This window comes from Pezoporus flaviventris, unplaced genomic scaffold, assembly GCF_033815535.1.
Source record: "Pezoporus flaviventris isolate CSIRO_AGI_PZ_B2104156 unplaced genomic scaffold, CSIRO_AGI_Pfla_v1 ptg000054l, whole genome shotgun sequence".
Taxonomy (NCBI): domain Eukaryota; kingdom Metazoa; phylum Chordata; class Aves; order Psittaciformes; family Psittacidae; genus Pezoporus; species Pezoporus flaviventris.
In genome coordinates, this window is record NW_026892602.1 from 2208624 (window position 1) to 2280712 (window position 72089).

Consider the following 72089-nt stretch of genomic DNA (forward strand, 5'->3'; position numbering starts at 1 on the left):
TGGGAAAGAAGTATTGTAGGAACACACCCTCTTTTTTTATCAGGGTTTTTAAGTCAGCTGGGAGCTTGTGGTACAACCTAAATAAAAAGCAAGAACTTAATAATTACTGCCAAGATACTCTCATGAGGCCAGTATCAGCCAGATGTCAGTAAAGCTTGAGAAAATTTAACTTGCATAAATTCCTTGTTAATTATGTAATTCGTACAGTTGTTTTTCATGGAGCAATTTGGACTTCCAGTCCACAGTCTCTGTATTCACTCAATGATCAGTTCTTTCATCACTGTAATATTGCAGAATTATCAGCTCTCAGTGAGTGAGAACAGAGTATAGCACGCAGACTTTTTGATGTATGTAGTGACATTTACATTTCTTATGTTGCCTAATTGTTTTTTATGATTATATGCAAGGTGACTTGGGCTGGATAAAAGTTGCAGGTGGCTTCTGCTGTCTCACTTTGAAACATCAGTGATTTTGTGTTTCAGTGAACTTCTGAGAACTTTCTAGATCTAAGGTGTGAATGCGTTTATGTGTGGGAATATGGTGGGCAGAATATCATCAATTCATTGAAGGAGTGGATACAAAAATTGTTCTGCAAAAAGTTAAAATGCTACAGGGTTTCATTTCCTGTCTTGCTGTTCCAGTGGCTGGAAGTCTTTGAGTTGGTCTGTTAAATGCAAAGCACATAAAATATAAAATGGCCCAAACTAAATGCTTCATATTAACTTCAGGTCATCCCCATTTTCTGTTATGAAGAGTTAACCAACTGATCTTTTTGCAAGAGGATATAATGTTTATCATTTTGAATTGCAAGTATGCAAAGGGATTTAGATTTAATTGTTATATATGAATAAGTTTATTCTATTAAATTTCATTTAAATAGTAGTGAGTGAAAGCCAGCATTCTGGCATTTAGCTATTGCAGTGAATTGTGTTATCAGTCGGTATATTTACTCTTTTAACCAAAGCATGGTAGTGGTGATAGCAAGGATGGTTTTAGTGTTTTTTTGGGGGGTGGGGTGGTCCCATATAGCTGATGCAACAAACGACTTATTATATTAAATCCCATCACTAAAAAAGCAATTTTTTTTACTGCTGGATATGCAGTCACACTGACAGACTTGCAAACTTCTATATCCTTTCAATGGGCAAAGAGAGGATGGGTGAGTAATGGAAGTGTTGTAATCTAAGGCTGAACATCAATTTGCTTAAAAACCTGAAACAGAAGTAATATTTTCTATTGAATTTCCATTTGTATATTATATCTGAGACTAGTAAAAGATGCCCGGTTATGGTGGAAGTTTATTTAGGCAGATTCTAGTGACAATAAAGCTTCACTCAAAGTGAATTTTCCATCATGGGTAAGGTAGATTGAAAGGTTCAGGAAGTACTCGCATATTCATCTCATTTGGTAAGAGAAATCATATCATATGGCTTGTCTAACTTACCACAGCTTAAAGGTCCTGTCTCAACTAGTTGCAGTGAGTTATTTAAAAATTCAGCAGTGAGATCAGACTGGCCACTAGAGAAAATTTCTCATCAGTGTAGCACTGGAGCAGGTTAGGCATGGAGGTTTTCACCACACTGCTAAGCAAAGCATTAGCTGGTTCAATCTAGTGCTGGCTGCAGTCCATCTGTGGTCTCAATTTTGGACAAGGGGGCTTCCAGAGGTCCCCACCAGCTAACAGTTCAATCATTCTAATTCCAGAAAACTATTTAGTAAATTAATTTAAGGAAAGCATTATTTCCAATGAAAGAAAAATATAAATTCACTATGTATTTGTTGTAAATTGTTAACTGCAAATCTACAGTAATATCAACGGAAGACACTACTATGCATGCATGTTTGATCTGGCCATACATTTGACAGAAAAGTAAAGACATAGATCAAAAGCTTGATACCTATAATCTGGATAAATTTGCCTAAACAGCATACAGCTATACTTCAGTGGGAGTTTGTGTAGGATTAACACACTGGAGTGGTTGTCATTCATGAAGGAGAGAACCAATGTAAAATAATAGGGAAAGTAATTCCATTTTTATTTACCTTGCCTAGTCACCAATTTTATATTTTAGTTTATCTTTCAGTCAATAGAAATTGAATTCCAGCTGATAGGGGATTCTAAGAGAATGCTTTCAGTATGGCTTGATGGGGCTAGAGACTGCATGGGAACAATCCATAGGAAACCACTGTTCTGAAGTGCTTTTGCATATTGAAGAGCTTTTGTGAATATCCCACTGGAAATTATTTCAAGACTTTTATACTGCATTGTAATCATGACAGACCTACCTGGCAGACGAAAAAAATCAGATCTCTCCAAACATCTGGACAGCAATCAAAGAACACTGTTAAGCAGTTGTTCCCATGCCCTTTCCCACTCATTTGCTGTTAAAGGATGCCAGAAAATGTTTTACGTATGAGTTTATGTTTCAGGAGTTACAAAAGCTCCTCCTTCAGAAAACATTGCTGCAGTTACTTAAATCCCACCTGTTAGCCAAAGACTGAATGGGTATGAAATTTAAATGTCTTCACATTTACTTACAGATCACTTACATAGAATCATAGAATGGTTTAGGTTGGAAAGGACCTTAAGATCATTTAGTTCCAACCCCCTGCCATGGGCAGGGATGCCTCACATTAAACCATCTCACCCAAGGCTTCGTCCAACCTGGCCTCGAACACTGCCAGGGGTAGTACCACTTCTCTGGGAAACCTGTTCAGTGCCTCACCACACTCACAGTGATGAACTTCTTCTTTATATCTAACCTGAATTTCCCCTGTTTAAGTTTTAACCCATTACCCCTTGTCCTATTGCTACAGTCCATCATGAAGATGCAGCATCCCTATAGGCTTACTTCAGACACTGGAAGGCTGCTATGAGGTCTCCATGCAACCTTCTCTTCTCCAGGCTGAACAGCCCAAACTTTCTCAGCCTGTCTTCATACAGGAGGTGCTCCAGTCCCCGATCATCCTCGTGGCCTCCTCTGGACTTGTTCCAACAGTTCCATGTCCTTTTTATGTTGAGGACACCACAACTGGGCACAATACCCCCAGTGGAGTCTCACAAGAGCAGAGTAGAGGGGCAGGATTACCTCTTTGAATCTGCTGGTTACGCTCCTTTTGATGCAGCCCAGGATGCAGCTGGCTTTCCGGGCTGCTAGCGCACACTGAAGCTGGCTCATGTTCATTTTCTCATCAATCAACACTTCCAAGTCCTTCCCCACAGGGCTGCTCTGAATCTCTTCTCCACCCAAACTGTAGCTGTGTCTTTTACTTCCTCTGCCAGTGCAGTTTGGAGATGCTGAGGCACACACAGGATTTACTGGTATCCTTATGGTGCATATAGAACCCAAGGCTCCATCCATACTTAATTTAACAGCTGTTTCTCAGAACCACAGAATAATTTCAGCTGGAGAGACTTCTGGAGGTCATTTTATCTAACCTCGCTGCCCCACCAACATCGCCAATTTTCAAGTTAGACTCAACTGAAAAGTTAGTTCACTTTTCTCAGGGCATCTCAAACCATTTTACAAGGCTAAAAATCATCATAATTTTCTTCCTTGTAACTGATGAGTAGAATATTCATAAGGAAGCTAAATAACTTTTCAGTATCATACAAGTTTGGAACAGAGGACTGACTTTTACCTTCCCTGAAAGGTAATTGAAGTATTGCTGTAGATCTGAATGTGGTCAGCATAATTACGCCAGATCACATGTCTCCAAGTTTCATACTCCTTTTATAAGGCTATAGCAAAAGGACTTCAATGATCATGATTTTTAATAACAATATAGTAAAGGTAAAAAGATGAGTGGTCTTTTCTTCATTAAACTGTGTGTATAGTGAGACTAAAATTGTCAATACAGATTTGTCCATTGCAAGCACAATGCATTTAATGAGCATCTTCAGTGTTCTTGTGTGATCTAACTGTAAACCCATTCTATTCTCCACTTTTGCTTATTTGACTAAAGAGAAACAAACAAAATCATCACAATACAGACCTTGCGTAACAATAAACATCCATCTTTAAAACTTTTATTCTCCACTCAGTTGCATTTATGAGACGTTATCCTTGTATGGATCCTACAAACAAGAACCTACAAATATGCCTGCCTGGATTAAAGCTGAGGGAGAGCAGTAACTCTTCATCAAGATGTTGGTTACAAATTAACTTTGTTAATGGTCAGTGTACAAAGGCTTGTCCACATGTTGTTTCAGGAAGTGGATTGATTCTGTGGCTGTTCTGTGGAAACATGAAATGTCATTCATTTAACTTTTTTAGATCAATAACTTTGCAGAGACTGCTATAATTAAGGGTTGTATGCAGAGAGAAAGAGGGTTGTGGATAGAAGGTGAATGGGAGACCAGTGCATAATCTGATACTGAAAATGCCTGAAATCTTAGGAAGGCCAGCATTTATTTAATTTAAAAAAAAAAAAGTTTTACAATATGTTTGAAGTCCATTTAGCTAAAGCAGTTTAGACAGCCTAGTAACAGTAGAACTATATGAGTCAAGATAGTCTAAGAGTAGAAACCAGGTTGCTTTTCTAGGGAGCGATACTAGGTTTTATTAGCTGAGCTAATATAATTGTGAAAAGCAGAAGAGCATTTGGGCTCACTAGCCTCTGTGATTCAAGGAAGATTTCAAGGGCCTTTGGCATTGATATGAATAGGTCTGCTTTAATTTGACATGCTATAAGTGATTTACACTACTTTTTTCTTTCACTTTAGATTCTAAAAGCCAATTACACATGCATTGGCATTCTCTTTGCCAATTCACTGAAGCCTGTGAGCCTATACGTGAAGCTGGGCAGGAATATATCATGTGTGTGATCTTCTCTAGAAATGTGCTAATTATAACCCCATTTTGTATGAAGTGGTTACATATTAGGGCTATGAAATGGCAGATAAATTGTAGCTGACTTCTTTTCTGTGAACATAGCTAGAGGTAAAATACATACATTTACATGTATAGATACAGCCTCTCCCCAAACATCCCCATGGTATATGTGTATTCAAGAGGAGAGGGAAAACACTGGGACAAGAGAAGCAGTTCTCAAGAAGTCAGTATATTTTTATGGTTCTTATTACAGATTTAAGGGCTCAAAATCATCCCATACACAATGAACAGGCTGTTACCACCATATCCAAAGGACATAGCCAAACAAAAAGAACATGAATGGAATTTTATTCTGCCAAGGACTTCTAGACTTGTATTGACAGAGGAAAATACAGTTGCTGGGTAAATTCAGCAATGCCAGAAAATATACTGCTGAAAACATTTTGAGCATGCAATTATGTGTATGTTACCGATTAAAGTTTTCATCTCTGAGAGTCTAGGAATGTGCCCTTTCTGTAACAATGATCTATCTTCAGGACTGCTTTTCAGGCAGTTGCACGTGTGAACAGCAGAGACAACAGCTGAGAGGCAATTCACAATTACCTTGTAATGTTCAGTAAGATACATATGTGCCCTGCACAGTTCTCTGCATGGCCTATGCAGATATATACGTGCAATACATGAATTCTAAGACAGCATCCTTGAACTGCAGTTTATTTTTATTGAAATAAATGGAAATAGTCTTGGTGATGGTGTTAGCATGTGAATTGGTGTTTGCTGAATGAGGTCCACAATAACTGCTAAAATTAACCAATTACAGAATTAGAATGTTAAAAGAAAAAGAAAAAATTTTCTGTTAGTATTTAAACCCAGAAGATATTCAGTTAAATGTCCAGCTCTGCATTCTTCTGTGATAGACATCAGCAGTGAAATAGCAGCACCATTTTTCATTCAGTGAAAACTGTATTTCAATACCACACTAATACTGGAGTACAAACTGAAGATGTAATTAAGCAAAAGAAAAATCATGACTAATCTAACTTGCAGCATTTGACAATCATTAGTAACTTAGCAGTGGTGGCAACAGGAAAAATAGTAACATAGACAAAACAGCTTAGATGCTTTTTGATTTTCATTTTTGATTTAAAGTAAATGTGAGTTTGACAGTATCTACAAAAACGGTCCCAGCCCCTTTGATGTTCCAAATATTAGCGCTGCTCCCATCTAGCAGAAATGCTTGGAGGAGTACTTTTGTAGTAGCTAAACTAGATGGTGTTTTCCTATTGGAGAAATAGAAGAGGTAGAGAGAAACTGTGGACCTCGGACCGCAGTTAACGTCCAGGAGGCAGCTCCTCACTGAGCAGTTAGTAGAAAATACAGGGCTTGCATTTCTGTTTTGCAAGACATCCTAGATATACCCTTTCTCCAAAACGAAAATTGTGTTATTAAGATCCACCTTTGCAAACCAGGTGCCGTGCAGAGTCTGAAGCACAAAGTACTTTCTGTCTGTGTAGCCCTTAAACATCCCCCTGTACTCCGGCGCTGTGACTGCGCAGTTACCACCGGCACAAAGGACGATCGGTCACCAGCAGGTGAACACTGTGGAAAGCGAAGTTGTAGAGGGTGTTTTAGCAACTATTCTTCACATCGCCAAAAGAAGGGTCCCGGTGTGAGTGCACAGACATCACCTGTCCCCTCAAGGGCGAGCACCGGAGCGCGCATGGTCCACGGCCGCGCCGGGCGGGTCCCCGCAGAACTGAACACAGGTAGAGGCACTTCCTGTAGGCAAGATGAAAGGGAGGGGAAGGGAGTTTTCCTTTGATCTCCCTCAAAACCCAATCAGGCCAGCTCAGCTGGGCGCTGATTCTCCGTCTGTCCCTCCTACACCTTTCCCAAAGGCCCAATGGCCTCGGCCCCCGGGGAGATTGACTCGAGTCACGTGAGCTGCACCGCGGGCAGGTAACTTGGGCGAGGGGAAGGGAATGGGGAAAAAAAAAAGAAAACTGCTCCAGCCCAGGCTGGATTTCTGCCATGATGTCAGGAGGGAAGCAACCCACAGCTTGCTAATTTCACCTCCTAATCAGCCCCGGGAAGGAGATCACCGGGAACAGGTAGAAATGGGAGCTTTCTCCATTGTTGTTGACTTCCAACATCCTAACCAGCTCTTTCGATATTGTGACTCCTTGTTTGCTCCTTTCTCCTTTGATTATTTAGCGGTAGGGGGTAAGCCTCGTGGGATTTTTTTTTTTTTTTGTTCTTGTTTGTTCGCGTATCTTTTTTTGTTTTGTTTTCTTTTTCTGTCTTTTTTTTTTTCCTTCCTTTTTTTTTTTTTTGACCTCTGCTTTTGATTGTAGTTGTTTCCCCCTGTGGTCATGACGGCTTCGCACAGTGACTCTTTGGTGGTGTTGTTTGGGGCAACCGCTGGTGCATATGGGGCTAAACTGGGTTCGGATGAGAGGGAGCTAATTCTGTTGGTGTGGCAAGTTGTGGACCTACACAGCAAGAAGGTACGGCTTCGACCCCCGGGCCGAGGGCGCGTTCCCCGGGCGCTGGGCGGGCAGGCGCCCGGCCGCTCGCTGCCTCCCCGGAGCCGGTTCTTAATCTCCGAAAGCACTGAGGGGAGGGAACTGGGGGAGTGGGACCCGACCGCGGGGTCACTCCCTCGAGAAGCGCCGTTTTTTCTTCCCTTTCAGAGGGAAAAAAGTAACTTTTTAAGAAAGTTTAGCCGCTTCTACCCCCCCTGTCCCGTCCTCTGTAAAACGTCTGTAGCTTCAAATCTGAAGATGGCTACGGGCTTTTGAAGGTTTGAAACATAAAGCTGCCTCCTTGAGCTCCATGTGAGCATGCTTTCCAGGAGCTGGCTCAGGGTAACCACTGGACCCTCTGCGGCCTACTTTGGGAGACTGGGATTTTTCCCAGCCACTATTTGGATAAGCTTTAAGAGAATACTGACCCCATTGAATTTTTAAAATAACCTGAAAATGCGCTCTAATTTTTCTTTCTGGAAGCCCTACCCTAAACAATAACAAACAATGCCCCTACAGATGAAGGGCATTGCTAAGACAAACACAGCTATCAATTGCATTAACAGATTCAGGAAGCTGCCTTAATGTTATGTGATTTTCCCTTTGCAGTTAACAACTCTTGCAAAAATCGGTGTTAACTGCAAAAGCTGTTCCATGAAAACCGGCTCCGATTCAGGGAAGCTGAGAGTGTGACCCTCCTGGTGGGAGGGGAAGAAACCCAGGTGCAAGGTTTCGATGAACAAACGCTTCTCCTCATTGCGGTTGTTATCGGGACGGTGATAGTGCAACTTGCTGATTTTTCTGCAGCCTCAATGTATTGTTAAAACCAGCCAATTCGATTGTTCCTCACTGTTATCCACAATTTCTTAAATGATTTTAGGTAGGGACTCTACACAAATCCCTGGTGAAAGCAGACAATTTGGATTTAAGTGACCAGTGTCGTGAAGTGAGTGGCTTAACACCAGAGGGACTGGACAAAGCCGAACCACTGGACCGGGTTCTTCAGCAGGTGAGGCCCTGCTCTTGGGAGCAGGGGCTGCTCAGGGTTAAGCCTGGGGATGAGATTCAATTGATTTGGTGAAATTAATGGACTTTATTTTGCCTTTCACTTTGAAACCACTGGCAGGGTTTGTGCTGATTTTAAAGCCAACCCAAAAGAGACATTAATCATTTGAAATGGGAACCCTGTAATTCTGGAAAAGTTACATACAATACCGGAGTATCTGAGCTGATGCACTAGTCCTTGGAAGATCTGGCTTCTGATTATTTCAATAGGTCTACTTTTGTTCCAAATTTCTTTTACTCAAACCTTAAAAAGAGTAGGGTGATAACTGCACTACTTAATTTAGCAGTGCTAGTAAAACATTCAAAATTCAGTTTATTTTAATCTACAGGTTTATTGATCTAATGTCTATTAAAGACCTTGTCCTTATTTGTTATTCTGAAAGTGAGTTGAAAACTTTAAAACTATGCTTTCACAAAACATCAGCTGTGTTTGTTGTACCCCACTCATTTCCAGATGAGCCTAATTAGTTTAGTGGATTATAAGGTGATTGGTTTGGTTTGGTTTTGGTTTGGTTTGGTTTGCTTCTTTTTCCCCCTACAACTTCTGTATTTTTCTCTTTGATTCGTTTAATATTACACCGAGAGTGTAATTCTGTAAATTTATTTGATCCTTGCCAATCAAGAGTCCTAAGTTACCTAAAAGATTTTAATGCAAGTAGTGTATGCCTATGCAGTTCCTGCAAGTTTGTTTGCCTTCCCTGTGTCTTCTTTATATGAAATGTACTTGAATGGAAAAATACAATGGTGAGTTTTTGTGTAACATATAAAACTGGTTTTCCACACCTTGTCTGAATCATTCATAGGTGTGTTTCGGCAAGAAACTTGCCTAGGCAGTAGAACAGGTTCATGTTGCTGTAACTTCTGGTGACACAGATAACTTGGCAGACTAGGTTCTAACCCTCTTTGATACTGACTAGTTAATACTTCACTTCAGTTAGTATCTTGGAAAATAGAAACGTGTAATTTTTATGTGTCTTAAAATTTGTCAACATGAGCTACAGATGGCATTTATTGTACCTATGCTAGTTTTGTTAGAGTCCAAGAGCAAGGTGATTTCTTTTTTAAAAAAAGCTTCAAAATAACCCCTGAGAAAATGTGCAGCTGCAGGTTTGATCTTGTCCCAGATCTTGAACTAAAGACATCAGCTCAGCCTAGTACACTCCGTTTACCTTTATAACAGACATACTTTAATTATACTCAATACTTTATGAGAGATTGTATCTTACTGCCGTAAATTGCACTGTAGGTGGGTCTGCTTTAGCAAATAAAAGGAAATACTACCTTTGTGTGTAGGTGGGTAGAGACTCTTGAAAAACATTTTTTTTTTTTCCCCTCATTTTTTGTTTGGCATATCTATGCAACTAAATAATGATTTTGCAGTTGATTGTTGGATGGCAGTTGTGATATGGCCAGTTCTGTCATGGGTTTTCTGGAGCACACTTTACCTACGCTCACCTCTCTTCCCCTCTATGTGTCCTGACACCATGGAAGTTAGGAGAGAATTAATGCATCCTCTCACAATGGTGGCAAAAAGGAAACTTCTATATTCTCTAATAGTAGATCATTTTCTGCACCTTCAAAGACAAGTCCATCAAATATTTTAATTGTATTTTAAGAGCGATTTGGGTATTTGTCAACACATTTTTTTTTTCCTCAGTTAAATGTTTTGATTAGCAAAAGCACACCTGGGTGAAGAAGTGGTTATTTGGAAAGAAGGAGGAAAAGAAAATAAACTTGTACCTTGATTGGAGATGGTGTCATAGAGTATGTGAAATTAGCCTTCCACACCCTGGTTGGATGGTGGTAGAAAATTTGATGATGCAGCTGAAAATTGCACACTTTAGCACACATCTCAATCATCTAAATGAAAGTTTCAGTGCCTGCTTCTGGCTTTTGCCTTGGGTACTTAGTCTGTACATGCAGAAGGAAGTAAGAATCTCTAAGCACAAATCCATTGCAATTTTTATCTCTGCTTCAGAGGTTTCTCCCAACCTCAGCTGTTCTGTAATTCTGATTCTGAGATTTGTAATTGGTAAACAGTAGATCACTTGCTGTGGGTCTTGAGTTTTTCCACAGAAAAGTTTTTTTCCACAGAAATCCTCCTTCTCTTACTGTTTAGTTCCCTTTCCAGCAATGGTAGGGTCTATCAAAAGTTTATGGTGAAATATTTACTCTGCTTGTCACAAGGCGCTTAATCAAACGATGTGTCATTTCAATTTGACTTCATATCCTTACAGTGTTACGTATTGCACAACATACTACCTGAGTTTGTCTTAAGAAATAGTCTAAAATAGGGTTCCCCGCTGGTGTATTTTTACTGAGTAATTTTACAAAGTGAGGTCCTGAAGCACAGTGCTCCTGAATAACCAAGGTGTTTGCCGCAGCGTATGCTCCACACATTTTGCTGCAAGTTGTTAAATACTATGCTTGTGCAGGGTAACAAGCATTTGATTCCACAGATGCTAGTGCATTTATGGGATCGAGATGTGTTTTTCTGATAGATGATGTGCAATGTTCCAATAGATATGGTTGAGATGGGGAGGAGAGAAAGATCCTGGTAATGTACGAATAGTTACCTGAAGTCATAAAATGTGTGCCCTTTGGAACATTCTGCTTGATGTATTTAATTCATAATGACATTAATAACTTACCTGTTGTTGGACCAGTAACTTGCAGCTGCTGACTGAGGTATGTCGTTGTAGTTCCAGAATGCTACTGAGTAGAAAAATACGAGGTTTGGTGTTTTGTTTTTTTTTTTGCAGGAAAAGTAGGTGTTCTCTTATTGAAGTGTGTATCTGGAACTGTCTTGAACCTGTGACGCAAGCCTCTAAATATCCATTACCTACACTGCTTGCTAAAGGGAGCAGTTTCTTTCTGCACTGCTGGGACATTCTTGCTAGGTTTTATTGTTCACATCCTCAAATCACAAAACTGGCTTATCTAGCATATTTTTCTAAATAACTGCTGGAATTTTATGGTTTTCCACTTTCAAGCTTTTAATGGAGAGAATTATTTTCAGGTTGCTCTTTGAAACCTTGCAGGAGTGGAAGGTTGCTTTTCAAGAGCCAAACCAAAATGAAGTTTGCCTTTCTCTCAGCCCCATTACTGGATCATAAGAAAGCTGACATCTTAATATGCTTCTCTGAGTCTAGCCATCGGGGTTTTAAGTTGAAGATTGAATACTAATTTGAAAGTGTTGTGGATATCTTAATCCTTCCCATACAAAAAAAAACCTGGCTGAATCAGCATGATTTGCCTTAAGACATGTTACTTTACTTTTGCAAGGCAATATTTGCATGTCTCCCTGACAAAGGATATGTCTTAAGAAGAGCTAATAATTTTAAAGAGCTGTTTGCAGTATTTAGCTGTAATTACTGTCATACTTTGAACGATATACTAAAAAGGGAGAGGTTCTCATGAGAACTGGGTCTGCTTTTGGACCTGTTGAAAGCATCCACATTTCATCTATGGATTGACATTTAAGTATTAAAAATTGGTTTGGAAGACTATCTGAGTCTTTCTAAAAGTTTGTTGCATTGAGTCAAGTACATCAGTGATGGATTCAATTCATATTCTTAAACACGGAAAGACAAAGCTGGGCCTTTTTTTCCCCAGTCTTCTAAAAAACTATGCACAAATTGAAAATCTTGAGGGGCAGCCACTTCATCAGGTGGTTGCAAATTACCAGTTCTCTGGAGCATGTTTGGATGCCTATTGATCATCCACATGAGCTGCAGGCACAATTTATTTTTTCACATATCAACAAATTCAGCAAAAAACAAGCTTGTTAGATTAGTAGTTGGAAACAAATGGGATGTGGGGAGAGGAGGAAGAGCCAGTGAATTCCTCTAACCTGACAAACTGGTTAAAACTTTTTTTTTATTTTATTTTTTTTTTTTTTTAGAGAAACTTGTTCTGCAGCCTCTTCTTCACAAAGCACCAGCTAGAAGTTTTCTTGGCTCACTTGCCAGCTGTCACAAATGCATTTTGGATAAAAGATTTCTTAAAAAATTATTTTTTAATGCACCTCTGAACCTTCAGTCTGCAGAAAAAAAAGCCTGAAAATGCAGGATGATCTTTTTTTTTTGTTGTTTGGTTTTGAGTCTTGTGGTTGGTCTTACAACTTCACATTATTTGGTGACTGCGTCACCTCAGTAAACCTGTTTTGGAACATTTACAGGATCCGAGTTCAGAAGTTTTGGAGCAGGTGTTTGACAACCATTTGGCAAGTGTTACTGAGCAAGCTGCTCTCTCCGCAACAGATACTTAGGGAGTAGTTTCACAAGATTTGCCTTTAGCAGTGAAGCCAGCTTCTTTCTTGCCCCTGCACCATACTTTGCCATCTTTTTTTGTTGTGACAGTAAAACTCTTTGTGAAGCTGAGCTGTAAACAGGATCACTGAAATAAGCAGGTAGGGTGGGAACTTCTGAGATGCTTTGCTGTCCAAGCTTATGTCCCATGAAACTACATGATCCAACATGTTTGGTGATACCTGCTTAAGGTATTTCTGCCCCCGCATCACATTCTCAAGCTGCAGTTGAACAAAAACTTTTTAGTGGCACCATTTACTTAGGTAGGTGCTGCTTCATGGACCTCCCTCAACAATTTTATTCTGCCAATACAAAGGTTTTGGGGGCTGCATATTAAATGAGTGGTGCACTGTTCAGAGTGAAATAGAGTTCTGGTCTGGAATAGTTCTGTTTGATGTACAGTGTGGAAGATTAGGTAGCTTTTCTGAGGGCACCCATGGCACTGGGGTATGGACAAGCAGTGTGGGTGAAAGCAGAGAAATGTTTTAAGATGGGTTGACCAGCAAGCAGTTGGTATTGTGAAACTGTGGCCTTGGTTTGGGATCTGCAGTGAGTGGGAAGGATTCCCTGATAGGTACCTTCAAGTTGTCAGGGCAGGTCAGTGATAAAATCCTGCTTTTGCAGGAGGACAGAGTGTACTGTTTGCATGTAGCCTTATGCAGGGTTCTTAATATACATTGTCATCTACTAGCTCTTTATTTCCATTGGTAAACTTCAATGTGCATTGGTTAATTTGTGTTTGATACCTAATACTAAAATATCCTGTCTTTGCTGTGGGGAAGTAAGGGTGTGCTAATGCTTCCTGTAGCTGCAGGCTGTTAGAGTGGTTTTTTTTTTCCCTTAGTGAAAATGGATGGCTAACTTTTGTTTCAGAACCCTAGTTGTTATTCTCTTGTTGACAGTATATGTGAAAATTTTTTCTTTTACAAATCCACTGTGCACCAGCTCCCACTACATTGTTACTGAAACACTCAAATCTGTTCCCTCAAAACCAGAGAATAGTTAATAGTAGAAAGAGTGCATCTGTTTTATCTATGTAATATATATATATGTATACATGAATATACATATGTGGATCATGTGAATGCATTTATTGTTGGCAGCATTTATGTTCTGCTAGCTTCTGGGGAAAAGCAATAACCATAGCTTCTCTGAAGGCTGCAACACTTTCATCTGAATTCCTCAATGGTTCAGCTTGCTTTGTTCCTACAGTTTAAGTGCATCTCAGTTCAACATGAGCAGAGAATTAGATAAAGGAATTTATCCAAAGCTGCATATACTTATCTCTGCAAGCATAAAAAATGTGGTAGTCCTGGCTGGCTGGGCTCTCTTGTCCTTAAGGTGTAAGTGCCAATATTCAGTAGAAATGAATAATTTGGCCCAGTGTCTTGAGTATGAGCCTGAGCAGACTTTCTATGACAGCAGATGCTGTGACTTGTTCTGGTGAACAGTAACATTCAATCTCTTACCATGCCTGGGTGGATTAGCATATACAGAAAAATAAACTATAGAATCACAGAATGGTTTGGGTTGGAAAGGACCTTAAAGCTCATGCAGTTCCAACCCTCTGCCATGGGCAGAGACATCTCACACTAGACCATGTTGCACAAGGCTCTGTCCAGCTTGGCTTTGAACACTGCCAGGAGTGGAGCATTTACGACATTTTTAGGCAACTTGCTCAGTGCCTCACCACCCTGACAGGGAAGAACTTATTCCTTCTAATCTAACCTGAACTTCCTGTGTTTCAATTTACATCCATTGCCCCTTGTCCTGTCACTACAGTCCCTGATAAAGAGTCCTTCTCCAGCATTCTTGTAGGCCTCCTTCAGATACTGGACGGCTGCTATGAGGTCTCCACACAGCTTCTCCAGGCTGAACAGCCCCAGTTTTCTCAGCCTGTCTTCATAAAGGAGGTGCTCCAGCCCCTGATCATCCTTGAGGTGTCCTCTGGGCTTGCTGCAGCAGCTCCATGTGCTTCTTATGTTGGGGACGCCAGAACTGCACACAGTGCTCCAAATGGGGTCTCACAGGAGTAGATAGAGGGTTATGACTTTACAATGACTGCTCTGGAATAACTTGAAATACCTGTCCTCACTCATCTATAATATATCTGAATACTTGAGTTTCTCTTGAAATTGTACTTGTGGCTTTTAAACAAGTCATTGGAAGACATTAAAACAGGGTAGAAGCCTTTTAGTACAGATTACTGGATTACATGATCCTCAAAGACTGTTCTTTCCTCTAACTTGCTATAAGTAGCTACTGAAAAAGTCACTTGGAGCGTGTTAATGAACAATTGTCGGTGTCCTCAAAAGTGGCTGAGGAATAATAAATGAGGAATGAAGGATTTATTTTCTACCACTTTGACAGCAAATTCAGTGCTTCTATCAGTTCTCACATGTTAACATTGAAGTAGCTTAGAAAACTGTGGATGCTCTGGTTCGTCTGCAAACTTCCACTGTTTCTCTCTTCCTCTGGTAGCATTTTATCTAGTTCTCATTACAGCTTTTGAAAGGGTTCATAGTTCTTGCATCTGTGTGTTGATTTATTTGGATTAAAAAAAAAAAAAACACAAAACACAAAAAACACCCCCCCCCAAAAAAAAAACACCCAAAAACCAAACCCACAAAAAACACCCAACCACAAATCCAAAACAACAATCTCCCCTCCCCCCCCCCCCCCCCCAAAAAAAAAAGAAAAAAAAAAAGCAACCAACCAAAAAAAACATCTGAAAATCACCACACTGAAGTTCTGAAGTTTTTTCTGCAAAAGATCTTGGGTAGTCAAGTGTTGCCAAACAAGAGCAACATCTCTGTCAACATGTTGCAGCTCTTGTTGCTGAACAGTTAGGTTGAAGGCTGATGCGCAGATACTGGAATAGCTCCTACCAGCAAAGCAGTGTGGTGGCAAAAAAAAGTAAAAAAGCTGATTGGAGAAGATTTTTTTTTTTTTTTTTTTGCTTTCTCCCTCTCTCTTTTTTTTTTTTTTTTGGCAATGTGTCAGCCCTGTTTTGTAATTTATGTGGTTAAAATTGAAATTTTTATGTCTCAATTAGAAACATAAGCAGCATTTTTTCCTCACATTCTTGTCTTTGCCATCTCTTGTCTGCTCTGTAAAAGCTTTTTTCATTTTTCTTTATAATAGCTGCTGCTTTGCTTCAAAATTGCAGAACTACCATGTTGTTTTCCTTCGTGATCAATTTTTGTTAGCTACAACCTTATTTCAGGAAATGAGGGCAATAATGGTACTCTGAAAGACATCTTCATCTGTGTGTCATAAGGAGCTACTGAATCAGAAGTCATGTTTGCCCTGTAAAACTTTAGTGTGTTGCTCTGATAAACATGTGTTGATGTTCTTTAAACTGTTCACAACTTACTCCAGTAGACTTTTATACAATAACCTCTGTTATTGCTTTGTTTATAAACAGCTGCTTTACTAATCTGTCCCTCATTCATTAAATCCACATGCTCTGAAGATAAATGCGAGTTCTAAGATATATATTATGCAAAAGGCATTGGCAATTGAAATTTAAATGAAATTTAAATGAAATTAAAATGAAATTTAAATGCTCACCACTTCCATTTAAAAATACTTTAAGTTCTCTTCCACTACGTTTCTTTGCAGAACTATAGTGGGCAGAGAAGGACAAAAAGTGTAGAGAAATAGATACTGGGTTAGAACTAAAACATGGGAAAGAAACTTAATTTGAAGATTAAGAAACAGCTCTATTCTCTTTTGCAAAAACTTGGCTCCTGTAATGATTTTTGGACACCTGAAATTTAAGTATGTGCTTTAACATTATAATAGATTTTGTAGACATTGGCAGTGTGTAAAATTAAATGCCTTTACAGAAATTGTGGTAGAATGCCTTTCCTGATAAGTGAATCTCTTGCAGTGAATTGCACTAAGACTAAAGTAGAGCTATAGTATGCAACTTGGAAAATAAAAGTGCAAAAACCACTGTGTTTTGTGAGTAGATCTTATTGTAGCTGTGTGCCTAAAAGTTGATTTGGGAATCCTTTGCAGCTGAAGAGAGACACAAAACAGTGTATAACACATCAAACCTCTTGAATTAAATAATTATGGGATTGGAGGGGGATGCAAGAGACTGAGAACTGGAAAATATATAGCAGTCACAAAAATATGACTATGACAGAGTTTTGGGGTATGCTTGATTGATTATTTGAGTGTAATAGCCAGTGCTATTTCTTATAGCAGAATTAAATGGTTACAGGATGAACTTCTGCATATTGTAAAGTACGTAAAATGGCACCATGTAAATATGAAGTGCAGGAGAAGAAAACTGCTCATCTCATGGTATGCTTAATGAAACAAAAGAAAGCATAAATCAATTTCCCTCTCCCAGTAAGTCTCAGACATTGAGAACCGATCACAGGAACCTGTGTGACCTGTTTCATATGCTGGACAACTCGTACTAAGTCTTTCACTTTGGAAACAAGAAGCTGCCTGAACAAGAAGCTATAAGAGGAAGCAACATCTAAATAATGTCACCATTATAATGTTATCATTAATGTCCTTGGTCTGTATTGGGCCGGTCTGAATCACTTGCCCAAATATAAGTTCTGATATTACTCAGTTATGAACTGCTAAAAGTTAGGAGGCAATAATCTCTTATTCTCTTTTTTTACTTTATAACAATCAAACATAATTAATTTCCGGTGCATGAAGTCACTGTCCTCATCTCTGACTTTAAAATTTCAGAAATTAAAGGCAAGCTGGTTTAGGCATCTACTTCCACTTCTGCATTATGTTTTTGTGAAAGCATGTTGAATAAGAAAGGGGGAACTCCCCATTTCTGAAGCAGAGAAGAGTGATTTAATAAAAGTTCTACTTTTTCATTGATGTTTGTGTGGGTTTTAACAAAAATTGCTCAGATTCTTCATGGATCACAGCTATTATTCAGGAATATCCGTGCCTGTGATATTCTTATTTGTAGTATCAGTTTGAAGGAGAGGCACGAATATGAGAGAATCTTGAGGGAAACACTGAATTGTGGATAATATATATGTCTTCTTTCTTTCTGTATCTCTACTTCTTTTTACTTTCCCTGGATATTAATACAAAAGCAACTTGAAAAAGAATCCAATAGAAAGAAATGCTGTAATTTTGCAGGTATTGGCTATTCTCCCACAAGTGGTTATGCTTGCACTACAAACAATGAGGTAGTGTTGAGTAAATACAGCAGTACCATGCATTACAGTCAATACAGCTAGTGCTAAAGATCACATTGCTGGTGAAAGTTTGTCCTTGAAACAGAGGTAAGTGAAAATGGTGGAGCTATAGAAAGAACACTGTGAGAGGGAGCCTGGGCTTAAATCAAGGTTTTAGGAAGAATTGCAGCCATGGCATTAATTAAAACATAAGGTTTGGAAAGTATGTTTGACCTTGTCTTTCAGGCTGCAATGACTTGCTCTGTGAGCTGAACTGATAGCAAGCAGCCTGTGAGGAGTGTGAGGCACCATGTAATCCTGCTTAAAATGTAGATGAAAGCTTGACAGTATGGATTTTTTGCACTACTAATATTCAGAGCTTTCTTTTGCTTAAAGACAGACTCATAAATAATCTATGTTAACGAATGCCAAGGCATTCTGCAAGATGTATATCTATTCTGCATTATTTTGTTGTATTTGGTAGCTAGTGACCTTTTCATACAGGTTAATTTAAAGATGAAAACTTATTTTATCACAGTGTTTCCTTATTTCGCAGTTTCCTGACACATAGTAGTAAAGTAAGTCCCAAGACCTGTGAAATTCTTATGTTGCTGGAATGGGGTGCTTTATCTTTCACAAGGCTAACTTCAAGTAGTTTATTTGTGGAATACTGTGCATATTTCAACACTCTTTTATTAAAACAGATTGTGCTTTTGAAGATAAAAGCTGTGGTCTGATTGCCATGACATTTAGATGGCCTGAACCATGATCTTACCTTTTATGCCTAATGCATTACCTAAATTTGATGCTGTAGACACCATAGCTGGAAAGCTTGCAAATACTCCAGTGTTGCAATTTCCATCTAAGAAACAACTAATAAAGAATAGGCATATCATGCTCAAATGGCATGTCTTGAACAGATCTTTTTCTTGGCAGAAGGTTAGATTTTTGCATTCTTTCCTAGGAAGAATTACTACTTTCAGTTAGCTATTGTTTACTTTGTCACACAGAGACCCAGGCCATATAAAAAGAGCCAAAGAAAGAAATTATAAGGAAGCTTAACCCTTGAGATAGTTTATCACAGTCTTGAATCACAGTGATCTGTTTTCTATGCTCTACCAACTGTTAGTGGACAAAGCATGAAGACTGTTGTTCCATTTCTGTATTTCGTATTCTACCTGTTCCTGAACTGTGTTAAACAAACCTATTTTAATGCAGAAAGTTAGTTGTAGTCTACCCTCATGTAAGCTGAAAGTTTTCAGGGCATCTATGTAATTCTCAAGGAGTATGTTTTGTGGAATGTAAGGATGTGATAAACTTCCATTATTTTTCTCCCTTGACCTCTTGCAGTCAGTATAAAAGGTATATGCAGGCTGTGTGTCTTCCTGACTTGAGAGCTCTGTGTGACAGCAATGAGGAAGAGGACAGGGTGATATTCCTTCCTGGTAGTTCAGCTTCCCAATAAAGTAGTAGATAAAAGTGGATATCTAAAATAACTTAAAAAAATAATAATTTTTTTTAAACTATTTTTTTAACTACTACTTCTTTGAAGAGTCATGATGACTGGAATTTTATGACAGAAAGCAGAGCATGGGGTAGGTGAGACCTTAACCCTGTTACCTTTGTTAGCTCATGCCACAGGTGGAGAAGAATTAGTTTCTTTTTATGAGAGGTAAGAGCGTGAGTTTATGTCTGTATAGACACCCAGTTCAGGTGGAAGCTCTTTTGGAACACCAGCAGGATGTGGGGAAGCTGCTTTGCTGTTGTTGGACCTCTCCTCAGGAAAGAATACAAAAATGGCAAGATTAGTAGGTAGTAATAAGCAACATAATATACCTGGGGAGAAGACCGTCTACAGTGTTTGAAGCTCAGGGCCACATTCTGCATCTGAGACTGAGGAGAACAAACCTGCTCTTACACTTGCAAATTCCAAAGTTGGATGGAAATAACTGGTTTTGGGTAATACGCATGTTTATCTCACATACATTTTTGATGGCCATTGTGGTTGATTGCTCAGTTATTTAATATGTTTTATAGTACCTTAAGAGGCATAAGGTGATATGTAACTTGGCTGGTCATATTGAGCACAGTTGTAATGTCTGTGGTGTGCCAGAAGTAAAAACCATGCTTTTGTTCAGGCTAGTCTTAAGTCCCTAAAAGTTTTGGGCATCAGTGTTCAGTAGAGCAAAAAAAATTACTTTCCTCCTAATAGGAATAATCAGACTGGCAATATTGGTTTTGAACGTTCTTAGTGAGTGGGCCTGATCTCCCTCTGTCATCTTCTGCAAGTTTCCCCTGCAAAGAAATAAAACCAAGGGGCAATTTCTTTTTCATGTTTGTGTCTGAATAGTATTTAAATATAGTAATTTTTCCTATTTTGGTAGAAGGGGAAAAGGTAGCTGCAGCTTGTGGTTGCACTGTGGCTTACACTTAGTTTTATTTCCTTTTAGCAGCTTCAGTACAAGGTCACTATGTAACCATTATCAGCCATGTGGAAGAGCAGGTAACAGTGAAGTTAACCAGTGAGCAAATGCAAGGTCTTGCTATGGGATTCTCTGTTTAAAAAGTTACTTAGCCCAATAAAGGGTTATCATATTTGTAAATACTGCTGAAATGCAGTCTGTGCACCTCCCAGGAGTACTGACATGCTTTAAATTCCTTCATAGCATGGATAAAGCTGACATTATTGCCATGGTTTGAAGAGTGAAGGAGCAGAAACTGCCCATGGAGAGTGTTGTAAATAAATGTGAAACCCTTATTGGATGTAGGAACTGAGGTGCAAAGTCCAGTCAAAAATATTTCCCAAAGCTGGTGTGTCATGGTATGTTGTGTGTGGTCAAGCTTTGTGTACCAAACCTGTGGCTTGTTACTCTTGAGATTTCTCATGCGCCATTAGAGCCTTAAAGTCTTAAGGGAGACAGTAGGGTTGCTGGGTATTTGTTTTTTTTCAGTGGTGCTCCAATCTTGTTTATGATTTGGTGGCACAATTTGCCTGCATCTCACCTTTTGATTTCCTCCTCTCTACTTCCTCCTCCCCCAGCAGACAACACATTCTTCCCCAAACACACCCCCCCAAACTCCCATATGTACAATCTGATGGCATTGATGTAATGATCTTTACCCTAGCTGCAGAGTAAGCAAAACAGAGCCCAAATTGATCAAAGAATCACAGAATGGCTGAGGTTGGAAGGGAACTATAGATATCTAGTCCAACCCCTTAAAACAGGGTCAGCCAGAGCTGGCTGCCAAGGACCCATGTCCAATTAGGTCTTGAACATCTCCAAGGATGGAGACTCTGCAACTCCTCTGGGCAGCCTATTTCAGTGTCTGACCACTGGAGATTTACTTTCAGGAACTGCACCTGTAACTGTATAATTGTTTTGTGGTGTTTTCTGTCAATAAATTGTAGAGGACTTTCCATAAAATCAGCCTTTCAGGCAAGAACTGAAATGTCCTTGCCTGTTGAAGCAAAACTTGGAGTAGAGAATATTCAGAGACACCTTTCTGGAGATTGTTTTCCGTTTCTGTTAGCTGAAACAAGGCAGATCATTGTTATATTCTCTATGCTACCAGCAAAGAATGACCCACACCACATGCTTAGAAGACAGTCTTAAACTAATGTAGTGAATAACAGTAATGTGTAATAAGTAATGATTTTTCTTCTTTAAAACACAAGACTTCATATCATACTTCAGTCAAAACACATGTGATATTTGTTGCAAAGTGGTAATGTAATGTTAATGTATGTATGGGGTCTCATTCCTAGAAAAGCTGCAATTATTTTAACATCCCTTTTTCAACTGATAATTCACATATGGTGAAGAGTGGAAGTATGCATGAAAGTTAACTCTGACATTTCTGGATTGAAAAAGAAGTGTTCTATGTGGTTGCTATTTAAGTTGTTTCTACAACATAAAATTTGTACTCTGTGTGTGAGTCTGTAGAGACCTTACAGTATTACTGTTGTTTTGGTAAGTTGTTAGATAATCTGATAGAATAAAAGATGTAGTTCTTTCACTTCATTATGTTAATAAAATGTAACAAATTTCAGGACTTAAAACATTCAGAGGTATAATGAATTGAAATTTAGAAATAAGCTTTTAAATTTAGAAACTGTGTTAGACATGCAAACATGAAATTTGAGCTGATCTGATGAGACTTTTAATATTATAATTTCTGTCACAATAAATCATTTTATACATAAAAACGTGCATGTATACACAGAGATGCATGTACCTCTGTGTTAGAGATGACTTCCTGTAGTGGTTTCTATGCTGCCCTCCACCTTTCTTCTAATAATTCCCTACTGGAGGAAGTCTCTTATGTAAGTAAAATAATTTGTGAAAGAGATCTAAAATCTAGCTTCTGCTTCTGCTTTGCATGGACTTGTGTGCTGGTCAGAGTGGAAATTTATGGAACAAAAAAATCACATGTAGCTAATTTTCCAGGTTTGAGCTCACATTTATGTTACTCAGATAAATCTTATTCTCAAATGATGTATTTTACAGATATGTAGAGTGTATTTTCACTTTCTCTAGGGCAGTTACATATTATTAATAGTAAGAGATACTTGTCTGTCTTATGTCTTAATTTTTGACAGAAACAAGTGTGATTTGTCCTCCCACCTAGGTGTAAAGACGGTATAGAAGTCAAAATGGGCAGGTTTTTATATGCTGATTTGTAGAAACTTGATCATGTATTCATGTGTAATCATTAAATTGTTATCTCTTGGCAATTTAGTAACATACTTGTCAATACCATTGATTAGAAATCAGGTCCCCATGCTGCAAGGACCATCCTTTTTTCAAATATTTATTAATAACTTGTATCTTTCTATTCCAGAATAGATGTATGTTTAGCTGAAATGTGGACTACAAACTAAGTTTCTTCTGGATTTTTACATTATGCTTTACCATAACATTCCAGACCTGGTTATATTGCAAGGATGCCTTTAATTCTGAAGTTATGTGAATAATTTGTCTTGTCTTGTACCATTAACTGTGATAGGTCAGTAAGGCTAAAAGAGGCAACACAGAGAAGCCTTGTGCCCTGCTAGGGAAAAGGATTCCATTTTGAAGACACACTAGGAGCTGCTGGAGGTCTGAGAAAGCAGCAGCCAGATTTTCTGTTACTTCTCAGAGGTGAACTAAAGAGGCTGTACCCCAGAGCATGTTTGTGTTCTAGAAATGGTTCAGTTGACAGTGTGGGTGCATTCTGTAACTGGATTATCTTAGTATTTCATTACCAAGTTATGCACAGATACAGCACCAATGCAGTGGCCTTTCTCAAGGATGTGAGCTATTTTTATTTGGGGAAATGGGAATATCCAAATAACCAGAGGTTTATTTTAGCGCTTTGTGCATCATAACTATATAAAGAGCTTAATGAGAAATCATCTTGTTTCTCTAAGATCCACAGCTTTGCTCAGTTGTAGTTAAGGCAATTCGAAGGGGGCTGTATCATTTCAGCCACTTGGGATTCCTTTGCAGACAGCACATCAGCTTGTGCTGGCTGTCATCCAGCTTTGCTGCTGGCAAAACATGTCTCTCCATTCTCTTTGTACTCTCAGCTACATCACCAAAATCCTGTTCAGCCAGTTTTTCAAACTGGTGCTCAAACTTTGTCCTTCCCTCTTACCACCTCTTCTCCAAGAACTGTTTCAAGTTTCATGGAAGTAAATGTACAGAGCAGGTTGCTTGATTCTTCCTCTTCTCTCTCTCTTCAGTTTTTAATCTCAGTATTGAATTATTGAATACATTCCTTTAAATATAGAGTGATTCATCAGAGCTCTCCTAGAAAGACTGGTCTGCTGGAATAAGCAATAAAAGGTGGAGGGTGATGCCAATACATGGTGGCTCTTGCAGTTGAAATGAGGGCTGGCTGCAAGATGCAAACAGTGGTAAATAGCGCGCGCTAACTGTTCCTATGGAATGAGTAGATTAACAGGGGAGACGCAGGGTGTGTGAGCTTGGTGGAGGAAGTCTTAAGGTGGGGCAGCTTTGGAAGCTAAAGCTGGGGGAGTGCTATGGAGGGCAGCATGAAGGTGAATGACAGGATGTAAATAGCAGAGATGTTTTTTATTAGTGGAGTGAAGGAGATGTGGATGAAATTTACGAAATGACAGAGTTGTGGACAGGTTGTTCAACATGTGAGAAAGAAATTTTAATGTAAATCCGGCACTGGTCTTAACTTGTCCTTAGCTTGCTACATTTGGGTGTGTGCCAGTTTGAGGCTGATATTTGAGATGCTGCCTGAAATTTATAGTGGGGGAAAAAGAAGGCTGAAGATGGCTTTTCCTCAGGAACACTGAATTGCTTAACTTACATTCATAAACCCACACTGAAATATGTCTGCACTGGTTGCTTTAACTCCTTTTGATACATGTGGTAGGCAGTATTTATTGCTTGAGAGACTTTGAGGTCCAGTGCAATCTGCAGTAATGAGAGCAGACATGCTTTTTATACTTAACCTTTCCAGAATTTGGAGATATCTCATGTTGATGAAAAAAACCAGTTCAGGGTAATCCCCAATATATGCCATCTATGTGATGGTGCTTTACTCACTATTTTGTCGCCTGTTTTTCTTTTGGGTGAATCTTCCCATTCACACTCCACTACCCCATTTCTCTCCTCAGTTAACCCATGTGATAGTTAAGCTGTTTTGGATAGGAAGCATTGTTTATGTCTTCTGACTGTTCTTCCCACACTCCTTTTGCCCTCTTCTGAAGCAGTACACTCCTAAGTTTGAAAAAGGCTGGGTTTTAAAATAGAAGTTTCTAAATAAGCACTGAACAGGGCTTGCCAACCATGTAGCAACTGTAAGCTGCTAGCCTCTACTAAGAAAAGTAGTGAATAGTTTTGATGTGGTGATTTTTCCACTGGAAAGGACTTTGCAATGTTGAATATTATTGCTGACATTTAATAAATATGCAGTGCAAATACTTTGGCTCAGTTGAAAATAAAAACAAATGCTGCCTCTCATGCCATCTTTAAACCATAGTACACTTGGAATATTTGGCTTATTGGTGTCCTTATGCAATATTTCACTCTTCTTGGTATCTTCTCTGGGCCTTCTTAAAATAGCTGTGTTGTCTATCAGTCTTTTCAGCTGTACATTGTGTGGGATACACCATCTGAAAAATAAAAGTGACTATTTCAGTGCAACAAAACTGATTTTTACTAACATAACTTAAACTGTTTGGCCTGAGCATTTTCTCCCTTGTCCAAACATTTTTCTCCTCCTGTTTTCTAACTTGAAGACTTTCTAAAACTAAAGTTCTTCTGGTTTATTTCTGAAGCAGGTGCCTGCATACACTTGCTACTTCCCTCAGATTGTGTGTGTTGGATTTCTTCTTGTTGCTGATCAAAATAGCTCCCTAATCGCACTCTCTATATAGGCTCTTGTGCACTTTCAGAAACAAGAAGCGCAGGGTACAAAGTTGAAGGTTTGGGGAGTGTTTTATTACTGTTCCATCAGTAAGACTCTGCTTCCTTTTTGGCAAGAATGCACCTTCTGGAGGTTAATTCCTATCACCATTTCCAATCCCTTTATACAAATATTTGCTCTTTACTGTGCCCAGAAGTTAAAACAGAAAGTAAGATGGTCCTGTATTTAGTAAGAAGACAATTCTTATGTTTGTGGTGTGAATATTTGCTCACATTCTCATTTGTTGTTGGTCTGTGATGATGTCAGTCCCCAGAACTGCAATTCTGAAGTAGTTCCTTTTGAGTCCTCTGGAATTTTCATCCTTTTCTGGTGTTTACACATCAGAAGAAGTATTTTGAGCACTCTCAGATCTCAGTTTTTTGACTTTCAGCTACCCTTAAACAAAGACTTGCCATATAGCCTTAGTTTCTTCAAGACTTCAACTTGGGTAGGAACACAACATGAACCTGGCAGTCAGAAGGAAACTGGCTTTCTGAATCTCCAAGAGTTAGGATTAGTTGTTCGATTTTAGTGTTTGCCCACTACCAAAGCAAACAGAACCAAAGAATTGCATTGTAGAGGGTTTTTTTTGAAGGATATTTCACCCTTATTAAGGTTTAAATTATCTTCTACTTTGGTACTACTATCTATAACTTTGGTTTATAGATTTCTATCTACATCTGTATTTTTTTATCTGCAAATTAAGCAGCTTGCACAAGATGCTTGTGTAAGTGTCTCTGCTTACCCTGCCCCTCAGTTCTCTGTCTGGGTATGTAGTAGCCACTACTACAGCATTTCTGAACTCTAATGGCAGTGGGACACTGGTTAGCTGTCCAAGCCTAGAAAGGGGCCTGAACTGTATTTGAGACATTGTTTTGAAACAAAGCATGGGTAATCATGTCTCTGCTCCTCATGTTCAATACATGTTTTCTCCCTTGAGGAGCCTTACCTTTGGGAAGCAGATCTGTAACGTTTGTTCGCACAGTGAATACAGTATAGCTAGGGATCAGATCATTGGAACATACTCTTTTCTGAGCAGAGAATGTAACTGTAAGCCATTGATGATAAATCAAACCAACACGCCTTACCTCAATACAGGTTAAAAGACAGCATAAAGATATTGTCTGAGTTTCAAGTCAACTTGCAATTTGGTTTTGGGGGTGGTTGTTTTGGAGCTGCAAACTACTGCCTAGAGCAGTGGGTGGCTTCTGCATCATGACGTTAATTACTGCTTGCTTTGTGAGGTGAGGCTTTCCTGGGAGGGAGTTGCATCAAGAGGGAAGCTTAGAATAATTATATCTGTCCTCTGGAAAGTTAGCTAACAAGCTACTACTTACTGATTCAATTTGTGTAGGTACTATAATACATTAGTTGACTATTATGAGCAAGGAATTTGACACTAGTATGGAGTAGTAAAAGGATGGAAAATAACATTGAGCAAGAGAAATTGAGTCCTTTCCTGTTGAGAATTAACTGTTGGGGGTTATGCATCCAGAAGTTAGTTATAACTTCTATATATATCCCAGGATAGTTATTATCTATTAGCTAGTGTTTGTAACACTGTTCTCCACCAACAACTTTCATTCGTTTGGATCCAACTTGATTATAATTTCACTTTCGAAATTATCAGACCACATTTGTTTGGATTTTCTTGGCATATAACTTTAAAAATTTTAATAAATGCTGATGAGTGGCTATTGCAAAATCAGTATTGTGATTGATCTTGAAAATATTTTTCTTTCAAATATTTCATAGTTTTTATTATAGTTCAGCTTACCAGTATAACAGCATGACTTTTCATATGAGCTCGTAATTCTGCCATATTGTCCTAATGGTTCTTTTTACCATACTGTTGGTGTTCTTATTTTCTGTTCCACGAATGTATATAGTTTATTTGCCTGCCTTTCTCTGGAGCCCCTATTTGCTCTTCAGCATGTTTGCAACAGCTCGGGGGGGGGGGGGGAGAAAAATGCGCTGAATTATTGTATTTTCTTAAAAGTAAGTTAGTAGTGGTAAGTGCTCATTTTATGGAATTATCCGTATCAGTCAGTACAATAAAGTTTATTGCTTTATTTTTCAGTTTAGTCAGCTGGTATCCAGTGATTTGAAAGTACTTGGAAGGAGCAATTACACACTCTGCAGTGATGGCCAGTTACTCATTCGACAAGTCCTCCACCCAGAAACTTCTAAGAAGGTATGAGATGAGAACTGCTGTAGAAGGGCAGTACTGTGTTTTAAGGACATCAAAGAATATAACTTATGAGCAACACAATTCAACCTTGAGAACTGTGGTGTTCCAGGAATATTTAAGATGATCCCCACCCTGTCTCAGACCATGAGTAGTAGAGAAGTAGTTCTTGGCATTTACTCTTAGAAGCCAGCTACAGCACTTGAGGACTCCCAATGAGTGTAATAAAGAGGAAAATTAGGAAAGAGGTTAGAAACAGGAACAAAACAAGTACTTTAAATTTTAGGTCTTGGGAAATGGAAGCAAAGGTACGGGGTTAACCTCAGCAGTGGTGATGGAGAGCTACTGCCTTGTTTAGGCTTGAGTTAATCCACAGGTTCTGTGTGGATCCACGGGTTTCTACCAAGATCTGAAATTGGTAGGAGCCATGTGTCAGTGTTCTATAGAGAGTAAGCACACAGGCAGTGACTTGCCCTGGAGAATGGCAGTGATTCCCCATCTGTGTTTATTCAGTGGGAAGTATTAATACAGCTTACTTGCTACTCCCACAAGAAGCAGGAGTTTCTACATTCCTGAAAGGGCTTAGAGCAGACTGTCCTGCACAGGGAGAAGAATCTTGCCTATGTGTAGGGTGGTGGCTCATGGGTTAACCTGCTTGGCAGGATCTGCAGGAACCCCACAGGAATGAGAGCTGCTGACATGGAAGGAGTTGACTGACCAGTTGTATTTATTTTTTTTTTTTCTTTTTTCTCTATATATAAGGGTATACACTGAGTTTCTACAAATATTCATTTGGTATTTGTGTTATATTAAAACATAACACTGACTTTTTATGAAAAGCACCTGTTTGTGTAGGGATGAAGCAAGTAAGGAAAAAGGAATGATATTTAACATTCAAACATGATAGCACTGTTTTTTGTGGGTAATTCTTTGTACTTCTCTATTGAATCAAATAAACTAAAACAAAACTAACACTGTAATGCTGTGGAAGAAATAATTGTCCATACCAGATCAAGGAATGGATCTGATCAAGAGCTGAGCCTCTTATTAGAGCATTTCTTTCTCTTTTTTCTTTTTCCTCCTCCTATGATACTTTTTCGTTTGCAAAAGTGTATTTCTCCCTCCAGAAATGTTAATAAGCCTCAGATCTTGGCTCTTACTCTTTCTACTGTTAAAAGAAGCATTACCTTGTGACTTTTCTTAATTCTTTATTTACAAAGGTGAATGCTGTTTGACTAGGCTGAAGTAAAACTTCTATGTAGTAAAATAGTTGCAGAGTGAGAAAGTACTGAATTAAGCTAGAATTATCTGTTTTATCCCTTGAAAAAACAAGCTAATGTTTTGTGAAGTGCTGTTTTAAATTTTGATTAACAATGTGAAGTATTTTTAATTAATAATGGATAAAACAGATAATTAAAGTTCCTATCCAGTATAGGACAGTAATGAAGAAATGTCTTTAACTTGCTGGAAGATATTTTGTACACTGTTATCATGTTTCGGTTCATTATTGCTTTTCAGGGTAGCCACAAAAGAGAAAATACAGTATCCTAAATGGGAGTGGTTATAAAACAGCACAATGTAGATTTTTTATTTTTTTTTTTTTTAAATCTTCCCAGCTGTCTTGTCCAGAGGCAGACCTTTGCATAGGTCTGCCTCTGAGAAGCTTTTTGGTTTTGCTCATCTAGAGGTCTGTTAGGCTATGGAATTTGAACTGTGTCTCAAAGGATCTAAACTGGTCTACCATAGACAAGCTGGTGACATGCAACTATGTAATTTTTAAGACTACCTCATTCAGTCCAAAAATATTAATCAGAATTTAAAGGAATGGTGTGTACAAAACAAACTTTTTGCCTTCCTTGTAGAACTTCGTGCTGTCAGACTGCTTCTATTCCTTTTATGATCTGCGCAAAGAATTTCACACTTGCTACCCTAGTTCAGCCGCCGTGAAAGATCAGACTATCAAGACCATGGCAGAATGTATCCTTTTGCTTCAGCTTCTATGCCAGAATCAATTCTACATCCTTAGGTTTTTTATCTCTGTGATCATCACAGGTCTTATTCCTCTAATCCAAGATGTGGGTTCTAAAAATTGATAGGTAAAATAGAAGGATGTTCACTTGAGTGTGGGTTGGGAGGAGCAGCTCTGCTTGTAATAAATTTTTGTTTTCAGTTTGAGTCTGACACTGAGTTCTAAACCATATTTAGTAACTCTACCAAGGAAAAACATTGCTTGTTGATCTTAAAAGAGGGGCTTTTCAGTACCAGTTGTCTGTAAGCTTCTGCTGTTTGCAGGTAGTAATAGTTCTCTTGCATGATGCTTAAAAAAAAGCCCCAAAACCCAAACCAGCGACAATAAAGCAAGTTAAAAAACTTGCATCTAAATTTTAGGAGGATTGCTGTGGCCTGGCTGAACGTGGTTAAAGTTCAATTGTGTTTGAAGTGAAAGGAACTTACTCAGCCTTTTTTTTTTTTAACTGTTAATGCTGAAATGATGAAAGCTATCGGTAGTTTTTAGACTGTTGACCATTATAGTGAATATTAACTGGTTTATGAGCAGAGTAACACGTCTAATGGTCATGTGTCTCAGCTAAGACCAGTAAATTTGATTACCAGTTCTTTGTTAATATCAGGAAAGCCTTATGGCTTGTTTACAAATGATTGTGCAAGTCTTTTATTTTCTATAATCGCCTGTTTAGATCTAGGCTTGGGAACAGATGAAGCAGAGGAAGACTTTGGTGTCTGGCAAGTGAAAACCATGGTGGCTATAATATTCACCATGCTCTCTGAAAGTTGTAGTAAGTGAACTATTAATACAGACTGCTGGAGTTTTTTATTTTTTTTTTTTTAAGAATTGGCAGTGGTACTGTCATTCTTAAGTAATCTCTGACCCTGGTTAATTTAAACTTCCTGTTTTGTTGCAGGTCACTTATTTACTGAGCCTGAAAATGTGAAACACAAGTATGAAACAGGTCCTTGGTAAGTACCTTTGTCATGGTTGTTTACAACCAAAGATGAAACTTTTCTTCAGCCGGGAAAGCTTATGGATATTTCCCCATTGTCACTGTTGAAGTAGGTTAGCCCTGAAAACAATAACAGGGTATTCAGCCTCCTAGGGCACACAGACTATAGCTGTTATTTTGAACGCTGTACTTTAGTCCATCTCTTTAAAGTCACTGCAAGTTAAATGCTCTTTGTTCTTTAGTTTCTGTTTAGCATGGCAGCGAGGCTGACTTATCTTACCCAGCAGTGAAGAAATATTTGTTAACTTTCCCTAAGTCAACAGGGGTAATATCTAGTGCATGCTGCTGAACTACATGGTACTTCTGAAGAGTGATCTAATATGCTTTGTATTACATATTGGATTTAGGGAGAGAAGAAACAGACTAGTTCTTTGAGAATGGAACATCTTAAGCATAAATTCTATGTATTCATAATTAGGAGTGCCTTTATAATAATCTATGCTGGATTGTTTAATTTTTCCAAACAAGATTAATCCAGTTCCTTATTACTTCACTTTGAGACAGTCTTCCTACATTTTTTTAATTTTTTTTTTTTTTTAAGGATCTGCAATGTGCTAATGACAGCACGTATTTTAGGCATTGTGTATATAAAAAGGATTAGCCCAGTTATCTTTTCTTTCTTTATTAAAATGATTAACAGAATTAGAAGGGACTTAACAGCAAATACACAGATTTGCAAGCTAAATTAGTAGCAAACTGAAATCTGCTAAGGTAAGGAAAACCTAGATTAAAGCTTACTTTGACTTTTTTCTCCTTTCTCTGCAGTAGTAAATCTGAAATGGTGAACAGTGAGACGGTAATACGTGCCAGGGGTTTGCCATGGCAGTCTTCAGACCAAGATATTGCTCGGTTTTTCAAAGGACTCAACATTGCCAAGTAAGATAATAAGAACCTGTCTTGCTTTATCACTTTGTCTATATAGCAAGTTTTTTTAGTGTTTGTTTAACATGCATCCCCCACTGGAGCCCTCACTTCTGTCTTTCCTCAGCAAGGCCCCTTTGTACCCAGTGGTCATGATAACTGAACAGGTTTACCAGACTTAGGTGTGCAAGAAAGAGTTATGAGTGGAGAAGAAAAGAGACTTGTTAGTTAAAAACCAAAATCCTTTCATTTTTTTGCTAGTACTGAAAGGGAGAAACTCCTACTGCATTAATCAAGGTAGAGTCCAAGATGTAAAAGAAGGTTGAATTTTGTGTCAACTCTTCGATACCTCTTAAACAGGCTGGATTCAGGAACATTCAAGTGCTGTTTGGAAGAAATTTTCGCATGACTGACGTGTGTACACCTTTCTCTGTGTGTGTGTATTTATATATATATGTTATATAGAGAGAGTGAGTTTAATTTAGCATACCTGTCAATTAATATATATTCCAGTTTCTTAACACTGAGAGAGCCTATTTTTCTTCTGTTTAGAGGTATAAGGAAATTCAAATCTGCATTTCTGAGATGATAGGAGGGTCTTGCAAATTTACATCTGCATGGAAGCTGAGAAAGTGGTGAAGAGCATGACTTCCAGGATCTCACTGAAGGGGATTCTGCAGTATAATTGTGTTACATAAAAAATGAAATTAAATTATGTGTAGTAGCATTTTCTTTTTTAATCTGTAAACTCTATGTCAAAGTCTGATTTCCCTACTATTCTTACACAATTTTTATTAAATGTATTAAAGATTCAAACTAAGTCTATTTTTGTTGGCTTTACCTTCCAGAGGTGGTGTGGCTCTTTGTCTGAATGCTCAAGGAAGGAGAAATGGGGAGGCATTAGTTCGATTTGTCAATTCTGAGCAGAGAGATCTTGCACTGGAAAGACATAAGCATCACATGGGTAGCAGATACATCGAGGTAAGAAGCAGTGACCTGAAATAGATCCCTGGGGAGCAAACTGGATGTTTTAGACTACAGTTTTAAATGAGAAAAAAATGCACTTACATTTTGGTACTTTGGTAAAATAGAATTCTCTGACATGTGGAAAAGTGTGTTTTGGTGTTGAATGTTGTAATTTTCCTGTGAGGTTTTTAAAATCTCTTTCTCTTTAAGGTTTACAAAGCAACTGGGGAAGAATTCTTAAAAATTGCAGGAGGTAAGTGATACTGGAGTTCAGTGTGGTTCCTTAAGTTCATAGGAATATAGTACTAGTTATGATATTTTTATTTATTTATTTATTTTTATTTTTTTTCCTCTTGGCTGAAGACACAAGTAGTTAATAAAGTAGCTTTCCTTGTTTTGCCTTCTAAGAATACTTGACTCTGTCAAGTTTTGGTTTCACATGGTTGAATTTGAGTTGTGAGCATTTGGGCTGTGATGTTCACAGCCACATCGGTCTGTTAGGGAGGAAGACGAACCTTTGCAGTAGAATTCTGTGTATCTTGTGTAAGTGCACACCCACCCCATCTTTGTTGCAATTTCATTAAAATATGAGATACTTTCAGGGTAAAGGATTTTCATTTCAAGATAGATTACTGGGTGTTAGTATTATCTCAGGTCTTCTGTGGGTTTGTTGCTAGCTAGTAATCTCCTGCTTTTACTCCTTAATGCTTGCTGCTCCTGCAGCCTATGGAATTGACTGAGCATATGTTATCTTTCTACCAGGAACCTCCAATGAAGTGGCCCAGTTCTTATCTAAGGAGAATCAAGTTATCATCCGGATGAGAGGCCTTCCCTTCACTGCTACTCAAGAGGATGTCTTAGGGTTCCTGGGGCCAGAGTGTCCAGTCACAGGAGGGAAAGAGGGACTTCTCTTTGTTAAATATCCAGATGGCAGGCCCACAGGAGATGCATTTGTGTTATTTTCCTGTGAAGAATATGCACAGAATGCACTTAAAAAGCACAAAGAAATACTTGGAAAACGTTACATTGAACTCTTCAGGAGCACAGCAGCAGAAGTCCAACAGGTTGTAGCTATTAGCAGTGAGACTTGAAACTTAACAGTTAAAACTTTTCTTCTAACACTTGCACATAAATATGTTGTAGACAACCATGAAAGTCTATGACATTAACAATGTCAAGTTCTAGAAAGGGCAGTATGTGCTTCCTGATTGCTGTGGAAAATTGCACGGCATTGTTTTGGGGTTTTGCTGTTTACTTTTTTACTACCACTTTTTCTTTTTTTTTAACATTCCTCAGATTCTGAAGTAAAAATGATGGGATAGTTTTCTTCTACTTCCTCAAGGTTGACTGAAATTACACAAATAATTCTAAAAACATACTAGATTGATAGTACTGTAGTAATGCTTCTTGAAAATCTGCAGTGTTGTCTTTAAATTCTGGTCTCTCTGTACAGAATTTCTAACATTAAATTCAAATCTGGATGCATTAAATCAGCTTTTCCTCCAACTGCTTTGTTGGCAGCAAAGAATTACCAGGATGTATCTGACTTTTGGTGAAAAGAAGTGAAATACCTGTTTTACTAAGATAATATATTTCACTTTTGTCCTTCACCAGTTCCTGTCATCACCTTCTTACACTGGTACAGCCATTTTGTATTGGCACCAGCAACTCAAGCCTGTGAAAACCATCCCATGATGCATTTTTCTGCCACAGTGACCAAGTCTGCTCTCACTTTTGTTATGGAGACCAGGATAAAGCTTCTATTCTACCATTACTTCTTCCTCTATGACAGTTTTGGATTTTTTTTAATTTTTATTTTTTTTTCCCCTTAAGCAAGAGATGATTTTTAGGGAATTACAGGTTTGAGTAATTACAAGAGGTAAAGCCAGCTCCCAGCTATTCAGTGTTAATACAAAGTAATTACAATAGTCTTTTTGCAAATAAGAGAGAAGATTTCTGGCCTGTAATGTGCTAAAAATGAATTCCTGAAAAAAGGCTTCTGTTGAGACAACCTCCCTAGACTGAATCAGTATTGACAAAACTAAACCTCTTGTTTAGTATCTCTTTCAAAAGAGTGAAATCTCTTTTCTTTATTTCTGGTAATCATCACTAAATACGATTTTCAGCATTACATCCCAACATCCCTTTGTCATTTGGGAGTGAGTCAAGAGAAAATAAAATGTTGAGGTCAAGGTCTCCTATAGTTCTTTATCCCTGTTTTTAAATACTAATTTTTTCCTCTCTGCACTGGACTTGGAGATGAGCACTCAGGTTAAAAAAACAAGCTCACTAACTGGTCAAGTTTTATTAATCAATTAGAGCCACTGTTTTTATTTGTTAGTTATTTAAGGTCTCAGTTCTTCTAGAATGACTGGTTTTAATTTACCCTAATTTAAGTAAGAACTGCATGTGACAATACTGGTTTATTAGGACAAATGTGATTTTCAGATGTTCCTTTTTGGGATATTCTAAAATGAACTGTAATCTGCTTTTAACTTATTATTAGAGATTAGAAAGGTCTGTTATTAGGGTTTAGCAAATTAAATTTTTTAGACTTCCCCTCTCCCCTTCTGATTTTGAAACTAGATGCCCAAAAGGAAACAATCAGAAATCATTTGGTTTAAGAAGGTTTGGTTTTATTTTGGATTTTTTCCCTCTGATGTTGGAAGTAATTTAAGTATGTGAAATAGTATTGTGAGAATTGATTTGTATTCAGCAAGATGATGTGTTAATCTCTATCTATGTGCTTTTTTGCCAACAGGTACTCAATCGATATATGTCAACACCTCTTATTCCCACCCTCCCAACTCCCATCATTCCTGTCATACCCTCCCCATACACCATTGCCACGGGTAGTGTACGTGACTGTGTTCGGCTCAGAGGCCTTCCCTACACTGCTGGCATCGATGACATCCTGGAATTCATGGGAGACGCCACGGGGGATATCAAGCCCCATGGAATTCACATGGTCTTCAATCAACAGGTAAGAGGATTTTGCACAGGAGAGCTAACTTTCCTCTTACTGAACAGGGTTAGTAGTCAGGGTAGCTTACCTGTTATTGGTTGTGCTTTGTCTTCTGTAACTTTGAGAAAATAGTGTTGTTTGTGACTTTTCCTCATTTCCACTTTTACATACATGCTTTTCTTCCTATATATGTATGCATTAGACTGGGGAGGATGAAGTTGGTTCTTTAAGAATAGCTTTATCCTGGAGGCTGTCTTAAATAGTCCCTTGTGTTTCAGGCAAGTGCAGGTAATACACAAGATGGAGAGGTCTCATGTTTGGTAGCGCAGCTGCTCTGTCAGCTTCAGGGTTTCTGCTCAGTGATAGCTGTGGAAAAATGAAGGTTTCTAACTTGATAAGACACTTATCAGGCTTTAAAGAAAGTTGATAATGTAAAATTGTGCTTTGGGTATGTTTTAATGACATAGCCACAGGGATAGTTTTCCCTGTTGTCTTTTATTAAAAATAAGCTCCATTAGCCACAGAAATATTGAGGTACTAAAGAAAATAAATAAGAGATTTGCTACGTTTGTTTTGTTTTTTGTTAAGAAAGTTTTAAATATTTTTATATATACAACAATGTCTGTCAGGTCACAGAAAATCAGACCTGGAAATCACTCATGTAGTTATGGACCTTATAAAGTCATGTCTGGAGCTTTATATTTTTGCACTATCACCTACAAAGCAGTTACAGGGAAGGCAAAGCCAGACTCTTCCTACAGCTTACAGAACAAGAGACTGTGTTTATAACCTTCATCAAGGAAAATTCCAATTAGGTGAAAAGGAAAGAAAATAAAACTATCCTAAATAGAAGTTATTTAGGTACTAGAACAGGTTCCCAGAGATACTCTGGAATCTTAGCCTCTGGAGATGTCTCGATTTCAAATATAGAAGGCCATGAGTGGCCTGATGTAGCTTGAAAGTTAGCCCTGCTCTGAACATCTTTTGAATTGAAGGCCTCCAAACTGTCTCCGTGATAAATTACTCTCTTCCTCCAGAAGGTGGAAGCAGAATTGTGTTAACTGGCTGATTATACAAGTCTCTTCTGCTCCTAAAAGTAATTGTTATTAGTGATTAGTGCCAGATGAGAAAGAACAATACAGATTTTCAGTAGACATTTGATCTCCATTCTTTCTGCATTTCTAGCCTCCTGGCTGTTTTAATAACAGATTATTTCCCCATCCCATAGGGACGACCATCAGGTGATGCTTTTATCCAAATGAAATCTGCTGATAAAGCCTATATGGTAGCTCAAAAATGTCACAAAAAAATGATGAAGGACCGTTATGTGGAAGTATTCCAGTGTTCAGGAGAGGAGATGAACTTTGTTTTAATGGGTGGCACTTTAAATCGTAGTGGCTTATCCCCACCGCCATGTAAGTTACCATGTAAGTCTCCAATTCTTCTGCTCTTTGCTGCTAAAGGCTGATATGTGGTAGGTGCTGAAGCTTTGTGGCCTTTCACCTTTTGAGTTGGGTTTTGCCATGATCAATAATTATCCATCTGTGTACATGCTGAGATTGAAATTGTTCCCTTTGTTCAATAATGGGACTGATCAGAGGCATTTTTATTGTAATTTCGGTGATGAGTAGGGGGCAGCAAGGCCTTGCTAGTGAAATTGTTGCACACTTTGCTTTTTGTGGGTGTACTGTTCTGAGCTCTGCAGTTGACTTGCCTGTAGTGTAACCTACTTGGAATTAAAGGGATTATTAAAATGGGGAGAAATTCTAGATTCTAGCTGTCTATGAGTGCTCTTGCCATCTTGCCTTAGAGCATTCAGAAGGTACTCTTTGGGCTTACTTTTGAAGGAAAGCAGCCACTGGGATGGTACATTAACAGACCATAGTGGTGAAGTTGGATTGATTTTTTTTCTTTCCCTTTATTTATTTATTTATTTATTTATTTAAGATTACAGTGATAGTCTTATTGTGGCACTATAATGGAACTTTACTGTACCATTCTAATTAATTTCAATACCAAATAACAAAGCAGATATCAACATGTATTTGCAAAATAGTAAAAAACTGCCAAATATAGTATATAAAAAGAATTTCACTGCACACCAAGCCAAACTTGATGTTTTGACACAAAGCAGGTATTTGTTCATGAAAATGCATTAGACTAGTGATCTAGTGGGGTATTATTTTTTCCATTTGCTAGATCCCAAAAAGTATTTTTGAAGTTGCAAGAGGCTTACACATGAGGATCCTGGTGTCAGCAACTGTGGATGCCCTTGTGTAGCTAATCTTACGGTACTTCTGCCCCACAGAGTACTACTTCTGTTAGAAAGAACAGAGGATGTGTTGGTGTGCATGCCTGCTTTCTGTATGTACATGGCTTTATGCTTTCTTTGAATAACTCTGCGGTTCTCTACTTTCCATTTACATATGGACAAGGTTGTTCAGGTCTAGGAGTTGTGAACTCTTAGGAATTGCTTATTTCGAATGTCCCCGTTGTCATTCATGATGATGTAGCAGGGGTCTCCAGGGGAGAGGCTATAGAGGTCTTTGCACAAGTGTTCGCACCCAGATGGTATTAATCACATTGGGATGAATAATTCCTGTTGTATTGCAGAGATCTCTATTCTGATCCTTTTTTGTTGCTTTGTCCTTGTTTGTTTAGGTCTCTCTCCACCAGCCTATGCTGCTTTCCAGGCAGCAGCTGTGATCCCAGCAGAGGCAGCGATTTATCAGCCGCAAGCCCTTTTGCCAGCCACCAGGACTCCCCAAGCCTCTGCAGCTGCTCCTCAAACTGTTACCTACTACCCAGCTCAGGCTGCTCAGCTTTATATGAATTACACTACTTACTATCCCAGGTAACCCCTAGACTTAGCCGCTTCCCCTCACATGTCATCTCCGTGGAGCAGGCAATGTGTGCAGTCACCTGTGAACACCTCTTAAACTTGTTTTTCTGGTGTAGATAATCCTGGGAACTTGATGTTCGTCAACAGAAGCAGCAGTCATTTTGCCTGATTCTCTGTGGCCTTGTAATGAGTGGCTTCTCTGTAGGTTCTGTTTGAGTTTCTTGATAAAGTTGGTCTAATATTTAACAGTGTTTTTGACACTGGGGCAATGTCATCAAGGCGGTTCTATTTCTTGGACAAGTGAGAGGCTGCGTCAATACATGTCTCTACCCTCAAGTTTGTTCTTGTACTTAAAATACTGTTTCCATACTGGAAGACTCATCACAGGTGTGTACTAGGTTTGATTTCTTATATCAGTGAGACCAAAGAACACTCTGCATGTGCAAGCAGAGCAGAAAATCTCCACTTTTTTCCCTTCCCACAGATGGTATCAACATTGCTCACTAAAGTCTGGAAATAGCTTGCTCATTGATAGCTCTTAGGCTTCTGACACTTACTAGCTGGAGCATCTGGTAAATTGCTAGGTGGGCCCTGACTAGAGCTGCTACTTTACTCAACATTTTGTGACTCAGAAGTCCCAGTGTTGAGCCCTTGCCTGCTTCTTATACTATGACTTTCTCTCTCTTCCCCATTTTCTTTTTCCTCATGGTTTTATTAACAACCTTAGAACAAATCACCTGCAGCTACTACTTTTCTTCTCCCCTGTGAACTAACAAATGACACTCTTTGCCTTCAACTACAAACATTAGCTATGTTCCTTTCCCTCTCTTATCTAAAAATAAATTATCAGATGCTGAAGAGAAATTTTAAAAGCCCACATCAGGGCTGCCTGGATTTCTGTGGGTTTGGGGCTTATTTAAATTTTCATTTTCATCTTTGCTTATTTCAAGTACTAAAACCAGTTTTTAGTTTTCATAACAATTTTGCCTCCTTCTCTTTCAGTCCTCCAGTATCCCCCACCACAGTGGGGTATCTTACAGCTCCTCCAGGAGCTGTAGCTGCTGCTGCCACTGCCACCCACACTCCAATTCTGCCCCAGCCTGGAGCATTAGTCCGTATGCAGGGCTTGCCATATAATACAGGAATAAAGGAGATACTCAGTTTCTTCCAGGGGTACCAGGTCAGTATGTAACCCCCCTCTTTGGTATTGTATTTGGAACCCTGAGTAATGATCAGTGGGGATCAAACTGAGCAAGTGGGTGTTGTTGGAAACTACTGAACAAGTGTGCAAGGTCAATGTTGTATATTTAACTGGCAGACTAAAGTCTACGCAATTTGCCTTATTTCTTATGTAATAAACATATACTAATTTGACAGCAGTAGTTTGGTGTCTAAGGGTTAGGGCTTGAGCTTAGAGAGGCAGAAGGTACAAAGCCCCAGGGTGAGTGGGGCTGCCAGAGGAAAGTGGGCGTTGTTAAGAGCTTTCAGTACTGGCCTATTTTTGGTGAAAGCCCTATGCAGGGACAGTGTTTGACCTTCAAGACTTGGGTGTTAAAGCCTCCTGGGGGCAAAGTTTTAGTACAAAAGCCTGTGGCATATATGTGGTAACTTGTTTGCAGAAGGAGAGGGACAGACACCTCTGTCAGACACTTTTCAAGGACTAATTGTTTAGGTTACAGCCAGGAACAATTTCCATTAAGACTGCATTACATTGTAACCTAAAGGAAAACTTTATTCATCAGACCATTTTCTACTGTTAGCAAATGTTCTGTGTGCTGCAGGTAACTTCCGTCACTATGTGCTGATTCAGTGCTCTGTCAGTGAGCAAACATATAGAAACTTGAGGGACATTTAAAACAAAACAAATCAAAAAAAAGAAAAAAAGGCAGAAGAAAAGGCAGGAAAGCAAAGCACCATGTAAAAACGTTTTTTTTTCCAGCAGCACTTATTTAAATTCATGGAATTGGTCCTTCCATGTCTTCTGCCTTTTTTCTCAGAGGATATTGTACCTATACCTTTGTTTTGTCATCACTTTTGCTGAAGGGAAGATAATTGAATATGGTTATATTCTGGTGAGTATTTAATTTCTGTGCATAAAAGCAGTTGCACAAATAGCAGAAATACCCTGTTGCTACTACTGCCAAAGCCCTGACTTAACATCCTTTTGGTGGGTCTCAAATGACCCATTCAAGTGATGTGCGTGGAAAAAAAGACAATTTTTGCATGTTTGTCCTTCAGAATTCTGTAAGTTGTGTAACAGTGATATTGCTAAAGCATAAGATGCAGATGAGTTCTTTTCAATGCATAGCAGGAGTTAATGTGAAACATTCAGGCATGATATGTCTTTTCTTTAAGATTGTTAGAGAAAAATGGGCTTTAATTAATAGAGTCAGATGTCTGCTATGCAAATGAAGGTAGACTGAGAACCGATGCTTAGACATGCATGTTTGATTTTTGGAAGATGTAGTGCTCTACCTGTTGTGGCTTCTTTTCAAATGGTACATTTGTGTTTGAATATAGTTTCACATACTTAGTTTTTCAGTGGAAAAATTTGTAAATTAGATTATGAAAAGTGCATTGAATTTTGATAGTAATCAAAAAGAAACAAAATGTTGTATTTCAGAGACTTTTCTTTAACAGATACTTCCAGAGTTCAAACCAATTACGTGTGGCTTTCATTGTTTCCAGACAAACAGTAGTAATCATTCGTCTGTTGCTTAGCCGTCGGTATTTGACTTTTGATTTTGGTTTTGTTTTGTTTTAACTTACTGGGCATTTTGGTGGATGAATGGTAGTTGTATTAAAACCTAAAGTGGAGAAGCCTATTTTCTGAATTGAAATTCATCCAGAACTGTAAGTGCACCATTGAAAAATGTGACCTGAACCTGTCCTTGCATGGAACAGGTCAGTGACAATGTCTAGTAGCTCTGTCTTCTACTAGATCTTCAGTTTGGTGAATATGGACTTTGGGTCTGGTGCTGAGTTTTCCCTTGTTTCTGCTTTTGGAGAACAGTTCACAGTGTTTGTATTGCACCATTCAGTGTTTCAAATGAACAGAAATTTTGCTACAAGGTGGAAACTATATACTTCTGCTGCAACCTCTTGTCATCATCATTTACTGTTATTACATTGGTCACCTCTTTGATTTCTTTAGAAGATGTTGTCCAAAAGAGATCGGGTTCAGTATCTTAGAAAGGAGCCAAGGAATTATTTTGCATTGTTCTTGGAATCCCACATGTGGTAATACTAGTTTTATACTCGCTCATTCCTTTAGGGGAGAAAGAGGTGGTGACTTACTATACAATATTATGGCTCTGGAGCAATAACTGATTTTTTGTTTGTTTGTTTTTCTTCCCCCTTCCTCTCTCATTACATTATTTTTTCGTTTTCTGCTGCTGCCAAGGGTTTATTGCATGATGCTCCTGCTCGTTTATAAAGTGAGACCCTAGTAATCATCAGTGGTTTGGGCATGGTTTTAATCTCTGTATAACTAATTGATGTTGGTATTCTGGGAACCAGATCAGAGATGCTGAGATCAAAGGGTGATTTTTGTCTTTCCGTGTCCTTGTCTGAAAGGAACAGGTTTTAAGTTTCCATTCTTGCTTTATTCTCTTCTGTTTTCTTCCTTCAGTCTTGATGGGCTTTGTATGTTGCATGTATGCACATGTTGCTACTTAAAGTGAAAGCATCTTTCATACCAGACCTGCCTCTTAAGAGATAGACTTTGCTTATCATGGGCTTCAAAAAGCTGGTCTCAATATCAGTACATGCTTCTTATAAGTAATGTAAAAATCTGTAGATCAGCATTTTAATTTTCATATAATTGTATCAAACCTTGTTTAGTGGTTCAGAAGTTTGATTTATTCTTGTAGTTCTGCTTTCTTATTTTTATTGTTGAGAATTCCTTCCAGATTGCATGTGTTCAATGTATCTTGCATTAAACAATCTTGAAAAACCTGTGAGGAATTTTAATAGTAAATCTTGGAGATGTTATTTTTTCTCATCATCTTCCTGTATAGTATTGTACTGTAATCTTCAAAAGAGTTAATATTAGTACACTGATTCAGTTAGTAATTCATGTTAAACTGCTCTTTAGTTGTACTGTAATGCAACAGGGCTACTGATTTGACTCCAATCTTATACTGGATACATAGATAAAAGATACTTAAACCCCAAACCAACCAAAACCACCACAACAACAAACCCCATCATACAGTTTGGATAGCACACTGGGATGATAGTCATTGCTCTGACAGGTACTGAGTACAAGTGATGCAGCATTATGGGCATTATGTGAAAGTAAGGGATTTGTGGATGTTTACAGGAAACTTCCATTATAATTTTTTTAAAAAATGTGATTGTGAAGAGACCCTTCTAGAATTAAGAAAAATAATTAATATTTCAGATCCTATAGGGAAAAGTTTGAGGAAGAATTGGTGCAAAAACAGTAATTACATGCAACACACTGCTCTTAACAAAGTAACCTTTGTTAAGTAACCTTCAGACCATCACTCTACAGATGTAGAAACAATGAGAGAAATTAAATAAGGACCGGGTATAGATGAGTGATGGATTTCCATGTAGTTGTTTGTACAAATCAGAATGAAATGCTTTACTAAAAAGTCATTTTCTTTATTGACTGGCTAAATCCTCCATGGATTTTACTTTTCAGCCTTTAGATGAATCAATGAGAAATACTTCTCGTATCAAAAGAATGAGCTGATTTTATTTTTTTCTTTTTTTTTACTGATTATGAGAATGCAGGTTTATTGCCAACACTGACAGAGTTAGTATTCTGACAACTGGTAGTTTATGTACAAGTGGGTGCAATTTAACTATGGCCGTGGTCTTACCTGACCAGAAGCTGATTCACAACTGTCATCTTAGCTAGCATTCAGCATGCATTTAGTAATAGTAGGCTGCTTTTTTGGAAGTTGGCATGTAAAGTGAACTCATGTCTAAAAGTTTGTATGGATTAGTTCTTAGAAAGCAGACTTCCTATTTAGGTAAGTTGTGTGTGATTATGGTAGAGCTTCAACTAGTAAAAAAAATAAACTAGGAGAAGACTAAGATTTAGGAGCCATGCTCATCATCTGAGCATTACTTAAAGCCTTCTGAATGTGCTGAAACAGTCTAGGGTGGAAATGAAGGGACTCCTTTGTGTACATGTTTTTTTGTAGGTGGAGTTTAAAATAAATACTGTTCCTTAAACGTGTACTGGGCTTAGGTGCTTTTTATCTGCAGCTAAAAAGAGCTTTTGCAATATATTAATCCTCCAAGTCTTCAGAGACCCAGAATTCAAGGCTTATTGTTGCTGGGGAAGAAGGGTAGCTTGTGCTTAAAACAGTAATAAGGAAGTGAAGGGGAGTGAATGGATAGCTTAATTCCAAAGGCATTAGCAACATTTCTCTTGTATCAGGACAGCAGGCTTCATTGTTACTTACATTTTAGGGATTAGGTTGTTTGTTTGTTTGTTTGTTTTTTTTTCCCAAATTGTATGCTTGAACGAAGAAGTATTCTGTTTTCTATGGGTTCCTTTTGAAGTCTGACCCTTCATAGTCTGAAAGGGATATCCCACGTCTGTGTGCCAGCTCCAGGCATAGCACCTTGTGACTAAGCAAGAGAAAGAGAATGTGGTAGAGGATGAATGCCCACTCATTGGTATTTGAAGTCATCTGGCAATATAGATGTTATTATATGCTCTTGCCATGCACTTGTAATAGAGTATCTATTTTATTTGCTTTATTCCTAAATTTATCTCCCACCTGGGAATGTTACTTATGTGGGGAAAGCGTCTGTGGAACTGAGTGTAGTAAATTAGTGGTTACTGTTTCTTCTGTTTACTTCCATGCTTGAAGTAAGAGACTAAGTGGCACCATCTTCAAGCTGTATTTTTGGGAACAGGTATTACATATTTCACTGTGTTCCACAGAGCATTCAGGTGGTGACCAGTGCTTGTATCGGCACACTTGGGATACAAGTGATAATGGCAAAGCCATGCTAGGGTGTTTCTCCTCACTCTTGTGCCAAAGATTAATTACCTGGTCATCAGGTCAGACTCTGTGTTCCAGGCTTACAGTATCTAAACTTTTTTCCAAAGTCTGAGAGATAGATTTTTTTTTTCCATTGGGAACAGAGTTTATTGGCAGTTCAGGTTAGAATTGCAACAGCAATCCTGAAAATGCCATTTTGCGAGTGATGTTTTTCCTTCCACAGGGGAGATAGATATATAGATATATATATATATATATATATATAAAATTATCTTTTCATTTTAGCTTTCATTCTCCTCCTCTTTCCCTCTCCCCCCGCCCCCCCCCCCCCCCCCCATTTGTGTGACATCTAAATATACTTTCCTTTTTTAATTTTGGTTTTAGCAATGGATTTCTTTTTTTTTTTTTTCCCTACGTTGCTTTGCATATGCCTTTTTAGACTGATCCTTGAATGCTTACTCTAGGAGATACAGAAATGAAATGGAAATCAGTGTCTTTCTGTTTGGTGTCCTGTTTAAATCTGTGTACAGTCTGTGAAAGACAAAGGCAGTCCCATATTCCTTTCAACATAGCTGGTAGTACCGAAAGAAATAGCATGGACAAAGAAGAAAACAACAGTTACAAGGAAAGTGTAGTATACTTCTTTTTTTAACCAGTCTGTCTCTGATTTCTTTTATTTTTTTTGTTTGGTTTTTGTTGTTTTTTTTTTTTTATATACAAAACTATGGTTTTGCACTGTAGTAAGCATAGCAGGTGGTCTACCAAGGAGATGCTACTGTACTGGATACAGTCATAAATGTTCATCCCCTTTAGGAGTGGGGAGGTAGTGTTATTTATCATATATCTGTCACTTATTATCATGTTATTGAATATTATAGACTGTATTGCAACATAATTTAATATACATGAGTTAAAATATCTCTGCCATTTCAAATGTTAATATCTAGAAATGTATTTACCTTATGCTTGTAAGGTAAAGTGCTGATTCTGTAAAGAACCAACATGTCCTTTGGGAAACAACATTTTGCCTTTGTCTTCAGCTATGAAATTCCCCATTGTCACAGGGAGATAACCGAAGAAAAATGCAGGGAACATAAAGTGCTATTCTTCACTATTTGATGGAACCTCTGTTCCATTCAGCTGTGGGATTTTTTTCCCCCATATATATATGTGTGTGCATGTATACATATACATATATATGCATATTCTTCTTGTCATCTTTCAGTCTGCTGTAGAGCTAATAACTGACCCCAGACTTCTACTTAGTAACTATTTGCAAAAGTTCTGTTTTGCTTCTATCTCCTAATTATGATTCTAAATGTCAATCCTATCCCATACCTAGTTGCCAGCTTTCTTGGATCCTACTTCTCATCTCTGATCACTGAAAGAGGCTATTATAGCATATGCTGAGAACCAGAGCGTATACTGAGAACTGTATCTTAATGACCTTCACTCTGTAGCTGACTTTTCTGATGGAGCTCTCAATTTGTATGGTATTTTGTGTGATCTTCCTTACTAGATTAAGCAAGACTGCTTGATGGCTACTCAAAGTTAAAAGAAATTGCTTTATTGTCTGAATTTATTTCTGCATTCTTCTTCAGTCATTCTAGGAAATAGGTTCCTCCTTTTTATCATCTAGACTACTATATTTTAATGCTACTATTGACATACCAAGAGTAAGAGGAAACCCCTGGGTGAGAAAGAATAATAGACACTTCTAGGTTGGAATGGGAGTCCAACTCCCCCCAAGAGCTGTGAGCTCACAGGGAGAAGGGAAGAATGCAGCAGCTCTGAGGAAAGAGGTTGTGTTTCTGTTCAGAGAAGAAAAGAAGGTGGGAATGAGAGATTAGTGGGATAAGATGAGGGTAGTGGATGCACTAACACTGAGGTCTGCTTTAATCTTATTCCACTTTAAGAGGGACTATTGGAGTATTTGGTAACATTTTACTAGCTGTGTGATAAATGTAGGTATTTCAATATACAATGTGGAGTTTTATATTATCTCAGTATTGTCCTACTTCGATGAGAAACAAACTACAAGATTCTAGCTTAGTGAACTTTCGTCTAATTATACTGGGCCTGTTACATTGGAGGTGAAGAGAGCAAAACCGTATTTCTATTTTGAGCAATGAGCTTATAGGTTTACCCTTGGCTGTACACTTTATCCTGCACAGTTGAATGTTTTGTTTTGTTCTTATTGGTTTCTGAAATGCAGACAGAATCAAAAATATTCATGATTATGTACTTCCTCAGGCAAGTTACGGTAGTTTCAATTTCATACACAGGGAATAAGAATTCTGCCCCCTTATTTTCTACCTTGGTTTGCAGTACTACTTTTCAAAATCTGTATGTTCAAAAAACTTACTCCTCCACAATTTCTGTTTTATTTAACTGCAATCTTTTACCTTTCTTGTGATTAGAAGTTGCTTCTGTTGCTGGGTATTTTGATTTATTTTTTTTTTTCTTCCTTCCTTCCTTCCTTCCTACATGGTTTGTGCATTTCAAGTACAACCTTTTAAACACTGTCCCTCACAAGAAACTATAGATCTTTGCCTACTATACATCTACTGATAATCTAAAGTATGTACTATCTTGAGACATTCCTTCCAAAGAGTAAACTTAGACTTGTTTCAAGGGCAGGTCTGGGAACTGATAAATCTAATATTTGCACGGTCTGGTTGCCCTGGCAAAGACTATCTAGAAGGTACTTCTTGTATTTGTCTTTTACTTAATGGCATGGGTCTAGATGTGAAGGTGGCTAGAATTCAGTATTAAAATTCTGGGAGGTTCTTTTCTTTTATGTTCTCTGGGCTCTTGGTTATTGTCTCTGTGGAAGGTGTATACTGTGATGGTTGGTATTTTTTCTTTTCAACTTCACTTTGGATGGATACAATGTGTTTTGTATGCCAGAATATAATACCTTTTTCTCCCTAAACTGGCAGGAGACTCTGTATTGCAGAAATAGAAAAGAAAGACAGCATGGTATGTCTACATTGTGTGCATTTTTCAATCCTCTAAAACGCTAGTCTTGGAGAGACAGGAAACTTCTTGCCACTGAAATGATATTCTGTAACTTGTATTTGTCTTCTGAATTACAGGAGCCACCCCAGTAGTCTTTGTACCGTGTGCAAGAATGCTCAGTCCCTTTCCAGGATATGTAATTTGGAAGGATTACAAGAGAGATGCAAAACAATGTTTCATATTCCCCAAGATCTATTTTTCTGGCAATAGATTTTATATTTGTACCAGGCCCTGCAGTACATATTACTGTTCAGATTTAGGATGTCAAATATTTCCTAGATCTGATCCACATTTTTGTTTTGTTTTTATTTTTGTTTTAATTTACTGGTGTGACTGTACTTTGAAGTCACTGTAACTTAATATACTGCTACAAATCTATCGCAATGAAGTTGCACTCTATAGTTTTTCTTTTTCCTATATTAGTATAAATGCTATTTTATCTTAAAGTGTATTCATGCTGGGATTTTCTTTAAGTATGCAGGTGTAGTCTATGTAATGTCAGTATTACATGCAGCTAGAGTGTTTATCACTCTACCCTAGGAAAGATGCAGTTTATTTCCATGACTACATGAAAGATCTGAATGAGATCCATAATGCCCCACTTCAGTTCCCACGCTGGAAGGTGCTCATCTGTCCCAGTGAGACTTGTTACTGAAAGCATGGTTATGCAGACTTAAGAGTTTTGGTACTGATGCTTCTGTCTCATAAAGTAGAAGGGAAAAAAGGAGCATTTTGTGGTCTGAGCTTGATAAGGAACAGTTCAAATATACAGTTTAGAATATTCCCTGTATGAGTTTACTTTAAATCTGTTTCTACAATCAGTAGCTCCAGGAGATTGTTACCTTGCATAAACCAGAGGTTTTTCCTATTTTGCATATAAAAAATAGTTATCTGTCAAATTCACTGTCTCCTGCCAGTTACTATAGATGATGTACTTAATTATGGTTGCAAATGATCATCTGTGTGGCTTGCTGTACCAGAGCTATTCCTTCTCTTGCTGATTATCGTATGTCACACTTGTACTGTAGTATGCACCTGATGACTACAATGGCCTTATTCAGCTGAGCGATCAAGCAAGGAGTGTGTTACAAGCACCGAAAGAGTGGGTCTGTTTGTAATTCTTTGTAACTTTTGAAGAAGGTAAGATCATCCGGCAAAAGCTGCTTCTCCAGTGTTGAATGGGAAGGGAAAGAAGGGCTTAGTGGTAAAGTTCTTGTTTATGACTTATTCCCCTTCTTAGCTTGCATTGGGATTCTTGCTTTAATCTTTCTGCTTTTGTCCTGTCAAAAAAATCAACTAACCTAAGGAAGTAGGCCAATTGTGATCTGTAGGTGATGGGATAGTAGTGGTGGAGGTAGTGTGATTGCCTTGTTCTGCGTAGATGACGTGTTTAAATTTACGGAAGGATTTATTAGTCCTTGATCTGTATGTGAATCTTTCTGTACAATATTTTTAGCATAGCAGATGCTGACTTTATTTTTTTTTTCTGGATAGGGCTACAAAGCACGCACAAGTATGTATGTGAAAAGCCCTCAAACCTCTGACTTTCTTTCGTGTATCATACAGCCTCTGTTTCTTGGTCTCTCGGGTACAATGTAAACTCATTCTTTTCTTTTGGGAGAAGCTTCTTTGGTGTAGTGGCTTTCTAATGCAACTGACTAAATTTGCTAATGGTAAATTTCCCTGCTTTTTTGGTACTAATGCATAATTAAAAAAAAAATTAGTATGAAAATTCTCAAAAGAGAATCTGGAATTTATGATGTGTCAGTACTCTTCTACTCAAAATGCTACTGACCAGTTACTACTTATGTTTTTTTTTCCTTAAAAAAAAATAAAATCCAAAACCAAACTCCCCCCCCCCCAAAAAAAAAACATCAAATACCAACAAGACAAAACAACAACAAAAAAAAAAACCCACAAAACTTTGAGTACAAAAAAATGACAATTAGATATTGGGCCTTGATAGAGTTATCTTCATATACTCACCATCACTTCTGCTTTTTTCAAATGAGTTGTTCTCTCATGGTACTATTAGATGTGGAGAAGATACTGAGGCTGCATAAACTGGTGGCATACAGAACACCCATTATTACTCTGAGATTTTCTATGTTTATGTGACCTTAGGCAATCTGTTTGGCACTCTTGTTTTACTCAGAGTAACTGGAAAATAAATCGGTAGCGTAGCAGGTTGTACACTGCATGAGATGAAAACAATCTTTGACTAGAAAACAATTCATGGAGTAGTTCATCCTGAATTCTAAGCAGTCCTCAGTAGTATCACACAGGGCTTTATTTTACGTTAAGTAGGTTGCTTGCAGAACATGTAGGCTTCTCTACTTTCTATGGAACTCTTATGATGTGAATTTCCAAATCCTGATATTGGTTTTACACCAATGCTCATATTTGAACTACTTTTTAAAGCTCTCCTCTGTGCCTACAGGTCCAAATGTGCTCCATATTTGTTTTCAGCTGACTCTAAACTGCAATATTTAACTTATGTCCAGGACTGATGGTAAATGACTCAATATGGATTAACAGCAAAGAGCTGGTTGAAAGCAGACCATATTTTAGCTCAGATTTATGGCTCAACCCAAACTGTGTGCAACTTTCTTACTGAGCACAGTGTTATTCTGAAATAAACCAAGATTAATTCCAAACCTGAACTAGGCTTCAGGCATGGTGTGTTTTACGTCTGAATTTCTTTCTGCATGCTATTTCCTGATTAACTTTGGTTCTGTGAGAAGAAATTATTGGAAATCTGTACTCTCTTATACCTGCTTTTAGTTTCTGAAGTGTACTGTTGCTTATATCTTAAGAATACTTCTAATGCCTGACAAGTGTTTGGGTGGCATGTGCTTGCTTTATTTTCTTATCTTTGGATGTAAAGCTGCTCAGAAAGTGCTATGGGGGGTAATAACTAAGAAGTCTGATATTTCTTTGCAGTATACCTGGCATGCATATATTCTATAAAAAGTTTAACCCTTAAATTTTTTAACCTTTTATAAACTCATGAAGACATATGTCACATGAACTTAACTTGGTTTGGGTTATTACGCATAAAACTGTTCGTTTTTTCAGTATGTGTTTTGTTTGGTGCTGATTTCTCCAGCAAACTAACCTTGTATTCTGAACTTCTGATCCTTCAACCTTTGGTTTTGAAACTTCAGAGATCTATTTCTATCCAAATAGGGTTTCCAAACTTAACTTGGAAGGAGTTCCAGCATGTTATAAGAAATAGCTGCCTACACTGGTGCCATAGGGTAGATGGATGTCTTCTTTAAACTCAAAATTTTGGAACTGTCTTTTAAGAATTCATGAGGGCAAATGCACTTCAAAGTAAATCAACTCCAAATACTAAATAATCTCTTGCTATCCTGCTTTTTTCCTAGCCTTGTTAAAATTACAGCAAAGACCTATTTAATTCAGTTGGTCTGCACCAAAATTTACTTTGTTTTGTGGAACAATTTCTCTTGTACTCTATACCTGTGTTAAGTTACATAATCATAGAATAGAATCATAGAATAGTTAGGGTTGGAAAGGACCTTAAGATCATCTAGTTCCAACCCCCCTGCCATAGGCAGGGATGCCTCACATTAAACCATGTCACCCAAGCCTTTGTCCAACCTGGTCTTGAACACAGCCAGGGATGGATCATTCACAACCTCCCTGGGCAACCCATTCCAGTGCCTCACCACCCTAACAGGAAAAAATTTCTTCCTTATATCCAATCTAAACTTCCCATGTTTAAGTTTGAACCCGTTACCCCTTGTCCTGTCACTACAGTACCTAATGAAAAGTCCCTCCCCAGCATCCCTACAGGGATCTACCTGGACTTGCACAAGTCCAGGTAGATGACATCAGCTGCTCTACCCCTGTCCATCAGTTCTGTAGCCCCATCATAGAAGGCCACCAAATTGGTCAGGCAGGATTCCCCCTTAGTGAAGCCGTGCTGGCTGTCACCAAGCACCTTGTTGATTTTCATGTGCCTTAGCATGCCTTCCAGGAGAATCTGCTCCAAGATTTTGCCAGGCACAGAGGTGAGACTGACTGGTCTGTAGTTCCCTGGGTCATCCATTTTCCCCTTCTTGACAATGGGGGTTATATTTCCCTTTTTCCAGTCATTGGGAACTTCACCTGACTGCCATGATTTCTCAAATATGATGGCCAGCGGCTTCGCAACTTCATTTGCCAGCTCTTTCAGGACCCATGGATGGATTTCATCAGGACCCATAGACTTGTGCACGTTCAGGTTTTTAAGATGGTCTCGAACCAGATCCTCTCCTACAGTGGGTCTGAGGTCTTCATTCTCACAGTGCCTGCATCTGCATTCCAAGACTTGGGTGGTGTGGTCAGAGCCTTTGGCAGTGAAGACTGAGGCAAAGAAGTCATTCAGAACCTCAGCCTTCTCCAAATCCAGGGTAGCCATCTCTCCCGAGAGCTTCCTGAGGGGGCCTGTGTTTTCCATAGTCTGTTTTTTATTTGCTATGTACCTGTAGAATCCCTTCCTGTTATCCTTAACATCCCTAGCCAAGTTTAATTCTAACTGGGCCTTAGCTTTCCTAACCTGGTCCCTAGCTTTCCAGACAACATCCCTGTACTCTTCCCAGGCCGCCTGTCCTTGCTTCCACTTTTTATAAGCCTCTTTTTTGATTTCTTGCTCCATTTACTCTTTATTAACATGAAGTCCTTATTTTCTTATCAACCATTAATCTGAATTACTTTTCTAGCAAAATCTTTGCATGGAATTAAGTCTACAACATTGTGGTCAGCACAGCAGCAGAGTAAGAGCTGCTGCTGTTTGCCAAACTGAAAGTGGAATTCTTTGGTCCCTTCTTCCCATTCTCACATCCACAATCTTTATGCAATAGACACAGCAGTGGAGTGAACCAGATGCACAGCATTAACAACTGCATTTCCAGGTGTGGTCTCTGGTCTTAATAGGTTTTATTCTTTTGTGCTCTTGTACCACTGCAGCTCCACCCAGATTCCATCCTCATGCTTCACGACTTTAGTGGCCAGCCCAGAGCAGAGGCACTCGTGAATTTTCCAAGCCTGGATCTAGCTACGAAAGCAGTAGCTGAGAAGAAAGGACAGCTTCTGGGAAGCCACTATGTAGAACTGTTTCTGGTCTAATTAAACACTTTTTTGGGGATATAAAAAGAATGTCACGCTAAACACTGTGCCTTTTGCAAAATAAGTTTTCCCTAGCCACCCAGGCAGCACCAAATATGCCTTTTCAGCATAACAGAGTGGGGTTTGTCCTGTGTTTAATTTGAAAAATGGCTTATCCTATGCCAAAGATAAAAGTGAAACAAAAAATTATGCAGTTAATTTACTTAATTTCTTATGTGCTTATGTGAAAATAAGCAAACCCATTCTTGGCATCTAGTTAATTCTGAAGACAATCTAATAGCACTTCAGCTATTGTAGCTGTGAGAGAAACCTGTTTGGTAACATTTGAAGTGGAAAGCAAAGCTTGAGTCATTCAGATACTTCTGTGTGTAGTTTTTGAGCTTAAACTTGATAAAGTGTCTGGGTTTTGTAGAGTTTAAATGTCTCTAGAAAGTTTTTTTGGAGTGCACAGCTTTCCCAGTTTGAAGCCTAGATCATACTGATTTGTTATTGACTGAAAAATACCAGGATGCTGGACCCCAAATGCAATTGTGCTTTCTTATGTTTCAATTAGATATTGTTTTGCAAAAGCCATATTTGTCTTGCCAAAGTACTGCTGCCAATGTGTTAAGCAAGAAAATAAACTCACTAAAAGCAGGAAAGTCCTTCCTGCTCACCCATAAATCCCTGCCCCAACCCCAGAATTTTTATCTCTACAGGACAAAAATGGCACATAAACCTGAGTACTAATAAGTTATATTTTTTATTTAAGCATAACAGCTTTCAGATACTGTATTAAATATTTTGCTGTAGTTTATGTGCATGCAATTTGTTTACATCTTTACCTACTTTATTTGTATTTTATGAAACAACAAGACGTGTTGAAATCTACATCCTGTAGTGCATGCTTCCTTCTTTCAGTGTGTGTACGTACATTAGATAGAAGTAATTTTTTGTCATGTAGCATGTGTTTAAAAAAAGACATCTGCTGTAGAAGCACTAAATGACTTCAGTTTTACTGTGCCTTACTTCAAAAACCATTCCAAGTGCAATACCAGCAAAAAGCAAAATGTAATCAAACGTGTTGTGACATGTTCATGGATGTCTGAATTGATCTTTCTGTTAGTGTACAGTTTGAGTTGCACTTAATGGAATGATGTATGCTTCTTTATATTACAACAAATAAAAGAGATTCTTATGATGTATACTGGCTTATGTTTTGTTTTAATATATTTTAATGCAGTATCATTGTTTGATAAATAAACTTTTACTAATTTTTCTCCTAGATTGTGGTAAGCATATCTACATTATGAGAGTGGGTTATGATTTATTTTTTTTTTACACATGCTAGTAAGCCAGAAAAAGGCATGATACATATTTCTCTTGTAGGGGAACACTTCTTAGGCAATGTGATGTAACAACTGATCTACTAAAAGCACTTAGTCTTTTTACAGCTCTTGCATTGTTTATACGTGCTCCGCTCCTTCCTTGGCAGGTTGGGTGAGCTGAACTAGGGCTGGAATGGAGCACCTCCAGTAACACACCAGCCATGTTCACATGTACGCATTCCCCATGCTCTTTGAGCACCTTCATGCACACAGTGGTCATGGGTTAGTTTTTAAGTGCAGTCCCATGCTAACACGATCTGTAATGTATAACCCACTCCACCGTGTGCACTCTGTATCTATCTGTCCAGTAAGAAAGAGGGCTGGCTGGCATCAACTGCAATTTAAATCCCTGTTTAGCGTGAGATGGTGGAAACCAGTTATGGAAATTGAACATGGTTGTTTCAGTCTGTGTGTTTGGTACAAAACCTCACATGTTGGACTGGAGTAGTGTGCATATCTTACCAGTTATCTGTAAAATCAATGGCAAGGGAGGTGGTAGCAGTTTGGTTAGATCAGAGACTCTGGGAGGGTGAAGGGGGGTGTCTAATCACAGGCCAGATCTGGAGACATGTTCACTCTGAGCTTTCCTGCTTATATTGAAAACTCTGCGGCCTTGCCTAAAAGAAATGTGAAAGAAAATGGTAGTAGAAGAATAAGCAATGCACACTGTTCCAATATTTAAATATATAAATAAAGGTGTCTGCCCCTCCTTACTCTCCTCATGGGGTGTGCCAGTAGCTCGTGCTGCTCTGTCCCCTCAGGGCACCACAGGGCCAAGGCAAAGGAGGCTGTGACTGCTTCCAGGCGTTTTGCCCTTTTCCCTGATGAAAAACAGCCCGTGCCAGAGTGAGCAGATGGCTGAGCCATCCTGCCCATCATGTCAGGGGCTCCTTCCACCATGTCCAAAGACCTAGCATAGAGTCATAGAATGGTTTAGGTATGAAACAACCTTAAAACTCATCCAGTTCCAGCTCCCTGCCACAGGCAGGGATGCCTTCCACTAGGCCAGGTTGCTCCCAGCGCTAAACTGGCCTTGAACACTGCCGGGGATGGGGCAACCATAGCTTCTCTGGGCAACCTGTGCCAGGGCCTCAGCACCCTCACAGGGAAGAACTTCCTAATGTCTAATCTAAATCTTCCCTCTGTTGGTTTAGACATCTGTTTTCCCCATCTATTTGCACAGCTAGGCTGCATGAGCAGTCGGCATTTGAAGTTTTCTTGCACCAGGTTAAGGAGCCAACACCAGGCAATTAAGCCCACCCTTAAGAGAAGTGGTCATGTTGAGGGTATTTTCAGTGTTGGAAACTTCAGGCATAGCAAGTAACTTCTGGAAATTAAGGTGTGCTTACATTTATACCTCAGCTGTACTTCTAGAAGTAGTGTCAGGTTGGAGCTGCTTACCTGCAATTTGGCAGTAGTGGCTTTATAGCTGTGAGATCATTTTCAAATCCAAGAGTGCTCCTTTACAAATGGAACATAAACACATCATGCAACTTGGAAGGATGGCTTATGTCACTGGAGAAGGCTGGGGGCTTGAGGTAAGGCCTAAATATTTTTTCTTCTCTTTGTATACATTTACACCTTGTGATTGTCTTTTTAGACTGCTCTGTGTTACAGTATCACAGTATGCTAGAGATTGGAAGGGACCTCAAAAGATCATCTAGTCCAATCCCCCTGCCGGAGCAGGAACACCTAGATAATATTACACAGGAATGTGTCCAGGCGAGTTTTGAATGTCTCCAGGGAAGGAGACTCCACAACCTCCCTGGGCAGCCTGTTCCAGTGTTCTGTCATCCTCACTGAGAAGTTTCTTCTTTCTGTTGCAGAAGCTTTATCAGAGGTATTGCTGTCTTTACATGTGTGTGATTTGATGGAATAAGAAAAAGAATTACAGAAAGTGTTAAGTTTTAATTGTTTCATCAAAGAAAAAGTGGAGTTTGGAAAATAATTGTGATTTGACTGTTACTGTTGTTAAAGAAAAGGTCCTTATGCTCTGTCATCAGCCACAAAACTTGTTTCTCCAAAAGAAGCTTATTCTGTGCTTACAAAATGCCTTACCTGCACTTCTATTGTAATACTTCTAGTAAGTAATTGAAGAGCAGAATTAACATTGTTTGTACTTTGTCTCCTGGTTTCAAGCTTCTGATAACACTAGTTTAGAGGTGACACATTTACTGATGCATTTCTGCTCCCATTCTCCTGATACTGATAGTTTTGCCTAGAAACTGTTTATGTGTTGGTCTATTCCATACTGTGTTCCTCCCCACTTTGGAGAGAAGATAGTTTATTTTTATTACTTTTATTTGGGATGATGTGAGACTGGAGAGTTTGAGATGGCCATTTGCTATTTTAATAGCTGCAGATGTGCTTTCAAATCAGGTGTTTTGTGCTGGAATTTATTCACCTACAGAGAGCAGACTCCCATTAGGCAGGCTTACAAGTTTTACTTATTTTATGTGGAATAAGATATTTGCAACAAACTTTTAATAGTGAAACTCAGTTCCTGATTTACTAAGAAAAAAAAAAGTTAATTTGTAAATAAAATTCTTTCAAAACCTTAATTTTTCAAATAGTATTTGTTTCATTTCAGTCAGTTAGAATTAAGCAAAAGGCTTGCTGCTAAGCCAGTTGAAGCCTGTTCTGTATTGACCTGTGTTTGACAACATCCTTGGTAATGAGTTTTGAGTCTACCACTTAAAGTATCTTCTAAAAGGTGATTGCATCTAAAGATAACCTGAAATAATTTAAAGCAGAAAACTCTCCTGCTATGTGCGAAGATATGCCTGTAGTCAGTTTTAGATTTTGCCTTGTTATATGTGGGCGTTTTGTTGGTTGTTTTTTTTTTTAAAGCAAACCCAAAATAAACCAGAGGCCTGACTTATTTTGTTTTCCTTTTTTCTTTTAATACAGTCAGGCGAGGGCCACTGTATTATTTAGCTGGATAAGCAGTTGGAAATGCATACATACAAATAAAGATGAGATGTTACTCTAGACTTGCCCGTTGCCATTTCTTATTTTACTTTATATATTTGGTGATTTTTAAAAAACCCAAATTAGCTATTTGATGGTGCTTTCTGTGTGCTTGCTGATAATTAGAAGTATAGTTTAGATAAAATGCCTTTCTTTCTGTAAATATTACTAAATTATATTACTAAAGTACTGTTATAATTTTGTCTATTTGGTGTTAGCTGTTAGCTTTGATAGACTACCTTTTGCAGTGGTTTTTTTTTTGAGTAATCTTTATTTAGTGGCAGGAGTAGGAGGTTTTAGATTTGCCAGGAACATCAGTGGAGTTTTTTGGTATTTACCGCCTACACTAATCTTTGCTACCAGTAGATGTCTCCTTCCGATAACGGTTTCCAAGTACGTGCTTCAGCTAGAAATGCTTAGTGGGGCCTGAGAGTTTCGTCGTTAGCATTGCAGTAAAAGCTTCTGCATGCATACAAATAAATGTCTGCAAGTAATCTGGTGTCTGTTAGTCTTAAAATTGGAGGTCATTGTGTTTCCCGTAAAACAGCTGATTTTCTTTTTTTTAAATTTTGTTCTTATTTTTCTATTTTAAATGTTCTCTCCAGAGAATGGGGTTCATTGATATTTGATAGGGTTGCTTTGAAATGTACAAATGTATTTCAAATTGTGAAAATTACAGTAGTATCTGACTGCAGTTGGAAAAATAAACTTTTAAAAACTGTTGTACAAAAAGAAAATTTTGAATTATCTTACAAATCCAGTAGAAATTGTTGGAGAAACCAAGCATTCTTAAGCGTGATCCAGGTGTGAACACACTATGTTAGAACACAAGAGACTAAGGAACCAAGAAATGAAAGCAGAATGACTCTTTTGTCTTCTGGCTTTAAGAAAAAAAAAAAATCTATACCAATAGCATAAAGTTAGGGGTTTACAATTGATTAAAATTTGGTAGCAAAACCCTGTCTGAGCTGGACATATGTTTGATTGTGATGGCTCTCTGCTCCCAGCTGGTGGCTAGATCTGAGAGTGGTGTTCATGCTTTGCTGATTGATTTACTTGCTCTTGGCCTGGTGGTTGGTTCTTGGTTTCCTTGTGCAGTATAATGGCTTCAATATTGGCAGGGTTTCTCTCAAAGAGGTGGTAACTTGTTCAGCTCTTCATTGTGGGGGGTTATAAACTACAGTTGGCAGAGTTCTTGTTGTTTTGAAACCTGTTTCCAGCCCACTCCAGATCCACAGCAGCTGGATATCATGGCATGGTGGCCAGACATACAGGGACACCAGCACTTGCCCTTCTCCTGAAGCTGTCTTTGCAGAGCAGACTGAGTATACACCTTGGAGGGGTGAAGCTCAGCATGAGAAGAACTAACTTGACATTTACTTTCCCCCTCCATCTGATGTTCTGAATCATCCTGTGTGTGTTAATTTCCCCTTGTCCTTTGGTTATGCTGAGCACCAGTCTTCAGAAATTCTCTTTGTAAAGGATCTTATGGCACATTAATCACTCAAGCTAGAGTGTGTACAGGAAAAAATTTCATAAAAATGGGGAGGGGTTTTCAATGCTTAGTATTAGATCTTCTTGTGTTGCTCTAGCACTTGCCACATTTTGGGATTGTCTTGTTTGAGCAAATTCCATTAAATTAGGAATGACTAGGGGGATGGGGAGTTGTATGTCAATAGTTCTGCTATTTAAAAAATTAAACAAACACACACTGTCTCCCACAACCCTTAGCCCTCGAACACGTGAGTTGTCTTTGTAGGTTTTTGTTGCTTCGAAGCATTCCGTGTACTGGGTGTCGTGAGGTTTCCCACTCAGTTCAAGAATGAGTGAGGTATTTGTAACTCATTTAAAACATGAACATAACAATAGAACTATAAGAAAAAATTATTACCTCTTGAAGCGAGGAGTTTGTGACAGAAGCTTGTGTTTCATTAGAAAAAATACAGTAAGCTCAGTTTTGAAGTATATTTTAAAGTGAAAGCATATATAAACCCCTAATTTCTGACATTAAAATTTCTAGTTTCAAAATGCTATGGGGTTTTCTGTCTCTTTTTTTTTCATTCTCCTTATTCCTGTAGGTATAATGGGTATCTATTTACTCAGACTTCTGACCCTGCACTAAGAATGTTGAGGTAGCAGGAAGCACAACGGAATGGTGGGAAACAGGACAGGTTAGAGACAAGTTAGCAAGGTTGGACTAGTAGCAATGGAATAGACTTATGAGAATGCAGCCCACCTCGGCCAGAAGCATGGGGACATTCAAGGGAGCCTTTATTGCTTGTAGACCTTTAAGAACATTCCTCCCTTGTAGTTCACATTTTTACTTACTGCTCAACATGTTGCGCTGGTTTTATTTTGGGGGTGAAGCTTTTAGAATAGACCTGATGAATGTGCAGTTGTTCTGGTTTATATCACTTTCATGTAGTAGTCTCTACTTCTGTCTTGGCTGTGACAGTGTTGTAACTTTTGTAAACTGTTTTGTTGCTGCTCTTTGTTTTTAATATGTTATCAGCAATTAATTTTCTGCTTGCTGAAGTTGGCAAAAAATTAATGTGCAACTGCTATGTGCATGTAAGTCCTTTTAAAATCACTTAGAATACTTTAAAATTCATGGGAATCTAGCTTTTAAAAAGTATACTCATATGCAAGAAGCTTATAAAATTTCACTCTGGGAGCTTTGAGAAGAGAAATTTTTAAAAGCATGCAAAGGCATGAGAGGTTAAATGAAGAAAAGGCAGTCTGAGTCTCATCTTGAGTGTAACATTTGTTGCTACAACTTAATCCCATAAATTCTTATTTAAGCATGCTCTGAAAATACGGGTCTAGTTCCCCTTGGATTAGGTGTGTCTTTCTTTTGTTTGATGCAATGCAGTCCTTGTGCAATCAGGAATTTTACTATGAAAATCCACACAAACTACATGGAATATTAATGGCAGAAACGGGATCAATTTAAAATGCCCTTGAGAAGGTCAGGACAACTTCTTTTGAAAAGCAATGCAGAAACTCAAAAATGTAATCAATTTTGCTTAATTCTTACTGACACTGAAGTAATCTATGCCTGATGAATAGAACTTGTGAGACTGCTTACAATGCTGTATGCTTCGTACGTGCTATCTACCTCTTAAGTCCTTCTAAAATGGCTTATCAGAAGTCAAGTATATGACATTTCTGATGGGATCTGGACCAAAGGTTAGGTGATGGTCTGCAGGCCATAAGTAGGTACATCCTAAACAAGAGGTAAGAAGTTTGAATTATGTCTATAATTACTCATGTGAATAATAGACCATTTCTCTTGCTTATGAGGAAGAAAAGGCTTATAAGGATGCCAGTTTCCATGTTTTCAGGGAAATGTGACTTCTTGTCTCAAAATTCAATTTTTTCACTCAGTTAGAAGATATTGGTGACTGAGGGACAATAGCATATCAATGGTTTTATTACAGTTACCTGATCTTCCTTTGTAAGAAGTAAGGCCCAGAAAATGAAGGATTCTGAACTTTCAGGTTGTGGAGAGTTTTGGAACTGGTTTGGGAAAGAAATTAAATTATAACGCCATGAACCCAGACACTGATAGTGGCATCACAGTCAGTGTGCTACAGCAGGGGGAATTGTGAATGTACTGAAGGCAATATTGAATGTTTGTTAGTTTGAGTTTTTTCCTATTCTGTTCACTGGCACCAGGAGATCATCCAGTACTTTTTGAAATATAACCACTCTGAAGAAATAGCACAGTGGTGTTGTAGTGTAGTAACTCACAACTAAAGAAGGCCTGATGACCTTCCAGCTACAGGGCAAGTTCAATTTTGGGTATTTTTGCTTTCAAAGGATACTTGATAATGACTAGACTGTTCTGGCTAGTGGCATAAGGATTAACATTGCTCTTCTAAGGATTTAGTAGGTGGTATGATTTTCTGGCTTGTTGCAAACAGGAAAAGCAGGCTGGAAATATGCTAAGGAGGCAGTCTGTGGTATTAGCCAATCCTGTGTATAGGATGGAATGAGCTGGATGAAAAGGACATTACTGCTGGCAGACTGTTATTGAGGTAATTCCGGACAAGCCAGAAATAGAGCAGTGAAAGTGAGGAGGAAGATCAGTCAAAGCATGTTGCAGATTTAACTAAACCAGCTTTGAGCTGGGTAGCTTTGGAACTGCCATCAAAGCAGCCTCAGCAGCACTGACTATAGTTATGTCAAAAAGCTGGACAAGGAGGGATGAAGGACAGAGGTTGTTCTGTTCCTGTTGCCAGTCTCATGAGCTGCTGTGATCATGAGTCACAGCTGATGATAAAATGATGGACTCTAGATTTTTTTTTTTTTAAGACATTATGATGAACCAAAGTTGGGGAAAGGTTGCTGAATACAGTTGTAGTGCTTGTTGCATGTCTGTCATTGAGCATAAATGAAGGTTTCGCCTTTACTTATAGAATAGGAAATTGGATTTGAAATTAGAAGGGACAAGGAAAAGCTGCTCTAATGCCATTACCTCAGTTTTCATCCTTATAAAACAAAGTTTATTTAGGCAGAGGGAACATGGCATTTTTATTCATGCCACTGCAGACAGCATTTAACTTTGAGGCATAATTATGGAGCTGGTAATGAAGTAGCACCCTTAGATCTTAGAACCTTTGAATTTGTAATTCTGTCATTTCAAGTCAGAAATTCTTCAGAAAAGCTATTGCTGAATTAGACTGACTTTTGAATTCTGTTTAGCAAGCACGGCACATCTCTTAAATTCTTCTCATTCCTATGTGTTACTGATTTCAGTAATATTCCTTTTCATATCAGGTATAGATATAGCATTTGTGAGGAATACAGGAGAAATCTGTGTTTAACAGACTGTACCACTAAAAATCGAACTCTGCAAACTCTTTGTGCAAGAGGACTTGCATTTTTTCCTGAATGCTCAAAACCACTGCCCTCCCCCCACAAACTGAATGTTTTTCTCCATTGTTCAGTGTACCCAGGAAAAATAAGATTCTGTGGCTTATAATTAATTTTTTTTTTTTTTACCCACATAAACCATAGGGTGTTTTTTGTATCTCATTATTGAAAACACTCCATTCTTAGTCCCCCAGATCAACAGTGGAACACTGATATCTAAGTTTTTTCAGTACCTTTCTTAATGCAAGTAACACACAGTGCTTTGCAGATCCATATTCTTTAGATAGCATGGCTACTAATGGTACTACGCAGAATGGTAACTGACATGACAGTCTGCTTCACTGACAGATATAATGTTGAAGTGAACACCAGTTACTCTCCCTTCTCTCTTAAATAGGTTCTGCTGATGTGCTTCAGGAATTGTATAGTAAAGTTTCATGCCTTTCAAGCACCCAGATTTGATACAGTTACAAGATATTTTTTATGAATGACAAATAAATTCTAGGATCTGAATCTCAACCTTGCAACTTTTTCACTAGTGACAAGGTTTGAAAAATAGGTGACCATGAATACTATGGGGAACAATCCAAATTATTCCCTGTTACCATGGTGGCTTTGCTGTGCTAAGAGGAGTAAAGCATAGTTTGTTTAGTATGGAAATGGAAGTGGCAATTTATACCCCAAATGACATAATAAAATTATTGTGCAAGGAAAGCTTTTCTCCTACCTTTTGATGCTCATGTGTAGCTTCTCAAATTGTTCTTCCAGAATGCCTTGTGGCACAGCCTAGACTGTTTTGAATGCAAGAGTCTTGCTTTTCTCTGGCCTGTTCTTTGTATATTCCCTCTTCAGAACATACCTGTCCTGAGTTCAGCAGTAGCAGTCATTTTTTCTCCTTCTTAGTAGCTGGTGTAGTGCTCTGTTTTTGACTTTCGGCCTGGGAACAGCACTGATAACACCAATGTTTTTAGTTGGTGCTCAGTAATGTTTAGTCTGACCAAGGAATTTCTGAGTCTCATGCTCTGCCAGGGAGGAGGGGAAGCCGGGAGGAAGCAGAGACAGGACACCTGACCCAAACTAGCCAAAGAGGTATTCCATACCACAGCACATCATGCCCAGGATGTAAACTGGGGCAGTTACCCAGAAATGCTAGTTGACTGCAGGGGTCAAGCTGGGTAGTATTGGTCAGCGGGTGGTGAGCAATTGTATTCTCTTCCCTTGTTATTTCCTTTATCTTTATTATTTTAGTGGTAGCAGCAGTGGTTTCTGGTATACCTTAGTTACTAAACTATTCTTATCTTAACCTGTGGGAGTTACATTATTTCAATTCTCCTTCCCATACTTCCTGGAGCAGGGGGAAGAAAGGGCCAGCAGGGAGTAGACTGTGTGGTTCTGATTGATGGCCTGGGCTTAAATCAGGACAATACCCACTTTATAACCCCTGTGCACCAAGCCTTTTGCATCAAGATACCTGTTGTGTGATTTCTTTGGATCTTTCTCTGAATGGATTGCAGAAAAAGTAGTCTGGGAGAGCCATCTGCCCAAAGCAGCAGCCATCATTGCCCAGGTCTCCTCTGATACGCCCTAAATTGACTTTCTGAAATATGCTCATCTACTTTTGATTACGTTTGGGTACATTTTAAGCATAATTTTTAATTAGTTTAAAATTACACCTCTCTTTTCCACATAGTATCACAGCAGTGAATAAATTTGTAACTTTTTTACAAGAGTTTTTTCTTTTTTTTAAATATAACCCCCATTGTTCAGACTTCCCTTTAGAAGCTCAAGAAATATTAAAAAAAAAAAAAGTTTTTTAGGTGAATACAGTAACTGCAGTCCATTTCAGACCAATAGCCCAACCACACATAACCTTTTGACTTGAATGTATTAAAATATTGAAGATAATGCCCTCTTGATGATGCTTCATGATGAGAAAGCATTCCTCCCTTTCAACAAGTGCCTTTGCATTTATTTTGCTGCAGCATCTTATAAAAGATTGCTAATGTGGAGCTTTATAAATAATCCTTTCTGCACTGCTGTAAGAATAGCTTAATGGACATTTCTGGGAGGACATGCTGATGGGAAGATATTTATAGGAAGCATCAAGAGGTGCCTGACAAACTGAGGTGCATGGTTTGGCTTTAAGTGAGGGGTGGGAACAGAGAGGAGTCCTGGTGCTGGTGAACAGTTTGCGCTGTACAGTGTGAGGACACTCTGTGCCTACTGCTCCCAGCCCACCCACCATGTTCTGAGAAGAGCTCAGCTCCTCCGCTGTTGTAAATATGGCTCCAGCTGTGTGAAGCCAGTTGAGTGGCTACAGTAGTTGCTGAAAGGCTAACCAAGGCCAGCCTTAATTATGCAGACTTTTCAGTGAAAATAACTTGAAAGTTCCCAAAAGTCAGGAAACAGCAAAGATTTCCTCTTAACCTTGCTATAGCAGAAAATGCTTTTCCTGAAGGGTTTTTCTCTTTTCAGAATGGCTTTTCTTCCTGAAAGCCTTCACTGAATCATCAGTCCTACCTGGCTGTGCCTCTGAATCCAGCCTTTTTTGCCAAGTATCTTCTGTCTTACAAAGGAAGATTCCTCCATGCAAAATTCTCCACTACGTTTTAGGTAAATAAGGCTGTAGAGTTTTGGTTTTGTTATTGTTTCTCAATTTTTTTTGAGACATGCACTGTGGTGCATTTGGAAATACCAGGAATCTGTTCTGTAAGATTTAATAGTGTCTTTCACAAATGCACATTCATGTTCCTGTCCTTTAGTCATGCATTTGTTTTGTAGAAACCACCAGATGTGTAACGCTGTCTTTCAGGGAGTACCTTTTGTGGCAAGGAGACTGAAGACTTGTTTGCAATTGTTTAGCATGGCTGGTGTTTGAAGCAATTGTTTCTTGTGGTTTGGATGGTTCTGTACTGTTGTAGGAACAAGAGAGGGACATTGAATTAATTGTTTGTATATAAATTATTGATTACTTTTAAATTAATGAAACTCTGAGAAGATAATTGCATGTTAAAAATTTCTAGGGTTCATCAGCCACCGTCTGTCACTTAAGTGAATTTGATGTTGGGGCATAAATAAGGCATTATGAACCTGGCTTTCTTTGAGCAAAAGCAGAATTTTGGAGCTGAAAAGGACTGTAAACGCAAGATAATAGCAACCAGATGGAGTGAGGTAACACTCTGTAATATAAAAGCTGACAAGAGGCATTATTGCCATTGCAGATACATGTTGCAGGTAATATAAGCACTTGAGTAGTTGTATCATGCCCCTCTCCCCAGGTGTTTGCTGCTTAGCAGCTTGCTTCCTTCATGTGAGAACTGGGGACGTATTGTAAGCCCATCACTTGAATTTCTCTAATCCTGGCTTATGAATTTGGTTTCCTAACCCAAGAGGGTCACTGGTGGTCCTCTTCTCCTCCGAAGATGAATCTGATATGGGTTCACACTGTTGCATGGAGGAGGAAAAAGCAGCTATACTTCCAGTACCGCTTAAAATTTCCTCTGGTTTGGGAATGACTTTAAATGGTGACTCTCACTGAGCGGGTAGGGAGGGAAATAATTGATAAAGCTATAAATGGTTGGAAGTTTGAGCTACAGGAAGGATCGGTGATGGAACAACTCATGATCAATATGTGGTATGTTGACAAATACTGAGATTAAAAAATGCAAGACTCTAAAGTAAGACTCTAAAATGCTTTATATATGTGACCTGAAATGTCAACAAAAAATGTATTTTGAATTCTGGGAACTGGTGATTGCAGTACTTAACAGAGGTTTTATGTTATCTCTGTTGGACATGGTAGAAAATAACTTGACGGAATTCAAATGAAGATTGCTTAAGAAAACATTTACTTTAGTGGCCTGCACAAACTTGGACAATTATGTAATACCTACTTGAAACTCAGCTGTATTTCAGCTATCACCTGTTATACTTCTTTCTTGACTTCCTGTAATTAATATTAAACACTTGCTGCATTCCAGCTGAGTGGAGGTTGTCTTGCTGGTGACTTCAGGAGTGTTTTGCATTTATTTGAGATATCTCATAATGGAAAGTGGATTAAACCCAAAATTATAGCACAAATTCTGTGATACAGTGATACTGAAAAATTAGTAAATCCTGACATCTTTGTCCATTTTACCAAAGCTTAATCAGTGCTGTGATGTTCTGCTCCCTGAAAGCCTTGGGGTTCAAGTTCAACCGATTGGTTATCGGTAACCAATTGCCAAGCAGATCCTCCAGTATGGCAAACAGTTATTAAATGTTGTTTTTCCTCTCCGACATGTATGCTTTCAGCTTTTCCCTGAGACATGCGTGTTGAATTTGGATGGGGCTTTGAGAAAACTAATCTAGTGGAAGGTGTCACTACCCATGGCAGCAGGGCTGGAACTAGACGAGCTTTATGGTCCCTTCCAACCCAAACAAGTCTACAGTCTATGTTGATGTTTGTGGTCTTTTTTTTTTTTTTTTTTGTCTTTTTCATTTTTTTCTTTCAATAAAAGACATAGAAATAAAAAAAGAACCAACCCCATGCTTAGTCTAGTTGCATTTATACAATGTGAGAGCACTCTCCTTTTGGGCAGTAAACAGCTTTGCTCTTTCCCCTTCTGATAAGAGCTTATTAAGGGTTTAGCCTTTGTGTCTTCCACCTTTTTAGTGGAGCATCTTTACCTTTTACAGCCATTATTCCCTTTTTTCCTTTCAAGTCTTCTAGAGGTTTTATACCAGTTTAATCTTTCCTACTGCCTCCCTATTTTTCTTGACACGTTGGGCCACTCTTTTAGAATAAAGGCTATTTCCCTTCCATATGTATGTAAATGTTTCCACATATAAAGCATTAGTTCTCTTACTTACTGCTTAGGTTTTGCTCAGTGGGGTTTCTCCCCTCCATTTTATGGATACTGCCCCTTGCAGCAGAACACAGTTTCATTGGGGCCCTGTATTCCGTATCAGTCTGTACACTGAAGGCCACATGCTGTAGTTATGAATGGCTTTTTCTAGAGCCTGGATGCTGCTCACCGCTCTGGGGTAGCACACTTTAACCGTTCCTCTTTGTAGGTTTTCTAGCATGTTCTTCTGCTTTGTTCTCCTCAGCCCTGTGATTAGGTATACATGACTGCCTCAGTAGTAGTAGTACCAGAAACTGGGACTTGGAGACATTATATCCTGGTTAGCTGCCATGCCATTAGTCTTTTCTGGGAAAGGCTATTTTCTGTCTTAGCTTATGGTCAGGAAAAGGTGTAGGATAGTCCAGCCCTTAGTTAATTAAAAGTAGAAGCAGCAGTGGCTTCGCTGGAGCTTGGTACAAAGGGACACTCTAGAAGTGTGAACCTCCTGATTAACTTTGTTTCAGTGCAGGTGAGCCAATTCTGTTTTCCTCAGTGACCTTTCTGCATGTGAGATTTCACCTCTTCCTACTTAGGTTTATTTTGTGGGATTCATGCTGAGAACAAAATGGCCCAAAATACACAAATGGGGAGAAATAACTCAAACTACCTGTGGTTGCTCTTAGTTGCAAATAGAAAGCTAAAGCTGGAGTGCTTTCTCACTTTATGCCCAATGTGTATGCCTTTGGGAAGCTCATGAATTATAATCTGAATTCAGGTATCTGTTTTGTGAGCTCTTGCATCTCATTTACTAGACAGAAGAGACTCCAGAGTCCTGATGTGAAAAGGTGGGTTGTGTCTAACTGTGAACCTTTTTCTTACCTCTGGCTCTTCTTAGGGGCAACTAGAACAGCAGGCATAAACATGGGATCTCTGTGTTGACTAAATGATGTAGCAATCCTGCCCCCTCTCCTAAACTGCAATTTGCCTTCTAAAAATACCCCAAAAGTAATCCTACAAAAGTCAGCTTGCTGTTGAGAGTAGAAAACTTGATTGCATCTATCTGGTTCAGTAGAGTTCCAGCAATACCAAATGAAGACTTGAAGGTGCTTGCTTGATTTGAATGGAAAGCTTTAGGAATGCTTCCAGAACAGCTGAACAAGCAAGCTCCACACATCCCAATAATGCCATTTATTATTTTTAACATCACCACTGAGCAATTTTTGATATCACTTGATATCCAGTTCTAATTCTGCTTGCTTGGGTCCATCCACAGCAGATCTCTACAGTCTGCCAAGTGGCCTTCTTTGATGGTTAAGCTACCCAATGTATCTTGGATGAAAGAAACACAGTGTAGCTTAAAAGCTTAGAATCTGAGTGGAAAGGTAGAATTTAATTGCTATTTTCATTTTTGCTACTTTGTTTATGAAGGAATCATAGAATCATAGAATGGTTAAGATTGTAAAGGACCTTAAGATGATCTAGTTCCAACTCCCTGCCATGGGCAGGCATGCCTCACAGTAGACCATGTCGCCCAAGGCTCTGTCCAACCTGGCCTTGAACACTGCCACGGATGGAGTGTTTACCACTTCTTTGGGCAACTTAAATATTTAATGTCATTCAGTATTGTACTGTATTTAGGATGTGTCCTTCTAACCAAAAGGTATTTTTTTGTGTTACAATTGATAGAATTTTACAGGGCTAGTCTGGATGTTGTTTGAGCAGCAAAGAATTATTGTTCTGTTGGAAAATTTCTTGAGCTATGGTGTAATGTATGTGCAAGTGATACACAGCAATGAAGGCACAGTCCCTGCAGGGGAATGAGGAGTGAGGGCAAAACTGGCACAGGGAAATTGAACAACAGACACTAGACCATATCCTGTTTACCCAGTGATATGTTCAACTATTGCTTACCCAAAGGGTGCTTTATACAGCTTAACTGCTATCTAAAAAGAATTGCTAAGAACTTTGTGAGAGGTCTTCTGCTTTCTGCTATAGGAGTTGAGGTTAACCTTTTGTAGTAATGGAAGACTGCAATTGGAGACAGACCTGCTCAGCAACCAAAATATTTTTTTTTTCTCTTTTCCTTTTTATTCTGTATGTTTTGTATCCTTTCTAGCTAAGGAAACCTTATTGGCCTCCAGTGTGGTTTCAGCAGCTGGATTAGTTCCAAAGGGTTTAGGCTCAGACAATCAGAATTTAAGACTCTCAGTGAAACTCTGCTGACAGCTGCAAAATGTATGTCTGTCCTGTCTCTCCAAACCACGATGTCATTTAGCCCAGTATTTGGCCAGTGTTGGATTGCTTGTTTCTTTCATTGTTTGTGCAACTTTTGCATTAAAATTTCTGTCAGTGGTGAGGTCAGATGGCAATGCTGACATTCTTGGCACAGCTTCTTTTTTCATATCCTTAAAAGAAAATAATCCCATAGTAGCACTTAATTCAGTTTCAGTATTGCCTTATTTGTCCTATTGGCTTGATGTCTTGTACTGCTCATCCAGCTACTGTGACTACAGCCAGGCAAATGCCACAGGGTGGTATTTGCTGTTACTTGAATAAAGTTTTCCTTGACCTCTCATATTTGCTTTCTGTTCCAGATTTTATAGGCAAATTTTCATTCCTGGTAAGGGAAGAAGTGATGGGAACATGGAATTGCACAGATGTGTGTGTCAGCAAAACAGTAAGCATGCCAATTAGCGCAGTAGAGACAGAAACAACTACTACAAGAACTTGAAATGATCACACAGCACAGACCTGAATATGAACTTTTGTAAGTTACAACAGCAGTTGCCAAGATCAATATCTTATGAGTGACCAGTGGATAGAGAGACACTGCATGAAATGCATGCAGTGCACACGTTGAACTAATGGCAGCTACACTGGCAATCTGCATGTCTGCTGTGAACTGAAACTGTTTCTGATTTGTAAATGCTTGCACCTTAATTATGATGCATTTCTTACAATGCCAGACCTTAAAACTAAATCATAACTCGTTAAATCATAGAAAACTAGTGTGTTGGATAAGGTTGTGCAGCCTTTCAAGACATTTGTTCAAATGACAGAAGACTGGAAAAATCTGTTCTTACATCACACTCACAGAATTTTCTACTTGAGAACGGTGACATACTGACTTCTGAAAGCTTGCCTTGACCTTTTCCAGCACATTGTAAGAACAACTTGGCTTCTGGATACACCAGGGAATTAATAGAATATTTACAAACAGATCATTTTATTGCAGTGGAGAAGAATTCATCATGTGTGTAAGAGAACCAGGAGAAGACACAGCTATTCTGTGTTGCTTCTTGCAGTGTTGTTGCCATCTTGGCAAGGAGAATCTGATGCACAGATAGACTCCACAACTCATTAAAGTTGTAAAGTAGGTATGCTTTTTATTCAGCTGAGACGCACGGGGATAATTCCTCAAAGTCATGCGTACCTCAGTGTTGTTTCCCTCTACATTTATTCTCTAAAGTTATATATATTCATAAGGTTGCACAACACGCCTATACATATTCATGTCCTATCCCGGCTTCGTATTATAATGAGTTAGAAGGTCCTTTGCGCCTGCGCAGTGCCCCCTCTGGTCATGGGCAGGGGTCTCACGATGAAGTAGCTGAGTCTTCCTCCTGTAGGTAGGGGTCTTCAAGATGAAGTAAATGAGTCTTCCTCTTCTTGAACTTTTCACCTTTTAGTCTTCACGTATGGCCTTAGGGTTTGGTCGGTGTCCCAGCCATAAACCATCTGCTTCTCCCCCTTCAGGCATCTGCTTTTCCTTATCATTAGCTGCTTATCAGTAGAATCAAGCCTCTGCTTTTCCTAGTCAATAGAACCAGGTGTCTGCTTTTCCTTATCAATGGATAGTGCCTTTGTTCTGCTTAGTAGGCATGATAGGTACAGACAATACTTTTGTTTAAGCAAGCAAATTCCTCTAACCCCTTGTACCACCACCCCCCCCCCCACCCCCCCCCACCCCCCCCCCGTACAACCCCCTGTACATTGGTTAACCCTGTATCAAATCCATCACACCTTTTGTACCAAGCTACATAAAATTTAGGAAGGCAACCCCGACTTTTCATGCCTTGACCTAAAAAGTGCTTGATACCAGGTTAAATCCCCAAAGCTGATGTTGGTATCAAAGCCAGTGCTGTGCTAGCTTTACTGTTGCTGCTCACAGAATATCTAGCATATTAAGTTTGGCTTAGGGACTCAAGCATATTAAGAAGTTTGGCTTTGATACTAGGTGCTACAGTTGTTAATGTGTAGAGGTGCTTGTTGTTTTTTGAAGCTACCTGTTTTCTGGAAAAATTGGCCTGACCAACTGTCTGCTTGTCTTCTGATTTTTGTTAAAAGAAGTACTTCCCAAGTCACCAGTTATTTCTCCTTCCCCAGACATGAGAACTTTTAAAAGTAGTTGCTCCCTTTTCCCTCTTATTCCATGTGATACCACTGATTGTCCAACACTGCTTTCCCAAGCAGTATTTTTAGGAATGTCAGAGTCCTCTTTAGGTGCATCACTTTTCTTTGAAAACTGACAGGATTAAAAATTACAGAAAAAAAACAGGCCAATGGTAGTTTCCCTCGTATACTAGAGGTGGATAGGAAAGAGTGTGAGTACATGACAGGAAGGAGGTGCGTTGATCCTAGGAACAAAATTGGAGTTTTATTACTATGACTGGTGGGGAAAAAAAACAATACACAAACACCCAACAAACAGCATCTGGAGTTCAAATACTTGCTGTCAATTATTTGTAATACGAATTGTCAATCAGAGTTACCTTTTGGCATTGAACTTCCTAATGCAGTGATCAGACCTCTCTGATCAGAACTACTTTACTATTATTTTCAGGCTGCCTTGCCTATCCATTTTCTGGCCCTTTAGGCCACGCTCTCTGCTGCCTTACCTAGAACCAGTCTGTCCAATCTTCAGGAATTTTCCATGCTGTACAGTTTTTGATTCTTTCTAGACACAACTCTTTAGATTTTCATTGTTCCCTTATATCTCTACAGATAAGCCAGCTCCTGCCTGCAGCAGTGATTATCATCAATAATTTTGCCTTTTTTATTTGCTTTGTCATCATGAATCTTTCTGTAAGAGAAGATTAATGGCAGCATTGTCTTTTTCGAAATAAATCTGGAAGGGCTGAGACCCTCAGGCATCAAATCATCATTTGAGAAAGATACGAATGTGAGCACAATAATTACTTTTAACAGGACTGGGTTGGTTAATTAATGACCTTGCACCTAAACACAGCCTGGCCAACAAAACAAATGGTGACTAAGACTTTGTTGTTCATTGCTTATCTTCCCACCCAGTTTTATTACCCTCCTCTTAAGTGCTTGCATCTCATTATCATCGTGTCTTAGTGATTGGGCTTCTGAGAGATGTTCTGAGTGTTTCTCTACGGAAGGTTTAACTCACTCTGCAGTGTTTTAAGAGGACAGGCAGGACGAAGTTATCTTAGCACGTTGGGAAGCTCTGTTACGCACAGGCAGCTTGAGGTGCCTTCTCTTCAGCTGCCTTCAGCATGATCATAGTTTTCTTCTGTCTTCCTTCTAGAAGTGTAGGCACTTCTCTGTGATATACAACAGTTGTGCCAACACTTAACTGGGTATTTTTATGAATAAAGGTGTCAAATGAGAAATGTCCTAGAATGGCTTTGGGGGGGGGGGGGGGGGGGGGGGGGGCGGGCAGGGTGAGCCTTTGCAATGGGAGCACGGACTACGAACACTC

General features: G+C 38.7%; 1 protein-coding gene across 4 annotated transcripts; it reads left to right on the forward strand.

Moving 5' to 3' along the window:
* Positions 1 to 6657: 6657 nt before the first annotated feature.
* On the forward strand, positions 6658 to 53504 carry ESRP2 (epithelial splicing regulatory protein 2). Of its 4 annotated transcripts, none has more exons than XM_061469009.1 (17): positions 6658 to 6794; positions 7190 to 7342; positions 8241 to 8369; positions 27412 to 27525; positions 29382 to 29496; positions 30216 to 30314; positions 30441 to 30495; positions 31305 to 31415; positions 32249 to 32381; positions 32577 to 32619; positions 33129 to 33430; positions 35128 to 35349; positions 36560 to 36758; positions 37993 to 38185; positions 39176 to 39353; positions 48216 to 48327; positions 52162 to 53504. In XM_061469009.1, the coding sequence occupies exons 2-16, from the start codon at positions 7208 to 7210 to the stop codon at positions 48303 to 48305; spliced, it is 2118 nt and encodes a 705-aa protein (XP_061324993.1). In that variant the 5' UTR covers positions 6658 to 6794; positions 7190 to 7207; the 3' UTR covers positions 48306 to 48327; positions 52162 to 53504. The 4 variants fall into 4 exon arrangements, with proteins under 4 accessions (XP_061324993.1, XP_061324996.1, XP_061324997.1 ...); XM_061469008.1 differs by having other exon boundaries at positions 6664 to 6946; XM_061469012.1 differs by lacking the exon at positions 7190 to 7342 and having other exon boundaries at positions 6660 to 6946.
* Positions 53505 to 72089: the final 18585 nt, after the last annotated feature.

What these genes read in the sequence shown, in the direction of transcription:
- ESRP2 (XM_061469013.1), top strand. Translation starts at nt 6,818, where the DNA reads ATGGGGAAAAAAAAAAGAAAACTGCTCCAGCCCAGGCTGGATTTCTGC. An exon ending in AAAGGACTCAACATTGCCAA is followed by an intron (nt 31,416 to 32,248) that starts GTAAGATAATAA and finishes TTTACCTTCCAG; the next exon opens with AGGTGGTGTGGCTCTTTGTC. An exon ending in ACCGCCATGTAAGTTACCAT is followed by an intron (nt 36,759 to 37,992) that starts GTAAGTCTCCAA and finishes TTGTTTGTTTAG; the next exon opens with GTCTCTCTCCACCAGCCTAT.